The 54,303-nt window shown below is 43.9% G+C and overlaps 1 protein-coding gene across 1 annotated transcript; it reads left to right on the top strand.

Moving 5' to 3' along the window:
* Positions 1-3,730: 3,730 nt before the first annotated feature.
* On the top strand, positions 3,731-52,758 carry LOC308611194 (collagen alpha-1(XXIII) chain-like; the record flags this gene model as incomplete). The annotated part of the gene is made up of 3 exons (XM_081260070.1): positions 3,731-4,018; positions 47,886-47,952; positions 52,559-52,758. 3 exons carry the CDS (start codon positions 3,731-3,733, stop codon positions 52,756-52,758), a joined length of 555 nt encoding a protein of 184 aa, XP_081116196.1.
* Positions 52,759-54,303: the final 1,545 nt, after the last annotated feature.

The following is a 54,303-nucleotide window of genomic DNA, read 5'->3' as shown; positions in this document are numbered from 1 at the left end:
CCTTTTATTCTGAAGAGTCTGAGCCCTTGAGAAACATCAGGCTGGGTTTCTGCACTTGCTATTTACAGTTAGGATGGGCAAAGGAGTGCCAGACAATGCCTGGCATATTCCTCCCTGTCCCCACTGTATAAAAGCAGCCTCCTCTCCCTACTGTTGAGGGTCAGGTACTCCTGCCAAAATGGTGACTCTTAGACTTCAGGTCCCTGGACACAGAGTTCAAAGTGCCCTGGGGGGCAGCCATAGCTTGTAGTTGAATGGATCCCTGCTGTGTGCCCTTGCAAGTGTAACACTCTTGAGAAGTAGGACCTCCAATCCTGCAGGGCCCAGCTTTGTGAGGACAGCAAGCACAAAATCCCCCAGTGAGTCACGGGACGTGATGGTGAGTGGAGCTACTCTTGCTTCTACCCGTTGGTTCCCGGACCCATGCATTATTGGAAAAAAAGGGTCATGTAGAGGTCCCTGTTTTTTTCTTTTCTTTTTTTTGTGGTACGTGGGCCTCTCACTGCTTTGGCCTCTCCCATTGCGGAGCACAGGCTCCGGACGTGCAGGCTCAGCAGCCGTTGCTCAGGGGCCCAGCCACTCTGCGGCATGTGGGATCTTCCCACAGCGGGGCACGAACCCATGTCCCCTGCATCGGCAGGCAGACTCTCAACCACTGCACCAGGAGGGAAGCCCGAGGTCCCTCATTTAATGCGTATTCCACATCCTGAAAGATGGCACTGCAGTCTTTTAGCATATTGTCTCTGAATACTCTGAGTTGGTGTTTCACCTGTGCCTTCAAAAGGCAGTTCCAGTGTTCTGTGAGGCTGGCTGCTTCTGGCTGGTGCAGGATGTAATACAACCAGTGGATTCCATGGTCATGGGCTCACTGCTCCTCTTCCTCTGCTGTAAAGTGGGTTCCCTGGTCAGATGCTCTGTTATATAGGACTCCACACCTGTGGAATGGGGAATCTGTATGGATAGTGGTGCTGCCTGAGGCTCTGCAAACAGGGAAGACAAGCCCATACCTAGTATAGCTATCCGCCCCTGTGAGGGACAAAGTGCTGGCCCTTCTGGGATGGAGGGAGTCCAAAGTAGTTGAGTTGCCACCAAGTAGCCAGTTGGTCTCCCTGAGGACTAGTGCCTATCGCTGACAGGTTAGCCATTTCAGAGGCAGCAGTAGCTAGATTGACCTTGGTAATCTATATGCATGTTAGGGAATACAGTGGATTCCTGCCCACCTCCCAGATCTGCTCTCCACCACTCTGACTCAGCTCTCTGCCCTTATGAGGCTGACCTCTTTGCATTGCATCATCTGGGCTCCCTTGCCCTGTAGGTTTGGTCAGTGGGAGGCCCAGCAGATCAGAGAGTAAGAGGAGAGAGAGATTATCCCCCAGCTCCTTACCTTCCAAGCCATGGTTTTGCAGAGGTGGTATCCCTTGACCAAAGGCCACAGCTCCTGTTGAGCTGACCTTTGTTGAGCTCCGAGCATTCACAGGGTTCCCACACAGTTCGTTCTTCTCCCCCCTGTAGCTAGAGATGATAGTGGCCTCCCACTGTTTATACTCCAGAGTGCTACTTCAACATCCCCTGTTGACTTCCCTTTATCTGCCCCACCATGTGGACAGTCTCTACAATCAGACTGTCTTCAGTCTGAGGATGCCATCTGTTCCTTCCAGGACCCTAGCTTACAAAATAGAGTATTTTCTGCCTTGTCTTTTAAATTAAGCTGTAGACAGTAAACCTATTTTCGCCTTTCCTTAATTCACTTGACAAATATTTGCCAGATCCTGTACTGCTCTTTGAGAAAACAGGGGTGAACAAGACAAATGGATAACTTTGTCTTGTTAATAAAAAGGTAACTTCAAACAGTGATAAATGATCTTCCTGAGTAATCCTTCTGAGGACTGCGAGTGAAGCCTCCTTAGATCGGACAGTCTGGGTAGGTCTTTTGGAGATAGTGAGGTTTAAGGACCTGAGGACCTTGACCTGAAGGAGGATCTTGCTCAAAGATCTGAGAGCAGGATATTCCAGATAGTGAGGCTGTAGGCAAGGGCAGAGGCCAAAGAGACCAAGGAGCTTGGCTTGTTTAATACACAGAAGCTTCTGGAATATGGTGAACAATACTTTACAGGTGATGGAAAATTTAACTATGTGTTTGTAGCAAGAATGATGTGCCCACTTGTAACATGGTGTTGGCCTCTTTTCAAAGAAGACAATCCAGTTTGCCGAGCAAGTACTTTTCAGACAATTTATTGTGCATATGCTAGATCTTAGCAAGACCTATCACTGTATAACCACTTAACTGTGACCCCAAGTTACCTAAGGTCACAGCTACAAAGTTGCAGAGGTGAGATGCCAACCATTTGTTTTATTCCAATCTTGGAGGTAACTTTCCCCTCCAAATTCAGGAGTTAAGGAGGAATATGTCAACTGAAGGTCCTCAACCACGTTAAGAGATAAGTAATCTATCCAAAGACGCTAATAAATCCAAAGATACCCAGAGAGTGGGAAGATATAACAGGTCTTGTTTTCAAAAACGGCTGTGGATTTGCCCAAATTACAAAGGTCCAAGCAAGTCTGTTGTTTTTATTTGATTATTACTGGAGTTAGTGGGAGAGTTATGTGGGACCCATTTTAGGATACAATATGCCTGGTAGGAATCTGAGCCAGCAGAGAATGTGCTTGACTTCCAGCCTTGCCCCCCTTTCTTGAAAAAGACTGTTCCGGCCATTTGATTCTCATTCAGGCTTTCCTACTTTACCCCTGGGTGTACATTTCCATCAGAATCGCAGTATAGGTTAAATGTGGTGCATTCTAGATGATTATTTTTGGCCAAGTGGTGTTTCCACTACAGAATTAAGCCATCAGCTCATCAAAAGTTGGAGTTCTTTTCCCCTATCTTTTGCATTTGTTAAAGCCTAAATTTTCTCAAATGAAAGACTTCTCTAGGTCAGGAACAAGGTCTTACCATTTGTTTCCAGCACCGCATGTCTGGCACATAATAAATGGTGAGAGTATTAAATATTCTAAGAGGCATCCTTCCACTAGGCTCAATCCCGACTCTGACTGCGTCTGTAAGTATGAATGCACAAGAGGTCGCTTTCCACCACCAAGCGGCACTAGGGCACCATCTAGAAAGGATTCACTAAGTTTTCCACAGGGTTTGAAGTTTCGTACTTCAAAACTTCTGACACTTCAAAGTGTCAGGTTAATTCACAAGTCGAGGGGAATTTTCCCAACAAATGAATGATGCCGCAGCCAGGAGTAGGCTGCAGAAGGCGCTCTGAGTCTCTGGGTGCACCACAGACCACTTGGAATCGCAGCTGGAACGCGGGCTGCGGAGTCGCATAGGTGCATGCACGGGAGTGGGTGCAGCCTGGCGTCCAGGTGAGGGCGGAGGTGCGTGCTGCACGTGGGGTCAGCCAGGTACGCGCTGTGGGGCTCCGAGGAGCCGGCTCCGTTTCCGCCCCCGCCCCCTCGCCACGCAGTTCTGGCCAGGCCGCTCCTCCCCTGGGTGGGTCCCGGCCCCTCTTCTGGCAGGGTCTATTTGCATAGAGGAAACTGCCCAAAGTGGCCGCTGTGGAGGAGCTGGCGGCAGGGAAGGGGGCGTGCACCACAGTCCGCTGCTGCCTGGAGGCCAAGCCCCGCGCTGGGCCGAACTCGTTCCTCGGGCTCTCCAGCACGCTCAGCCAGCGACCCCGGCTCTGTGCACCGTCCTCTCTGAGAGTCCACCCGCGATGAGCTCACCATGAGTCCAGGCCAGGGCGCCAGCGGCGACACGCAGAAGGGCTGCTGGACGGGCGGCGGCGGTGCGCAGCTCCCCGCGACAGCACCCGCAGCTTGGGCGGTGAGCGCGCTGTGCTTGCCGCTCTCCGCCGGCTCAGCGGTCGCCTGCCTGCTGCTGGGCGTCCAGGCCGCCGCGCTGCAGGGCCGGGTGGCGGCGCTCGAGGAAGAGCAGGAGCTGCTGTGGCGCGCGGGGTCGCTGGACACCCTGGTCGCCTGGGCCGAGCCGCAACTTGAGCACCTGCTGCGCGAGGTAAGTCGCTGAGCATGGGTCTGGGATTGTCCGTGCACCGGGAGCCGTCGCGGTGCGGAGCGGCCGCCGGCCAGCCGTGAGCGCCTGAGTCCGTCCGAGCAGCCTGCGCGGGGTCGGGGTTGGGGTGGGGTGGGGTGGGAGGCTCGGGTGCTGGCGGCCGAGGGGTCCTGCTGTTCCTGCTCCAGCCTCAGGGTCGGCCTACGTGAAAAACAACCTAGAAGGGCTGTTTCGGGGACGAGCAGGGGGAGGAAGAGGAAAGACTGCGGGCTTTGAAATAACAGATCTGGGGGCGAGTCTCCACGAGTGTGTGCGCTCGGACGGTGGCTTCCCGCCTGCATTAAGGGCCTGCCTTCCTACCTGTGCTGGGATAATGAAGAAGCTCTTGCGGGAAGTGTGTGGTGACTTCTGTCACTGGTAGCAGCTACTGTTCCCAACGCTGATATACCTGCAGATGTGTGGGGCCCCCAGCAGACCGGAGGTTTCCTGGTGGCAGGAAACCTCAGTCAGAACCTGGACGGGGCCCTTGGAGGGACATGGTCAATCCAACCTGCCCTGTCCACCCTACGGCCCCTCAAGAAAGTGTTTCAGAACAGCTCCATCTTGGAGATGCTGTGCTGTGCTTGGGGTTGCTTGGGCTCAGCGCTCACCCAGGGCAACCCAGACCTGAGGGGGTGCCAACATCAGCTTGGCAGGGTGAGGGGAATAAAAAACAGTCCGGGCCAAAAAATACAGACTCTGGATTCGGTCGACGCCACCTAGGCGATGCCACCTGGGCATTGTGGACCCAGCAGATGCTGAGTTTCCTTGCTGGAAGCATCATATGAGACTCTCTGACACTTCTGTTAAGGTTGCTGCTATGTGTCTTCAAAGCAGGAGCCACATTTGGGACTTCAAATCTCTCACCCATCATGCTGATCAAAACCTCCAGCAGGGCACCTCCCCATAGAACAGTGGTGGTAGACTGGCCAGAGTGCCCCTGTTTGTGCTGGCCTCCCTTGCCTGAGCCATCCTCTTCTTCCTAGGAAAGGCAGCTACCCCAAGGTCGCAAGCATATTCCCCAAAGGGGCATCCTCAACTGTAGTATGAATAGCACCACAGTGTTTCAAGGTAGAGGAGAGGATGGGCAGGGCTGTTACTACCACTTCCCCTGAGCTGTGCCCAGCTGTGATCTTTATTACTGTAGCTGTGTATCCATTTTTGAGTTAATTTAGATTCTTTAAGGTGAATGGGAGAAGACTGTACCATGCCTTTGTGTTCACCATACCTATTTCTTAGTCACTTTAATTTAAGCCAGTATCACATCTCTTCTAATTTGGTTTTGGGCAAAATTGCTGCTTCATGAAATGATTTCCTATGTTCCTCTTGAAAGTGCCTGCAGACTTTAGAAATCTCTCTGCAGCCCTGCTGGCAACTCCTGGTGATGTTTTCATAATTGCAGCCCATTACCTTTTTGCAGATCCTTAGAGACAAGGATGTTGAATTGATTTATGGAGGGCCAGTAAATTTTCTACCTGTTAGTGCTATAACTGTGGCTGTTCTTTCAAATGGGGGGCCACTTTTACTTAATAAAAAATAAACTGCAAGCTTTGATTGAGTAAATCAGAAATCCCAGTAAAACCTTTTAGAAGGAACTTGCAAATTGTGTCCATTAATAAGGAGGGGAGTCCTGGGAAAGCAGCCACTGCTGAGATTTTCAAGTCCTGAACTATGCAGATCATAGGAGGCTTCATCCTGCTTCCAATGAGTTACTGGGCAGAGTGTTCCCCCTCTCTCTCCCTCTCTGTTTCTCTCTCTCTCTCTCTCCATACCCCTCTCCCCCGCCCCCCCCTGCACTTCTTTCCTCTTCATTAGTAAGGGGAAGGGAAAATTTGAAATCCTGGGATTTCCACTTGAAATTCGCTATAGCATTCTGCAGGCTATACCATTAGCATAGGACACATCTTAACACTTCGTGCTACTAGCTAACCAAATTTGGTGTTGAGGAGTCTCTACTTGGAGCATCTGAGATGCCACACTATGAATGCAGTTGGGGTTCAGCTTCTGGCTGTTTGAGTGTCCCTCTGAAAAGGCATCTCTTTCCCAGGGCACCAATCTGTTCCTGCTCCTAGCCATTCTTCTTACAAATGTCACTGGATGGGAAATGTGCATGGCCTGGCCAGTGATCCTGAGAGTCCCTGGCTGAGATGAGGGGACTCATGTGAGGTGCATAGTGGGAGTCGGTAATTGGGTTTAAATAGATGTGAAGATAACTTAGGAAAACTCTTCGGTATGAAGGACAAATAAATAATGAACTGAAAATCTCTTAAAGAAAGAACCTTTGTACTTGAACATGTTTTTCAGTTCTAATTTGTTCTCAGTGAAGCATCCTTTCAGCCTGTGCTGAAGTAGTTGTGTATGTGAGGATGCCTGCAGCTTGTCCTTTTACCAACAAGCTTGTTTTCAGAGAATAGAAATCCTTACCAACCATACACAACTTTAATGTCAGAAAAAATAAGGAAACAATAAGCCAACAGAAGCCACTGTTAATATGGGACCCACTGTCTTTGTTCCCTTGGGAACAGAACTGTGAAATAACTTCTTTGGGACTGGCTGATGTGCCTGATAATGTAGATATAGAAGCTACAAAAAAGGGATATTCATGATAACTCATCATTATTAAAGACCCTTCCCATGGTACAAAATAAAGAAATGGTTTTCAGAAAATAAAAGCAAGATTTTTGAGCAAGAGTCATTAACAATAGTATCTTCAGTATGACCCAAAAATATAAATGCAAAACAAGCATATGATATTATGCTTTTAAAGTGCTTTAAAGAGCTTGCCTCAGTAATCAACCCCCCCATTAGTTATACCTATAGTTACAGTATTACAAAAGCTTAAATTTTAGAGTAAATAAAATAGCTGCTCTACTACAGCAAAAATTTTAATGCAAGAATTAAAGAAATATTTAGTTGTATTCAGAGGAAACTATTTTCAGCTTACGAGTGATTTATTGTTGGCTGTTGGTCTTCCATTCTCCAGACCAATCAGTTTGAAAACAAGAAAAACCCAGAGACTCAGGGTAAAATTCAAGCCCTTTCCTTCCCTACCATCAACTATATATATTGGTTAAGTTACCATAAAACCCAGAATCAAATGTAGCTGTTTTTGGCCTCTGTGGCAGCTTTTCACTTATCAGTACTGCTCTAAGGTGTATGCTTTAATAAAAATGCCAATTTTTGAATCCCTTGGCACAACTGGAGATGGAGTATAAATCATAGCTACATTTGTTTCCTTGACATTTCCTGGCTCGCAAACCAAAGAAGTTTATAGTTACTTCCTGGCATGCTCACTTTATCTCTCCACTTTTTTTTTTTCTTGTTTTATTTTGCAGAAGTTTAGGAGAGCTTTATAATAATAGCAGCATGTTTCGAATGAGCAAACTGTTGGGACATTCCTTTCACAGATATATTTTGGAATTGTTGAATTGGACTTTTACACATTAACTTTGAAGATTTGCAACATCGCTCCTGAAGTTCGGGGATCTGAAAGCTGAATGAATTTATACCAGCAGGCAGAGAGGGGTAGATGATAAATGGGGTTTCAGTTCCACTATTTACTAGTCCTGGCATCTAACCTCTTCAACTTCCTGAGCTCCTGCTTCATCTTCCCTAATACGATGGTCGCAACTACCTGTGTACTGATGAGCAAATAAGATAATGTAGAGGAAAGTGGTGGTCAGTAAGTCTTTGATGGTCAGTACCAAAATCCCCAAGTGTGATTCCTTAAACAGTACAGTCATTGAATTATCTTGCATAACCTGAGAATCCTGGAAGTCAGCCTGCAGATCCTGGGTTAGTTCAATGACTTGGCCATGACTGGGTGCCAGGTCATTCTCTGCCATTCTTTTTTTTTTTTTTGGTTTTGTTTTGTTTACCCTGTCACTTTATTTTTATTATTTTTGTTTTTTTTCCTCTCACAAATTTACATTTAATTTCTTTTTTCTTAACATCTTTATTGGAGTATAATTGCTTTACAATGGTGTGCTAGTTTCTGCTTTATAACAAAGTGAATCAGTTATACATATACATATGTTCCCATATCTCCTCCCTCTTGCATTTCCCTCCCTATCCCACCCATCCAGGTGGTCACAAAGCACCGAGCTGATCTCTCTGTGCCATGCAGCTGCTTCCCACTAGCTATCTATTTTACACTTGGTAGTGCATATATGTCCATGCCACTCTCTCATTTTGTTACAGCTTACCCTTCCCCCTCCCCATATCCTCAAGTCCATTCTCTAGTAGGTCTGTGTCTTTATTCCCATCTTACCCCTAGGTACTTCATGACATGTTTTTTTCTTATATTCCATTATATATGTGTTAGCATAGGGTATTTGTCTTTCTCTTTCTGACTTACTTCACTCTGTATGACAGACTCTAGGTCCATCCACCTCACAACAAATAACTCAATTTCACTTCTTTTTAGGGCTGAGTAATATTCCATTGTATATATGTGCCACATCTTCTTTATCCATTCCTCCGATGATGGACACTTAGGTTGCTTCCATCTCCGGGCTATTGTAAATAGAGCTTCAGTGAACATTTTGGTACATGACTCTTTTTGAATTATGGTTTTCTCAGGGTATATGCCCAGTAGTGGGATTGCTGGGTCATATGGTAGTTCTATTTGTAGCTTTTAAAGGAAACTCCATACTGTTCTCCATAGTGGCTGTACCAAATTACATTCCCACCAGCTGTGCAAGAGTGTTCCCTTTTCTGCACACCCTCTCCAGCATTTATTGTTTCTAGATGTTTTGATGATGGCCATTCTGACTGGTGTGAGATGATATCTCATTGTAGTTTTGATTTGCATTTCTCTAATGATTAATGATGTTGAGCATTCTTTCATGTGTTTGTTGGCAGTCTGTATATCTTCTTTGGAGAAATGTCTATTTAGGTCTTCTGCCCATTTTTGGATTGTGCTGCATGAGCTGCTGGTAAATTTTGGAGATTAGTCCCTTGTCAGTTGCTTCATTTGCAAATATTTTCTCCCATTCTGAGGGTTGTGTGTTGGTCTTGTTTATGGTTTCCTTTGCTGTGCAAAGGCTTTGAAGTTTCATTAGGTCCCATTTGTTTATTTTTGTGTTTATTTCCATTTCTCTAGGAGGTGGGTCCAAAAGGATCTTGCTGTGATTTATGTCATAGAGTGTTCTGCCTATGTTTTCCTCTAAGAGTTTGATAGTTTCTGGCCTTACATTTAGGTCTTTAATCCATTTTGAGCTTATTTTTGTGTATGGTGTTAGGCAGTGATCTAATCTCATACTTTGACATGTACCTGTCCAGTTTTCCCAGCACCAATTATTGAAGAGGCTGTCCTTTCTCCACTGTACATTCCTGCCTCCTTTATCAAAGATAAGGTGACCATATGTGTGTGGGGTTATCTCTGGGCATTCTATCCTGTTTCATTGATCTAGTTTTCTGTTTCTGTGCCAGTACCATACTGTCTTGGGTACTGTAGCTTTGTAGTATAGTCTGAAGTCAGGGAGCCTTATTCCTCCAGTTCCTTTTTCTTTCTCAAGATTGCTTTGGCTATTCGGGGTCTTTTGTTTTTCCATACAAATTGTGAAATTTTTTGTTCCAGTTCTGTGAAAAATGCCAGTGGTAGTGTGATAAGGATTGCATTGAATCTGTAGATTGCTTTGGGTAGAAGAGTCATTTTCACAATGTTGATTCTTCCAATCCAACAACATGGTATATCTCTCTATCTATTTGTATCATCTTTAATTTCTTTCATCAGTGTCTTATAATTTTCTGCATACAGGTCTTTTGTCTCCTTAGGTAGGTTTATTCCTAGATATTTTATTCTTTTTGTTGCAATGGTAAATGTGAGTGTTTTTTTGATTTCACTTCCAGATTTTTCATCATTAGTGTACAGGAATGCCAGAGATTTCTGTGCATTACTTTTGTATCCTGCTACTTTACCAAATTGATTGATTAGCTCTAGTAGTTTTCTGGTAGCATCTTTAGGATTCTCTATGTATAGTATCATGTCATCTGCAAACAGTGACAGCTTTACTTCTTCTTTTCCAATTTGGATTCCTTTTATTTCCTTTTCTTCTCTGATTGCTGTGGCTAAAACTTCCAAAACTAGGTTGAATAAGAGTGGTGAGTGTGGGCAACCTCGTCTTGTTCTTGATCTTAGTGGAAATGCTTTCAGTTTTTCACCATTGAGGACCATGTTGGCTGTGGATTTGTCATATATGCCCTTTATTATATTGAGGAAAGTTCCCTCTATGCCTACTTTCTGCAGGGTTTTTATCATAAATAGGTGTTGAGTTTTGTCGAATGTTTTCTCTGCATCTATTGAGATGATCATATGGTTTTTCTCCTTCAATTTGTAAATAGGGTTTATCATGTTGATTGATTTGCATATATTGAAGAATCCTTGCATTCCTGGAATAAACCCCACTTGATCATGGTGTATGATCATTTTAATGTGCTGTTGGATTCTGTTTGCTAGTATTTTGTTGAGGATTTTTGCATCTGTGTTCATCAGTGATATTGGCCTATAGTTTTCTTTCTTTGTGACATCCTTGTCTTGTTTTGGTATCAGGGTGATTGTGGCCTCATAGAATGATTTTGGGAGTGTTCCTCCCTCTTCTATATTTTGAAAGAGTTTGAGAAGGATCATTGTTAGCTCTTCTCTAAATGTTTGATAGAATTCGCCTGTGAAGCCATCTGGTCCTGGGGTTCTGTTTGTTGGAAGATTTTAATGACAGTTTGAATTTCTGTGCTTGTGATTCGTCTGTTCATATTTTCTATTTCTTCCCGATTCAGTCTTGGCAGGTTGTGCATTTCTAAGAACTTGTTATTTCTTCCAGGTTGTCCATTTCATTAGCATCGAGTTGCTTGTAGTAATCTCTCATGATCTTTTGTATTTCTGAACTGTCAGTCCTTACTTCTCCTTTTCATTTCTAATTCTATTGATTTGAGTCCTCTCCCTTTTTTTCTTGATGAGTCTGGCTAATGCTTTATCAATTTTGTTTATCTTCTCAAAGAACCAGCTTTTAGTTTTATTGATCTTTGCTCTCATTTCCTTCATTTCTTTTTCATTTATTTCTGATCTGATTTTTATGATTTCTTTCCTTCTGCTAACTTTGGGGTTTTTTGTTCTTCTTTCTCTAATTGCTTTAGGTGCAAGTTTCGGTTGTTTATTTGAGATATTTCCTGTTTCTTAAGGTAGGATTGTGTTGCTATACACTTCCCTCTTAGAACTCCTTTTGCTGCATCCCATAGGTTTTGGCTCGTCGTGTCTCCATTGTCAGTTGTTTCAAGGTATTTTTTGATTTCCTCTTTGACTTCTTCAGTGATCACTTCGTTATTAAGTAGTGTATTGTTTTGCCTCCATGTGTTTGTAGTTTTTTTATTTTTTATTTTTTGAGGTACGGGGGCCTCTCACTGTTGTGGCCTCTCCCATTGCGGAGCACAGGCTCCGGACGCAAAGGCTCAGCGGCCATGGCTCACGGGCGCAGCCGCTCCGCGGCATGTGGGATTTTCCCAGACCGGGCAAGGAACCCGTATCCCCTGCATCGGCAGGCGGACTCTCAAGCACTGCATCACCCCAGTGTGTGTTTGTATTTTTTACAGAGCTTTTCCTGTAATTGATATCTAGTCTTATAGCATTGTGGTCAAAAAGATACTTGATACAATTTCAATTTTCTTAAATTTACCAAGGCTTGATTTGTGACCCAAGATATGATCTATCCTGGAGAATGTTCCATGAGCACTTGAGAAAAAATGTATATTCTGTTGTTTTTGGATGGAATGTCCTATAAATATCAATTAAGTCCATCTTGTTTAATGTATCATTTAAAGCTTGTGTTTTTTTTTTATTTAGTTTCATTTTGGATGATCTGTCCATTGGTGAAAGTGTGGTGTTAAAGTCCCCTACTATGAATGTGTTACTGTTCACTTCCCCTTTTATGGCTGTTAGTATTTGCCTTATGTATTGAGGTGCTTCTATGTTGGGTGCATAAATATTTACAATTCTTATATCTTCTTCTTGGATTGATCCCTTGATCATTATGTAGTGTCCTTCTTCGTCTCTTCTAATAGTCTTTATTTTAAAGTCTATTTTGTCTGATATGAGAATTGCTACTCCAGCTTTCTTTTGGTTTCCATTTGCATGGAATATCTTTTTTCCATTCTCTCACTTTCAGTCTGTATGTGTCTCTGGGTCTGAAGTGGGTCTCTTGTAGACAGCATATATATGGGTCTTGTTTTTGTATCCATTCAGCCAGTCTGTGTCTTTTGGTGGGAGCATTTAATTCATTTACATTTAAGGTAATTATCGATATGTATGTTCCTATTCCCATTTTCTTAATTGTTTTGGGTTTGTTATTATAGGTCTTTTCCTTGCTTGTGTTTCTTGCCTAGAGAAGATCCTTTAGCATTTGTTGTGAAACTGGTTTGGTGGTGCTGAACTCTCTCAGCTTTTGCTTGTCTGTAAAGGTTTTAATTTCTCCATCAAATCTGAATGAGATCCTTGCTGGGTAGAGTAATCTTGGTTGCACTTTTTTCTCCTTCATCACTTTAAATATGTCCTGCCACTCCCTTCTGGCTTGCAGAGTTTCTGCTGAAAGATCAGCTGTTAACTTAATGGGGAGTCCCTTGTGTGTTATTTGTTTTTCCCTTGCTGCTTTTAATATGTTTTCTTTGTATGTAATTTTTGACAGTTTGATTAATATATGTCTTGGCATGTTTCTCCTTGGATTTATCCTGTATGGGACTCTCTGTGCTTCCTGGACTTGATTAACTATTTCCTTCCCCATATTAGGGAAGTTTTCAAATATAATCTCTTCAAATATTTTCTCAGTCCCTTTCTTTTTCTCTTCTTCTTCTGGAACCCCTAAAATTCGGATGTTGGTGCCTTTAATGTTGTCCCAGAGGTCTCTGACACTGTCCTCAGTTCTTTTCCTTGTTTATTCTTTATTCTGCTCTGAAGTAGTTATTTCCACTATTTTATCTTCCAGCTCACTTTTCCGTTCTTCTGCCTCAGTTATTCTGCTATTGATCACATCTAGAGTATTTTTCATTTCATTTATTGTATTTTTAATCGATGCTTGATTCATCTTTAGTTCTTGTAGGTCCTTGTTAAATGCTTCTTGCATTTTCTCTATTCTGTTACCAAGATTTGGGATCTTATATACTATCATTATTCTGAATTCTTTTTCAGGTAGGCTGCCTATTTCCTCTTCATTTATTAGGTCTGGTGGGTTTTTATCTTGCTCCTTCATCTGCTGTGGTTTTTCTGTCTTCTCATTTTGCTTATCTTACTGTGTTTGGGGTCTCCTTTTTGCAGGCTGCAGGTTCGTATTTCCCGTTGGTTTTGGTTTCTGTCCCCAGTGGCTAAAGTTGGTTCAGCAGGTTGTGTAAGCTTCCTGGTGGAGGGCACTAGTGCCTGTGTTCTGGTGGATGAAGCTGGATCTTGTCTTTGTGGTGTTCAGGTCCAGTCTGGTGGTGTGTTTTGGGGTGTCTGTGGACTTATTATGATTTTAGGCAGCCTGTCTGCTAATTGGGGGTTTGTGCTCCTGTCTTTCTAGTTGTTTGGCATAGGGTGTCCAGCACTGTAGTTTGCTGGTCGTTGAGTGAAGCTGGGTGCTGGTGTTGAGATGGAGATCTCTGCGAGATTTTTGCCATTTGATATTATGTGGAGCTGGGACGTCTGTTGTGGACCAGTGTTGTAAAGTTGGCTCTACCACCTCAGAGGCACAGCACTGTCTCCTGGATGCAGCACCAAGAGCCTTTCATCCACATTGCTCAGAATAAAAGGGAGAAAAAGTAGAATGAAAGAAAGAAAGAAAGAAAGGAAGGATGGAAGAAAGAAAGAAAGAATAGAGGAAGGAAGAAAGAAAGAAAGAAAGATGATCAAATAAAATAAGATAAAATAAAATAGAGTTATTAAAATAAAAATAATTATTAAGAAAAAGAAAAATTTTAAGTAAAACAAAAGGACGGATAGAACCCTAGGACAAATGGTGAAAGCAAAGCTATACAGACAAAATCTCACACAGAAGCATACACTTACACACTCACATAAAGAGGAAAATGGGAAAAAATAATAAATCTTGCTCTCAAAGTCCACCTCCTCAATTTGGGATGATTCGTTGTCTATTCATGTATTCCACAGATGAAGGGTACATCAAGTTGATTGTGGAGTTTTAATCCACTTCTCCTGAGGCTGCTGGGAGAGATTTCCCTTTGTCTTCTTTGTTCTCACAGCTCCCAGGGCTCAGCTTTGGATCTGGCCCCGCCTCTGTGTGTAGGTAGCCAGAGGGCGTCTGTTCTTCGATCAGACAGGATGGGGTTAAAGGAGCAGCTGCTTGCAGGGCTCTGGCTCACTCAGGCCGGGGGAGGGAGGGGTGTGGATGCGGAGCGAGCCTGCAGTGGCAGAGGCCAGCGGGATGCTGCACCAGCATGAGGCACGCCGTGCGTTCTCCCGGGTAAGTTGTCCCTGGGTCCCGGGACCCAGGCAGTGGCAGGCTGCCTAGGCTCCCAGGAGTGGAGGTGTGGATAGTGCCCTGTGCTCGCTCACAGGCTTCTTGGTGGTGGCAGCAGCAGCCTTAGCATCTCATGCCCATCTCTGTGGTCCACGCTGTTAGCTGTGAAACACGCCCGTCTCTGGAGCTCCTTTAAGCAGCACTTTTCATCCCATCTCCTCGTGCACCAGGAAACAAAGAGGGAAGAAAAAGTCTCTTGCCTCTTCGGCAGGTCCAGAGTTTTCCCTGGACTCCCTCCCGGCTTGCCGTGGTGCACTAATCCGCTGCAGGAGGTGTTCACGCCACCAACCCCAGTCCTCTCCCTGTGCTCCGACCAAAGCCAGAGCCTCAGCTCCCAGCCCCGCCCACCTCGGCGGGTGAGCAGACAAGCCTCTTGGGCTGGTGAGTGCCGGTCGGCACCCATCTTCTGTGCGGGAATCTCTCCGCTTTGCCCTCCGCACCCCTGTTGCTGTGCTCTCCTCCACGGCCCCGAAGCTTCCCCCCTCCGCCACATGCAGTCTCCACCCATGAAGGGGATTCCTAGTGTGTGGAAACTTTTCCTCCTTCACAGCTCCCTCCCACTGGTGCGGGTCCCGTCCCTATTCTTTTGTCTCTGTTTATTCTTTTTTCTTTTGCCTACCCAGGTACGTGGGGGAGTTTCTTGCCTTTTGGGAGGTCTGAGGTCTTCTGCCAGCGTTCAGTAGGTGTTCTGTAGGAGTTGTTCCAAGTGTAGATGTATTTCTGGTGTATCCTTAGCCCTGGAGCAGCCTGGGGGCGCTCGGCGATCAAGGGGAAATGACTCTGGGTCTCAGGCCGGCCGAAGGGCGCCACACACGGATCTAGGTCCTCCTGACGCCTCGACACAGACACAATGCTGCCATTCACTTGGTCTTTCCTCATGGTCACAAGATGACTGCTGCAGCTCCAAGCACATGTCTTCACACAAGAATAGCCAAGGTAGAAGGGAAGAGGGCAGGAAAAAGCTATCTTCTCGAGAGGCTTTCTTTTTTATTTGAGTTAGGGAACTTTCCTTTATAGCCACCAGCCAGAACCAGGGCCAGTGATCACCATCATCCTGTCAAGGGTGATGGAGTTGCCACAGGAGACTTTGGCCAAGCTTGGTGAATCCTCTGAGTCTGCGCATGTTGCCAGTGGAACAAAATTGTAGCTTTGTGAGGAAGGGAGCTTAGGAATGGCTATTGGGGAGCAACCAACAGTGTCAGATAGGTGCCCTAGAACGTTACCCTAGAGGAGGACAGGGCGGGGGTGGAGGGAGGGGCAAGTCATCCAAACTGCTGCAGTTTTCATGACCATGCCCCCTTCACTGCTCCACACTTTGGGAACACTCTCCAGCTGCAAAATTTCTGTTTCTCTCAGGGTCCTGCTCTCCCACCTTGCATCTAGCCATAGTAGTCAAAGGCAAGGCTGATGCATTTGGGTTTCTCTCTGGCTCAGTCCCATGCTTTGTAGTTTGTGGTCTTTAACCCTTAAGTGCATGCTCTTCTGATTCCAAAGTGACTGACTGGAGGGGCCTCCTCACTGGTGATGGCACTGTAGGGTCTTTCTTTCCAGCTCTTTCCACATCGTGGCATACACAAATACGAGGACACCTGCATATCACCCTTCAGTAAGTGGAAGAGGCTGCTCGGGCTGGAGGGAACTGGCCCAGCCACTCCGAGGACCAAGCAGATCAGTGGACCTGAAAACGTGTGTGGTGCCCAGTACCCATAAGTTGTGCCTAGGCAGCTCTGCTCCCCCTCCTCACCCCAATCCAAGCCATAGGCCCCCTTGAATTTTTCAACAGCCATATCTCACTGTGGCCTCCAAATCCCCTTCCAGAGGTCATGGAAGAATCATGCTCCCCAGAGCAGGGTGTCTCTTTTACCTTCATTGAGCATCATCTCATTAGATTCCGCCTTTCTAGTTGCCTTTGGATCCTTAAACTTTCAAATAACAATGTGACAGGACCCCAGCTCAGACTGGCTTAATTAAAAAGGGAATTTAACTGAAATGTCCAGGGAAATGTCTGCTCAGGCACAGCTAGAGGTGCCTTGATTTTGTGTTTCCTTGTGTTGGCTCCATATTTGTCAAGGATGCCCTCACTCTTTCCCATGAAGTGGCAGGGCAACTGTCAGCAGCTCCAGGTGCATATCCTCAGCATTAGAGTTTTTCTTTCCCAATAGTCCCACTGATTCACTCCAATGGTCAATATGGATTACCTGCACCAGTCACTGAGATGAGCCAGGCAGCATCTCTGATCTGTATGTGTGGGGGTGTTGTGTGCAACTGGGCACATCTGTGTGTACCCCACTGGAGCTGAAAGGACCAGGAGTGGAGGATGGTCCCCAAAGGACAATTTGGAGTGTTGTTATTAGGAGGGCAAGAAGACAGGGGGCTGGTAAAACCAAGTAGATGACCACCCAAGGAATAACAAGAGAGAGGCTTGGGCAACAAGCTGGAGCCACATTCTGGAGAAATTCTTCCTCAATGGCTTGAAATCCAGCTAAAGGATTTTTGATCTAATGGGCTAGGCAGTAGGTTGGTAGGTGAATTGTGGAAGACAGACGTTATTGTCATTGTTTTACAAGGAGAGAAATGTCACTCAGAGGGAGGCCATGACCTGTTCCAGGCACACAGGCCAGGCCTGAGCTCCCTCAGGTCAGCAGGAGGCCTTGGAAGGAGGAGTGATAAGGTTGTGTGTGTTCTCTACACCATTTATATGAGTTTCCTATCCAGCCGAGGGCAGTCAGGGCCGCCTGCTGCTGGGGTCCACTTAGCTTGGCCCACTTTCTTTTCTTTTCTTTTTTAAGTCTTTATTGAATTGGTTACAATATTGCTTCTACTTTATGTTTTGGTTTTTTGGCTGTGGGGCATGTGGTATCTTAGTTCCCCCACCAGGGATAGAACCCATACCCCCTGCATTGGAAGGCGAAGTGTTAACCACTGGACCACCAGGGAAGTCCCCCTTCAGCCCATTTTCATCTCCTTCCCAGGGAGTGTTCTCCCCATAGGAGTGCACTCATGAGAAAGGAGGCTCCTCTCCAGACTGGTGGAGGAATCTGTTGGGGTGCCCTGAGTCCCAGTGACCAGGAGCAGTGAGGCCAGGAGGTTGCCCAGCTTTGCCTGGTGCTGAGTGTCATGGTGGCCTTGAGGGGTCTGAGTTTGAAGAGGAAGCGCTCTGGACAAGGAATCAGAAGGCCACTGTCTTTAGTCTGTTCAAGCTGCTGTTACAAACTACCACAGACTGGGTGGCTTAAACAACAGATATTTATTTCTCACAGTTGTGGAGGCTAGGAAGTCCAAGACCAAGGCGCCATCAGATTTGGTGTCTGGTGTAGACATGCTTCCTGGTTCATAGGCGGTCTTCTCCCTGTGTCCTCTCATGGCAGACAGAAGGGTTGAGGGAGCTCTCTGGGGTCTCTTTTATAAGAACACTAATCCCATTTATGAGGGCTCTACTCTCATGTCCTAATCACCTCTCAAAGCCCACATCACCTAATCCCATTACAGGGGGGCGGGGGCTGAATGATTCAGTCTGTAGCAGCCACCACCACCTGCTGGCTGTGTGGCCCAGGCTGGTCCAGAGCCTCAGTTCTCTATGCATGAGGCAGGGCTGAGAGCACTGCTCAGCCTGTAGGGAGAGGCCATGGTGATCCAGGAAGAGAAGAGAGGGCAGGTCAGTGTAGCTTGTACAGCCCAGGGTGTGCTCTGAGCACTAGATCCTGCCGTTCTTCAGTGTCAGGGTCCCAAAGGCCTTTGGTGTAATCCTACACCTACAGGGAACCCAATCCTTCACCACAGATTTCTACACATTTCCCCCTTTTCCCTTAATTATTCTGACCCCTGACCCACACAAGGCATTGTTAGGTGTTGGTGGGAGACAGAGTTCTTTCAAACCCATTTCTCTTTGCTCACCAGCTGCCCAGCTCCCACTGCTCCTGGGCTGTGGCCACCTCCTTTTGGATGTTAGACCCAGTGTTGGGAAATAGCACACCTGCTTGGCAACCCTTCCCCTTCCTCCCTTTTAAACATTTAAATAACCAAGATGTATGTCGATTTAACATGATTAATATTATTGATAATCCCACCACCCTAAAGCAAGGACATTTAACCTTTTGCATGATCCCTTCCAATTCTTATATGGATGGACAGATTTATGTGTACCTAAGTGCACACACTATTTACACCTTGCTTCTCTATATTCCAACCTTTTATCAAAAACATTTTTCCAGGTGCTGCACAGTCTTTATGGTCATGTTTCATGACCACATAGGATTCCATCCGTGGAATCTGCATCCCTCTATCAACATGGCATCTATGCCTCTCCACATCTTCGTTGGCACAGTACAGCTGATGGTTTTATGGGGAAAGTTTCTTACTTCTGTTATTTTTTATGATGTAGAGTACCTGCCTAAAAAGGATCATTTTTAGGGCTTTGTTTTTTATCTTGATTTTGGACCATCCAAGTTTGTCCATGACATACATGTTCATCCTCCTGTGGAACTCCAAAACTCTTGCACCACTGTGAAATCATGCTTCAAGTTTTATGATGGGAAAAGTGGATGCAATCTGTCTTTTGGTTGAACTTTCATTTCAGTTGGGTCTCTTGCTGTTTTTGAAAGCAAAAGCAAAAAGCAAAAACAAAAGATAAAGAAGTCTTAAAATAAGATTTGGAAGAACTCTGGAAATTTCATCTCAGAATTAGGCTCATTTGTTGGTTTGGTGCAGAACCCTCCGTGAGTAGTGTTTTGCAGTACTGGGCACTGCACTTGGTCTGCTCTGCAACTTCTAATTCCTTGAGCAAATGTAACTCTGTTCGGTAAACTTCTCTGTAGGCTACACACGACCTCCAGCTCCTCCCCAATCGATTTTCTCCATGTGTAGGATCAGGATTAATCTTTAATTATTGACACAGACGCTTAGAAAATATCCCTTCATCATGTCTGGAAACATATTTCAGCACTAAGCACCAACCACTGGGAGAAAACATAAGGTTGCAGATACAGTTTTTTAAAAAAATATTATGTCTCCCCTACCAGATTTTACTTTATGTATTATTATTATTTTTTGCACTGCATGGCATTTGGGATCTTAATTTCCTGACCAGGAATTGAATCCGGGTGCTCGGCAGTGAAAGTGTGGAGTCCTAACCACTGGACCACGAGGGAATTCACTGCAGATATAGTTTTAAAGAAAGGCATGTCACTGTACTCCTGGAGACTACAGGGGAAACAGTTGAGGGCCTCCCAAGTGCCCGCCCTGGACAGAAGGGTCACGTATTCTTCCTTGTGGTGTTTCTTAACAGCCTCATCCCAACCCCTGAAAGATAGGCTTCACCCTCCCAGAAGTGACAGTGACCAGCCCCAGGTGGCAGCGTGCACCCGAGTCTGGGTGACCTGACTCCTAGCTCTGAGCCCTTTCTGTAGCCTCACAGCAGCCCCCCATGGAAACAATACTTTAGCTTGAAGCAGTGGCAGCTTTTTCTGCCAGTGTGGATATCCACCACAGGTGTCCGATGTGGAGGGTGATGGGGAAGACTTTAGCTTTAAGTAGAACTGGGTTCACATCCCAGCTCTGTCGTTTCTCAGCGGTGTAGCTTCAGGTAAATGGCTGTTTTTCCAAACCTCAGTTTGCTCATCCGTTAAATGGGGATTATAGTACTTGCATTATAAGGTTTCTGTGGGGATTAAACAAGTTGATATGTGCGAAGAGCTCAGTGGATCAAACACATCCTGAAAATCGTTCTTCTTGTTGGAATTCTTCTTTGACTGAATCCAGAAGGAATGTCTCTGTTTGCTAATTGGACAGGAGGTCCTGTGGTTACAAGGATGATCTTAAGATCTTTTTACCACTGGGGTTCTGCCATCCTGTTAAGGCCATACAGAAGCAAAAAAGGTATTAGCATATGTCCAGTCTCTGAGTCAATGATGGAGAAATGTGACTTGGTTGTTGAAGAAAGCCAAAGACTGCATTAGCTACATAGCCACGTTTTTTCAGTCTCTCATTTGAGCAGAATGAGATTTTCCACTTAGATAAAAAATTGCAGTTTTGACCAAAATAAAAATCTAATTATTCACAAAAATTATTATATGGGTTTTCAAACAGCCAATAAATTTGCTTTAATTAATGTTAGTCTGTTTTTGTGGTTATACAATATGGCACAAATACTCCCAAATGCTCATGATTAAGCTAATGAATCGGAGGCCTCACACACATCTGCTTCGATTCATATTGGTAAATGAGAAAACCTTTATTTTTCTGATGTAGCCACAAAACCTTGGGTGGGGAAAGTGCCTTCCAATGGGTAATATGAACTTTTAAAACAGAATGTCCTTCCAACTTTATGTTGTGAAACAAATCATAAAGTAGTTAGAAAGAATTCTGGTGTTTTCAGAAGACAATTTAAATAAAATCTACTTAACTTGGGCCTCCAAGGAGATCATCACACAAAAACCAAGGTCTGTCCATTTATTTAACTGTGCCTTTTTGTGTGATGTTTGGGCTGTTATCACCTACAGCATCTTGTTTTCAGACCCATCTTGTGGTTCAGACGAACAAAGGACAAGTTCACATGGCAATGGGATTGGAGTATGTGTGTGTGAGGGTGAACCAGTGTGAGGGCTGGGAGAGCACAAGGGTGTGCATGTGTGTGGGTGTTTATGCGTGTGAGAGCAAGTATGCACACATGTGAGCATGCTGCCTGTATGTGAGTGAGTATATACATGTGAGAGCACATATGTGTCTAAGTGTGTATATGAATATAAGTGTGTGCTGTGTGGGGGTGTGTATGAGCGTCTGCATGCACACATACACACTTATGTGCACACAGGAGCTGGGAAGGAAGCGGGAAGGGTGAAACCAGCCTGACCTCTTTCCTCCCCACAGAAGTTGTCCCACCTTGAAGACGCCCTGACTGGGCCTGGCACAGCTCTTGCTGTTGCTCCAGAGCTGGGAGACCTGGGTTTGAGCCTGGAGCTGCCTCTAAACTGGCCACCATGTCCTGGGATAAATCAGTTGGCTTTCCAAGCCTCAACTTCCTCCTCTGGAAAAAGGGGGATGGTGTCTGCTTCACTGTTTTTCTGTGAGGATGGAACAGTAAGGCCCCTTCCCAGGACTGCCCCGGAGAGTGAGGGGCCGGGAGTTCCCTCCTTAACCACTCCCCACTTGGCTAATCCTAGCTTCAAGGCTGCCGGGACTGCTAACATCAGTGCCAGGTCCTTCCTGGGGACAGTTCCTCCTCCTCCTTCCAGCTCCTGTGATGAAGCTCACACCTTAGGCGTGGCCTTGAATGAGTTGAGCTGGAAGAAGCACCATTGGATAACTCAGCCCAGCTGGTCCTGGTTCTGCTGATGATCTCTTCCTGGGCTGTTGTTCAGTTAGCGCTGCCTCTCTGAGTCCAAGCCGTAGGCAGGTATGGCCACTGCGCATTCTTCTCACTCATCTCCCTAAATATTCTCAGCGGTGTCTCCCTCTCCTCACCCCATCAACCCTCAGAGCCTCTCATCACCTGTGGGAGGGTAAGTTGAAAACTTCTCTGTCTGCCTGGCATCAAGGCCCCAGGTCCATTCAGCCTTCTCTCACTTCAGTTCACTTGGGGGTGGTGGGGAATCTGAAGGAGGCATGGGGCTGGGGTCGGGGTGTCTGAGGGACCCCATCTGTGTCAGTGTGCTGGTGCTGCCCGAACAAAGTACCACAGTCAGGGTGGCTTAAACAACAGATGTTTCTTTTCTCGTAATTCTAAAGGCTAGAAGTCCAAAATCTAGGTGTCAGCAGGTTGGTTCCTCCTGAGGCCTCTCTCCTCGGCTTGCAGATGGCCATCTTCTCCCGGTGTCCTCACATGGTTTTCCTTCTGTGTGTATCTGCGTCTGAATCTCCTCTTTTTAAGAGGACACCAGGGGCTTCCCTGGTGGCGCGCTGTTTGAGAGTCTGCCTGCCGATGCGGGGGATATGGGTTCGTGCCCCGGTCTAGAAGATCCCACATGCTGCGGAGCGGCTGGGCCCATGAGCCATGGCCGCTGGGCCTGTGTGTCTGGAGCTTGTGCTCCACAACGGGAGAAGCCACAACAGTGAGAGGCCCACATACCGCAAAAAAAGAAAAGAAAAAAAAAAAGAGGACAGCAGTCATATTGGATTAGGACCCAACCTAGTGACCTCAGGTTAACTTAATTACCTCTTTAAAAACGCTATCCCAAATACAGCCACATTCTGAAGGATCAGGGGTTAGGACTACAACACATGAATTTTGGCGGGGGACACGATTCAGCCCATACCACCATCTAATCGGACTTGACACATCAGGGAAACTCCAGACATTCACTGTGGGCAGGATGAAGAGGGCAGGGGTCAGCAGGAACAGGTGGAGCCCAGTGTGGGGATTCAAGCAGGCCTGACAGGGCAGCTGGGCTGTGGCATGGACGAGGCTTGGAGGCCACACATGGGAGCAGCCTGAGGGCTCTCCTCAACATGTCAGAAGCCATGCTGGAGGGAATTCCCTGGCATTCCAGTGGTTAGGCCTCTACACTCTCACTGCTGAGGGCCCAGGTTCAATCCCTGGTTGGGGAACTAGGATCCCACAAGGCGCTCTGTATGGCTTTAAAAAAAAAAAGAAGAAGCCATGATGGAAACTGTTCATTCCCCTCCCATGGCTGTTGATGGGATTTCTTTCTGTCAGGCCAGTGTGATGAACCTTAGAAAGCGGGTTCTGATGGGAAGTCATGTGTGTGTCCTTCAAAAATAATGAATGGGAACATGAATTAACGATTACGGAAGACTTGCATTTTGCTTGCAGACCAAACTTTTGAAAACACACTTCTGTATTTTGCGACTGAACAGGGACCTTTAAGGAAATGTTTGCCGATGTGGTTTATAAGAGAGTCACTCAGCATGCCAATGGGAGTCACTGATTATACCCACATTCCTAAGAGAAAAGTTTCTGAGCTCCTGCCAAATGCCTGGTTTGGGCTAGCTGGTCTCACTGGTTGTCTTCACCTGGCTCAGCTGTGACGTTTACCTGACACCGAGGTGGAAGCTGAGGCTCAGAGTCGTGAACTGATGTTTCCTGAGCCCAGGATGCCTGCCCCACCAGCCGGCCAAGCCTGTGGGAGCCAGGACCTGGGTGCCCTTGTCCTTTGGCTTTTGTTGGATTATACTTGAAGTTCACTGAACTCCACATATTTGAAATGCGTAATTTGCTACATTTTGACATATGTGTACACCTGTGAAATCCCCACAGATGAACATGTCCATGACCCTCAAAACTTTCCTCTTCCCTCCTTGAATTCTCTCCCTTCCATTCTTTCCCACCTGCCATGCAAGTATTGCTGATTCCTACACAATTAATTAGCGTTCCTCTTTTTAAGATTTTTGAAGGAATGGAATCACACAGTATGTATACTTTGTGGGGGGAGGGGAGCCTGGTTTCCTTCACTCAGTATAATTATTGAGAGTTTCTTTGATTCTTTTGCATACATTGTTAGTTCATTCTTTTTCATTACTATTATTATATGGCTATACCACAATTTGTTTATCCATTCACCTGTTAATGGATATTTTTGTTATTTCCAGTTTGAGGCTGTTACAAATAAACATCCATGAACATTCATGTACAAGTTTTTGTATGGAATATACTTTCATTTCTCTTGGGTATAATACTTTGGAATGGGATGGTTGAGTATCTGATAGATGTGTGATTAACTTTTTAAGAAACTGCCAAACCATTGTTCAAAAACATTGTACCATTTTACGTTCCCATCAGCAGGGTATGCGAGTTTCATTTGTTCATATAATGTCTTTTTTCTTTGGCCGCTTTTAAGATTTTCTCTTTATCCCTGGTTTGAAGCAATTCAATTATGATATGGCTTGGTGTAGTTTTCTTCATGTTTATTTTGCTTAAGTTTCATTAAGAGTCTTGAATCTGTGAGTTTATAGTTTTCATCAAAATTTGAAAAACTTCTTGGCCATTTCTTCTTCAAATATTTTTTTTTCTGTTCTGCACTTTTTCTCCTCTCCCTTGGGACTGCAATTACACATGTATTAGGCCACTTGAATCCCAAAGTTCACTGACATGCTTTCTTTTTAAAATAATAATTTCCCTCTGTGTTCATTTTGGAGAGTTTCTATTGCTGTTTACTAATCTTTTCCTCTGCAATGTTTAATCTTCCATTGATCCTTTCTACCTTATTTTCCATCTCAGACATGATAGCTTTCATCTCTAGAATTTCAGTTCAGGTCATTTAATATCTTTGATCTCTCTACTTAACCATTTGAGCATACACTATGCAGTTATATTTCTTGTTTTAAGGTCCTCATGTGCTAATTCTAACACCTATGGCAGTTGTGGGTCATTTTCAGTTAATTGATTTTTCTGCTCATTATGGGGTCTATTTTCCTGCTGGTAATTTCTGATTATATGCCAGACATTTATGAATTTTACCTCTTTGGGTGCTGGATATTTTTATATTTCTATCAATATTCATGAGCTTTGTTATGTCGTAGATGTTACTTGTAAGAGTTTGATCCTTTTGGATCTTGTTTTTAGATCCATTAGGTGGAATCAGAGCTATATTTAATGTAGGGTTGATTACTCCCTACCACTGAGGCAGGACCCTTCTTGGTACCCTACTCAGTGTCTGAACAGATGCTCTTCCCATCCCTGTGTGAGAGCTGGGCACTGTTCCCTCTAATCCTTTCCCTGGCTTCAGGTTTTTTCTTCACACACGTGCTGATCAACCCTCTGTGGAATACCCCGCGAGGACCCTTGAAGGTCTCCATGGTTGTCTGTGTGCAGCTCTCACCTACCAGGTCCTCTGCTCTACAAACTCTAACTACCTTGGCATCCCTGCACTCACAGTTGCCAGTTTCCACCTGTATTTCCTCTCCCTGTGCCACATCCTGGAAACTCTCTCCAGGCAGGAAGCCAGAGTAGTCGTTTTCTGTGTCTCTGAGGATCAGTCTCTTTCCTTGCTTGATCCCTGTATCTTCAAAACCATTGCTTCATATATCTTATTTGTGGGCTTTCTATTTTTGTTTGGGTTTTTGATATTATTTGGGCAGGAGAGTAAATCTAGTCATTACTACTCCCTCTTGCCTGGAAGTAGAAAACCATAATGTGACCTTTAAAATTTGGGGTAATAATTTTAGATTTATAGAAACACATTGTACCTATGTACCTATGTAAATCTAGTCATTGCTACTCCATCTTGCCTGAAAGTTGAAATCCATGATGTTGCCTTTTAAAGTTTTTGGAATAACTTTAGTTTTATAGAAACATATTATGTACCTATGTACATAACCATAGTATGTTTGTCAAAAGTAAAAAATTAACTGTGATACAATGCCCTGGCAGGTGGAATTCTAAGATCGCTCCCAAGATTACCACCCCTTGCTGTACACACCTTGCATAACTCCCTCCCCATGAGTGTAGGCAGAACCTGTGATTATGATGATATGATGGAGTTACTCAACCTATGATTGAGTTACGTTAAAAAGGTTATCCTTGGTGGGCCTGACTTAATTAGGTGAGTCCTTAAAAAAGACTGGACCCTTCCTTGAAGCATGAGAGGGTGTGTGGAGGGAACCACATGGCAAGGAACTGTGAATGGCCTCTGGCCAGCAGTTAGAAAGAGAATGGGAGCCTCAGACCACAGGAACCACATGGGTTTGAAAGAGGACCCAGAGCTCTAGAAACCCTCAGATGACACATTGACTTTAGCCTCATGAGAGTCTGAGCAGAGAACCAAGTTCATCTGTGTCTAGACTTCTGATCACAAATACTGTAAGATAGTAAATTTGTGTTGGTTTAAAGTGCTGATTTGGTGGAAATCTGTTATGCAACAATGGAAAATGAATATAATTACTATTAACTAAAAAGAACCAGGTCAAGTTCATGAGTAACAATAACCCACTATTCATCTAGCAAGATTTCAATAAAGGTTAACGTGAACAAAAGAAGACTAGTGTGAAGACGAGCATGAAGCCATGGACACTCCCGTCACCACCAGTTTTCAAGATGATTTTCACACTCTCATATTGTGTGTCAGTTGGAGGTGGTTAGAATTCTGATCAAGAATGGATCTATTATATGAGAAAATATTTGCAAACAATATATCTGATGAGGATGTAGTATCCAGATATATAAAGAACTCTTAGAGCTCATCAACAAATAGACAATCCAATTTAACAATAGACAAGGGGCTTGAACAGACATTTCTTCAAACAAGATATACAGATGGTCAACAAGTACATGAAAAGGTGCTCAGCATCATTCGTCATTAGAGAAATGCAAGTCAAACCCATAATGAGATACAGCTTCACATCCAATAGGATCTGTTGGTGAGGATGGAGAGAAATTGGAACCCTCATCCACTGCTGGTGGGGATGTCAAATGGTTCAGCCACTGTGGAAAATTTTGGTGGGTCTTCAAAATGTTCAATATGGAATTATCATATGACCCAACAATTCCACTCCTAGGTATATACCCAAAAGAATTGAAAACAGGTATTAAAACAATGCATGCATGTCCACTTATGTTCATAGCAGCACTATTCACAATAGCCAGAAGGTGGAAACAGCCCACATGTTCATCAAGGAATATATGGATAAACAAATTGTGGTATGTACATACAATGTAGTACTATTAAGCCGTAAAAAAGAATGAAATACTGATACATGATACAAAGTGAATGAATCTCAAAAACATTTTGCTAAGTGAAGGAAACCAGACACAAAACGTCACATACTGTGTGATTCTACTTATATGAAATATCCAAAATAGGTTAATCCATAGAGACAGAAAGCAGATTGGTGACTGGGCGGAGGGAGGAAAGGGAAGCTATTGCTTGATGGGTACAGGATTTCCTCTTGGAGTAAAGGTAATGTGTTGGAACTAGATAGAGGGAACTACATAAAAGGGGTGGTTGCCCAACATTATGAATCCCCTAAAGGCCACTGAATTGTTCACTTTAAAATGGTTAATTTTATGCTATGTGAGTTTGACCTTAATTTTTTAAAAACGAATAATCTGTTATACAAAAGAATAAAGTTATATCTTAATCAGTGGTAAATGACTTTGTAATTCTGCTATCCATTTTTTAATGTGAACTACAGACTTTATTTAGATCTTCTCACCAGTGTTTCTTCTAATGTCCTCTTCCTATTCCAGGATCCCACCCAGGAGGCCACATTGTATTTAGTGGTCATGTCTCCTCCTCAGTCTTTCCTTGTGTTTTATGACTGACAATTTTAAGACATATTGGTCAGGTATTTTGTAGAATGTTGCTGAATTTGGGCTAGTCTGATGTTTCTCATGATTAGACTGGGTTACTAGTGTTTGGGAAGAATACCACTGAGGTGGATTGACACTATCATGACATCATGTCAGTGGTCTATGATGTCAACATGACCTATCACTGGTGACATTAACCTTGATCACTTGATTAAAGTGGTATCTGCTAGATTTCTCCATTATAAAGTTACTGTTTTCCTTTCCCTCCTCTACATTTTGGAAGTAGGTCACTAAGTCCAGGCCATACTCAAGGAGACGAGAATTTAGCTCCACCTCCTGGAGAGGGAAGTATCTACATATATTACTTGGAATTCTTCTGTAAGGAAGATTTGTCTCTTTTCCCTATTTATTTATTTATTTATTTATCTAATCATTTATATCAGTATGCACTCATGGATATTTAATTTATTCTTTGGATTATAATTCAATACTACATCATTTATTTTGTTGCCTAAGTTGCTCCAGCTTTGACCATTCTGAATTCTTTTGCTTTGGTTTTGTTCCTTTGATGTACCGCCCCCCTTTTTTAAAGCACTTCCTTATTTTCTGGCACTGCAAGATACTCTAGGCTTATCTTGTATTTTCCCTGCCCTGGGTCTAGAATCAGTCATTTCTCCAAGGAGTCATGGTTCTTTTTATTGGAGAATGATATTTAGAAACCAAGATCTAGGTGCTGAATGTGCTTGTTGCTACGAGGGTGTCACTGGCTGTAGGTCTCCTCTGCAGGCAGCTAGGGTTATTATTCACTCTCTATTCACATAACTGTAATAATTATTTTTTATTTTTATTTTTTTATTAGTTTCTGCTTTATAACAAAGTGAATCAGTCATACATATACATCTGTTCCCACATCCCTTCCCTCATGCATCTCCCTCCCTCCCACCCTCCCCATCCCAGCACTCCAGGCGGTCACAAAGTACCGAGCTGATCTCCCTGTGCTCTGCGGCTGCTTCCCACTAGCTATCTACCTTACGTTTGGTAGTGTATATATGTCCATTCCTCTCTTTCGCTTTGTCACAGCTTACCCTTCCCCCTCCCCATATCCTCAAGTCCATTCTAAAGTAGGTCTGTGTCTTTATTCCCGTTTTACCCCTAGGATCTTCATGACATTATTTTTAAAATTCCATATATATGTGTTAGCATATGGTATTTGTCTTTCTCTTTCTGACTTACTTCACTCTGTATGACAGACTCTAGGTCTATCCACCTCATTACAAATAGCTCAGTTTCGTTTCTTTTTATGGCTGAGTAATATTCCATTGTATATATGTGCCACATCTTCTTTATCCATTCATCCATTGATGGAAACTTAGGTTGTTTCCAGCTCCGGGCTATTGTGAATAGAGCTGCAATGAACATTTTGGTACATGTCTCTTTTTGAATTGTGGTTTTCTCAGGGTATATGCCTAGTAGTGGGATTGCTGGGTCATATGGTAGTTCTATTTTTAGTTTTTTAAGGAACCTCCATACTGTTCTCCATAGTGGCGGTACCAATTCACATTCCAACCAGCAGTGCAAGAGTGTTCCCTCTTCTCCACACCCTCTCCAGCATTTATTGTTTATAGATTTCTTGATGATGGCCATTCTGACTGGTGTGAGATGATATCTCACTGTAGTTTTGATTTGCATTTCTCTAATGATTAATGATGTTGAGCATTCTTTCATGTGTTTGTTGGCAGTCTGTATATCTTCTTTGGAGAAATGCCTATTGAAGTCTTCTGCCCATTTTTGGATTGGATTGTTTGTTTTTTTGCTATTGAGCTGCATGAGCTGTATATAAATTTTGGAGATTAATCCTTTGTCAGTTGCTTCATTTGCAAATATTTTCTCCCATTCTGAGGGTTGTCTTTTTTCTTGTTTATGGTTTCCTTTGCTGTGCAAAAGCTTTGACATTTCATTAGGTCGCATTTGTTTATCTTTGTTTTTATTTCCATTTCACTAGGAGGTGGGTCCAAAAGGATCTTGCTGGGATTTATGTCATAGAGTGTTCTGCCTATGTTTTCCTCTACGAGTGTGATAGTTTCTGGACTTACATTTAGGTCTTTAATCCATTTTGAGCTTATTTTTGTGTATGGTGTTAGGGAATGATCTAATCTCATACTTTTACATGTCGCTATCCAGTCTTCCTAGCACCACTTTTGCTTTTTTTTCCTTTTTATTTTTTATTTATTTATTTATTTATTTATTTTTAAATTTACTGATATATTTATTTATTTATTTTTAAATTTTTTAATTAGTTTCTGCTTTATAACAAAGTGAATCAGTCATACATATACATCTGTTCCCACATCCCTTCCCTCATGCTTCTCCCTCACTCCCACCCTCCCCATCCCACCCCTCCAGGCGGTCACAAAGCACCGAGCTGATCTCCCTGTGCTTTGTGGCTGCTTCCCACTATCTATCTACCTTACGTTTGGTAGTGTATATATGTCCATGCCTCTCTTTCGCTTTGTCACACCTTACCCTTCCCCCTCCCCATATCCTCAAGTCCATTCTCAAGTATGTCTGTGTCTTTATTCCCGTTTTGCCCCTAGGTCCTTCATGACTTTTTTTTTTTTTTAAATTCCGTATATATGTGTTAGCATACAGTATTTGTCTTTCTCTTTCTGACTTACTTCACTCTGTATGACTGACTCTAGGTCTATCCAACTCATTACAAATAGCTCAGTTTCGTTTCTTTTTATGGCTGAGTAATATTCCATTGTATATATGTGCCACATGTTCTTTATCCATTCATCCGATGATGGACACTTAGGTTGTTTCCAGCTCCGGGCTATTGTGAATAGAGCTGCAATGAACATTTTGGTACATGTCTCTTTTGGAATTATGGTTTTCTCAGGGTATATGCCTAGTAGTGGGATTGCTGGGTCATATGGTAGTTCTATTTATAGTTTTTTAAGGAACCTCCATACTGTTCTCCATAGTGGCTGTACCAATTCACATTCCCACCAGCAGTGCAAGAGTGTTCCCTTTTCTCCACACCCTCTCCAGCATTTATTGTTTCTAGATTTCTTGATGATGGCCATTCTGACTGGTGTGAGATGATATCTCATTGTAGTTTTGATTTGCATTTCTCTAATGATTAATGATGTTGAGCATTCTTTCATGTGTTTGTTGGCAGTCTGTATATCTTCTTTGGAGAAATGCCTATTTAAGTCTTCTGCCCATTTTTGGATTGGGTTGTTTGTTTTTTTGCTATTGAGCTGCATGAGCTGTTTATAAATTTTGGAGATTAATCCTTTGTCAGTTGCTTCATTTGCAAATATTTTCTCCCATTCTGAGGGTTGTCTTTTGGTCTTGTTTATGGTTTCCTTTGCTGTGCAAAAGCTTTGAAGTTTCATTAGGTCCCATTTGTTTATCTTTGTTTTTATTTCCATTTCTCTAGGAGGTGGGTCCAAAAGGATCTTGCTGTGATTTATGTCATAGAGTGTTCTACCTATGTTTTCCTCTACGAGTTTGATAGTTTCTGGCCTTACATTTAAGTCTTTAATCCATTTTGAGCTTATTTTTGTGTATGGTGTTAGGGAATGATCTAATCTCAAACTTTTACATGTCCCTGTCCAGTTTTCCCAGCACCACTTATTGAAGAGGCTGTCCTTTCTCCACTGTACATTCCTGCCTCCTTTATCAAAGATAAGTTGGCCATATGTGCGTGGGTTTATCTCTGGGCTTTCTATCCTGATCCACTGATCTATCTTTCTGTTTTTATGCCAGTACCACACTGTCTTGATTACTGTAGCTTTGTAGTATAGTCTGAAGTCAGGGAGCCTGATTCCTCCAGCTCCGTTTTTCGTTCTCAAGATTGCTTTGGCTATTCGGGGTCTTTTGCTTTTCCAAACAAATTTTGAAATTTTTTGTTCTAGTTCTGTGAAAAATGCCAGTGGTAGTTTGATAGGGATTGCACTGAATCTGTAGATTGCTTTGGGTAGTAGAGTCATTTTCACAATATTGATTCTTCCAATCCAGGAGCATGGTATATCTCTCCATCTATTTGTATCATCTTTAATTTCTTTCATCAGTGTCTTATAATTTTCTGCATACAGGTCTTTTGTCTCCTTAGGTAGGTTTATTCCTAGATATTTTATTCTTTTTGTTGCAATGGTAAATGGGAGTGTTTTCTTGATTTCATTTTCAGATTTTTCATCATTAGTGTACAGGAATGCCAGAGATTTCTGTACATTAATTTTGTATCCTGCTACTTTACCAAATTCATTGATTAGTTCTAGTAGTTTTTCGGTAGCATCTTTAGGATTCTCTATGTATAGTATCATGTCATCTGCAAACAGTGACAGCTTTACTTCTTCTTTTCCAATTTGGATTCCTTTTATTTCCTTTTCTTCTCTGATTGCTGTGGCTAAAACTTCCAAAACTATGTTGAATAAGAGTGGTAAGAGTGGGCAGCCTTGTCTTGTTCCTGATCTTAGTGGAAATGGTTTCAGTTTTTCACCATTGAGGACAATGTTGGCTGTGGGTTTGTCATATATGGCCTTTATGATGTTGAGGAAAGTTCCCTCTATGCCTACTTTCTGCAGGGTTTTTATAATAAATGGGTGTTGAATTTTGTCGAAAGCTTTTTCTGCATCTATTGAGATGATCATATGGTTTTTCTCCTTCAACTTGTTAATATGGTGTATCACATTGATTGATTTGCGTATATTGAAGAATCCTTGCATTCCTGGAATAAACCCCACTTGATCATGGTGTATGATCCTTTTAATGTGCTGTTGGATTCTGTTTGCTAGTATTTTGTTGAGGATTTTTGCATCTATGTTCATCAGTGATATTGGCCTGTAGTTTTCTTTCTTTGTGACATCCTTGCCTGGTTTTGGTATCAAGGTGATGGTGGCCTCGTAGAATGAGTTTGGGAGTGTTCCTTCCTCTGATATTGTTTGGAAGAGTTTGAGAAGGATGGGTGTTAGCTCTTCTCTAAATGTTTGATAGAATTCGCCTGTGAAGCCATCTGGTCCTGGGCTTTTGTTTGATGGAAGATTTTTAATCACAGTTTCAATTTCAGTGCTTGTGATTCGTCTATTCATATTTTCTATTTCTTCCTGAGTCAGTCTTGGCAGGTTGTGCATTTCTAAGAATTTGTCCATCTCTTCCAGGTTGTCCATTTTATGGGCATAGAGTTGCTTGTAGTAATCTCTCATGATCTTTTGTATTTCTGCAGTGTCAGTTGTTACTTCTCCTTTTTCATTTCTAATTCTATTGATTTGAGTCTTCTCCCTTCTTTTCTTGATGAGTCTGGCTAATGGCTTATCAATTTTGTTTATCTTCTCAAAGAACCAGCTTTTAGTTTGTTTGATCTTTGCTATCGTTTCCTTCATTTCTTTTTCATTTATTTCTGATCTGATTTTTATGATTTCTTTCCTTCTGCTAACTTTGGGGTGTTTTTGTTCTTCTTTCTCTAATTGCTTTAGGTGCAAGGTTAGGTTGTTTATTCGAGATGTTTCCTGTTTCTTAAGGTGGGATTGTATTGCTATAAACTTCCCTCTTAGAACTGCTTTTGCTGCATCCCATAGGTTTTGGGTCGTCGTGTCTCCACTGTCATTTGTTTCTAGGTATTTTTTAATTTCCTCTTTGATTTCTTCAGTGATCACTTCGTAATTAAGTAGTGTATTGTTTAGCCTCCATGTGTTTGTATTTTTTACAGCTCTTTTCCTGTAATTGATATCTAGTCTCATAGCATTGTGGTCAGAAAAGACACTTGATACAATTTCAATTTTCTTAAATTTACCAAGGCTTGATTTGTGACCCAAGATATGATCTATCCTGGAGAATGTTCCATGAGCACTTGAGAAAAATGTGTATTCTGTTGTTTTTGGATGGAATGTCCTATAAATATCAATTAAGTCCATCTTGTTTAATGTATCATTTAAAGCTTGTGTTTCCTTATTTATTTTCATTTTGGAAGATCTGTCCATTGGTGAAAGTGGGGTGTTAAAGTCCCCTACTATGATTGTGTTACTGTCGATTTCTCCTTTTATGGCTGTTAGTATTTGCCTTATGTATTGAGGTGCTCCTTTGTTGGGTGCATAAATATTTACAATTGTTATATCTTCTTCTTGGATGGATCCCTTGATCATTATGTAGTGTCCTTCTTTGTCTCTTCTACTAGTCTTTATTTTAAAGTCTATTTTGTCTGATATGAGAATTGCTACTCCAGCTTTCTTTTGGTTTCCATTTGCATGGAATATCTTTTTCCATCCCCTTACTTTCAGTCTGTATGTGTCTCTAGGTCTGAAGTGGGTCTCTTGTAGACAGCATATATATGGGTCTTGTTTTTGTATCCATTCAGCCAATCTGTGTCTTTTGGTGGGAGCATTTAGTCCATTTACATTTAAGGTAATTATCGATATGTATGTTCCTATTCCCATTTTCCTAATTGTTTTGGGTTCGTTATTGTAGGTCTTTTCCTTCTGTTGTGTTTCTTGCCTAGAGAAGTTCCTTTAGCATTTGTTGTAAAGCTGGTTTGGTCGTGCTGAACTCTCTCAGCTTTTGCTTGTCTGTAAACGTTTTAATATCTCCATCAAATCTGAATGAGATCCTTGCTGGGTAGAGTAATCTTGGTTGCAGGTTTTTCTCCTTCATCACTTTAATTATGTCCTGCCACTCCCTTCTGGCTTGTAGAGTTTCTGCTGAGAGATCAGCTGTTATCCTGATGGGGATTCCCTTGTGTGTTATTTGTTGTTTTTGCCTTGCTGCTTTTAATATGATTTCTTTGTGTTCAATTTTTGACAGTTTCATTAATATGTGTCTTGGCGTATTTCTCCTTGGATTTATTCTGTATGGGACTCTTTGTGCTTCCTGGACTTGATTAACTAATTCCTTTCCCATATTAGGGAAGTTTTCAACTATAATCTCTGCAAATATTTTCTCAGTCCCTTTCTTTTTCTCTTCTTCTTCTGGAACCCCTATAATTCGAATGTTGGTGCGTTTAATGTTGTCCCAGAGGTCTCTGAGACTGTCCTCTGTTCTTTTCATTCTTTTTTCTTTATTTTGCTCTGCAGCAGTTATTTCCACTATTTTATCTTCCACCTCACTTATCCGTTCTTCTGCCTCAGTTATTCTGCTATTGATCCCATCTAGAGTATTTTTTATTTCATGTATTGTGTTTTTAATCGATGCTTGATTCATGTTTAGTTCTTCTAGGTCCTTGTTAACTGTTTCTTGCATTTTGTCTGTTCTATTTCCAAGATTTTGGGTCTGGGAAATAGAATCTTGGATCATCTTTACCATCATTATTCTGAATTCTTTTTCAGGTAGACTGCCTATTACGTCTTCATTTGTTAGGTCTGGTGGGTTTTTATCTTGTTCCTTCTCCTGCTGTGTGTTTTTCTGTCTTCTCATTTTGCTTATGTTACTGTGTTTGGGGTCTCCTTTTTGCAGGCTGCAGGTTTGTAGTTCCCGTTGTTTTTGGTGTCTGTCCCCAGTGGCTAAGGTTGGTTTAGTGGGTTGTGTAGGCTTCCTGGTGGAAGGTACTAGTGCCTGTGTTCTGGTGAATGAGGCTGGATCTTGTCTTTCTGGTGGGCAGGTCCACGTCTGGTGGTGTGTTTTGGGGTGTCTGCGGACTTTTTATGATTTTAGGCCACCTCTCTGCTAATGGGTGGCGTTGTGTTTCTGTCTTGCTAGTTGTTTGGCATAGGGTGTCCAGCACTGTAGCTTGCTGGTCGTTGAGTGAAGCTGGGTGCTGGTGTTGAGATGGAGATCTCTGGAAGATTTTCGCCGTTTGATATTATGTGGAGCTGGGAGGTCTCTTGTGGACCAGTGTCCTGAAGTTGGCTCTCCCACCTCAGAGGCACAGCACTGAGTCCTGGCTCCTCAATTTGGGATGATTTGTTGTCTATTCATGTATTCCCCAGATGCAGGGTACATCAAGTTGATTGTGGAGCTTTAATCCTCTGCTTCTGAGGCTGCTGGGAAAGGTTTCCCTTTCTCTTCTTTGTTCTCACAGCTCCTGGGTCCCAGCTTTGGATTTGGCCCCGCCTCTGCATGTAGGTCGCCGGAGGGCGTCTGTTCTTCGCTCAGACAGGACAGGGTTAAAGGAGCAGCCTCTTCGGGGACTCTGGCTCACTCAGGCCGGGCGGGAGGGAGGGGCACGTAGTGCGGGGCGAGCCTGCAGTGGCAGAGTTCGGCGTGACGTTGCACCAGCCCGAGGCGCGCCGTGCGTTCTCCCAGGGAAGCCGCCCCTGGATCCCGGGACCCCGGCAGTGGCGGGCTGCACAGGCTCCCGGAAGGGCGGTGTGGACAGTGACCTGTGCTCGCACACAGGCTTCTTGGCGGCGGCAGCAGCAGCCCCAGCGTCCCACGCCCGTCACTGGGCTCCGCGCTTTCAGTCGTGACTCGCGCCCGTCTGTGGAGCCCCTTTAAGCAGCGCTCTTAATCCCCTCTCCTCGCGCACCAGGAAACCAAGAGGGAAGAAAAAGTCTCTTGCCTCTTCGGCAGCTCCAGAGTTTTCCCGGGCTCCCTGCCGGCTAGCTGTGGCACATTAGCCCCCTTCAGGCTGAGTTCTCGCCGCCAGACCCAGTCCTTTCCCTGCGCTCTGACCGAAGCCCGAGCCTCAGCTTCCAGCGCCGCCCGCCCTGGCGGGCGAGCAGACAAGACTCTCGGGCGCGTGAGTGCCGCTCGGCACTGATCCTCTGTGCGGGAATCTCTCTGCTTTGCCCTACCCAGGTATGTGGGGAGTTTCTTGCCTTTTGGGAGGTCTGGGGTCTTCTGCCAGCATTCAGTAGGTGTTCTGTAGGAGTTGTTCCACGTGTAGCTGTATTTCTGGTGTATCCGTGGGGAGGAAGGTGATCTCCGCGTCTTACTCTTCCGCCATCTTACCCGGAAGTCCCCAGCACCACTTTTGAAGAGGCTGTCCTTTCTCCACTGTACATTCCTGCCTCCTTTTTCAAAGATAAGTTGTCCATATGTGCGTGGGTTTATCTCTGGGCTTTCTATCCTGTTCCATTGATCTATCTTTCTGTTTCTTTTTTTTGTTTTTTTTAATAAATCTATTTATTTTTGGTTACATTGGGTCTTCGTTGCTGTGCAGGCTTTCTATAGTTGCGGCGAGTGGAGGCTACTCTTCCTTGCCGTGCGCGGGCTTCTCTTTGCGGTGGCTTCTCTTGTTGCAGAGCTTGGGCTCTAGGCCCGTGGGCTGCAGTAGTTGTGGCACGCGGGCTCAGTAGTTGTGGCTCGCGGGCTCTAGAGCGCAGGCTCACTAGTTGTTGCGCACGAGCTCCGCGGCATGTGGGATCTTCCCAGACCAGGGCTCGAACCCATGTCCTCTGCATTTGCAGGCGGATTCTTAACCACTGCACCACCAAGGAAGTCCCATATCTTTCTGTTTTTATGCCAGTACCACACTGTCTTGATTACTGTAGCTTTGTAGTATAGTCTAAATTCAGAGAGCCTGATTCCTCCAGCTCCGTTTTTCGTTCTCAAGATTGCTTTGTCTATTCGGGGTCTTTTGTTTTTCCAAACAAATTTTGAAATTTTTTGTTCTAGTTCTGTGAAAAATGCCATTGGTAGTTTGATAGGGATTGCATTTAACCTGTAGATTGCTTTGGGTAGTAGAGTCATTTTCACAATATTGATTCTTACAATCCAGGAGCATGGTATATCTCTCCATCTATTTGTATCATTTTTAATTTCTTTCATCAGTGTCTTATAATTTTCTGCATACAGGTCTTTTGTCTCCTTAGGTATGTTTTTTCCTAGATATTTTATTCTTTTTGTTGCAATGGTAAATGGGAGAGTTTTCTTGATTTCATTTTCAGACTTTTCATCATTAGTGTACAGGAATGCCAGAGATTTCTGTACATTAATTTTGTATCCTGCTACTTTACCAAATTCATTGATTAGCTCTAGTAGTTTTTCTGTAGCATCTTTAGGATTCTCTATGTATAGTATCATGTCATCTGCAAACAGTGACAGCTTTACTTCTTCTTTTCCAATTTGGATTCCTTTTATTTCCTTTTCTTCTCTGATTGCTGTGGCTAAAACTTCCAAAACTATGTTGAATAAGAGTGGTGAGAGTGGGCAGCCTTGTCTTGTTCCTGATCTTAGTGGAAATGGTTTCAGTTTTTCACCATTGAGGACAACGTTGGTTGTGGGTTTGTCATATATGGCCTTTATGATGTTGAGGAAAGTTCCCTCTTTGCCTACTTTCTGCAGGGTTTTTATCATAAATGGGTGTTGAATTTTGTCGAAAGCTTTCTCTGCATCTATTGAGATGATCATATGGTTTTTCTCCTTCAATTTGTTAATATGGTGTATCACGTTGATTGATTTGCATATAGTGAAGAATCCTTGCATTCCTGGAATAAACCCCACTTGATCATGGTGTATGATCCTTTTAATGTGCTGTTGGATTCTGTTTGCTAGTATTTTGTTGAGGATTTTTGCATCTATGTTCATCAGTGATATTGGCCTGTAGTTTTCTTTCTTTGTGCCATCTTTGCCTGGTTTTGGTATCAAGGTGATGGTGGCCTCGTAGAATGAGTTTGGGAGTGTCCCTTCCTCTGATATTGTTTGGAGGAGTTGGAGAAGGATGGGTGTTAGCTCTTCTCTAAATGTTTGATAGAATTCGCCTGTGAAGCCATCTGGTCCTGGGCTTTTGTTTGTTGGAAGGTTTTTAATCACAGTTTCAATTTCTGTGCTTGTGATTGGTCTATTCATATTTTCTATTTCTTCCTGATTCAGTCTTGGCAGGTTGTGCATTTCTAAGAATTTGTCCATTTCTTCCAGGTGGTCCATTTTATTGGCATAGAGTTGCTTGTAGTAATCTCTCATGATACTTTGTATTTCTGCAGTGTCAGTTGTTACTTCTCCTTTTTCATTTCTAATTCTATTGATTTGAGTCTTCCCCCTTCTTTTCTTGATGAGTCTGGCTAATGGTTTGTCAATTTTGTTTATCTTCTCAAAGAACCAGCTTTTAGTTTGGTTGATCTTTGCTATCGTTTCCTTCATCTCTTTTACATTTATTTCTGACCTGATCTTTATGATTTCTTTCCTTCTGCTCACTTTGGGGGTTTTTTGTTCTTCTTTCTCTAATTGCTTTAGGTGCAGGGTCAGGTTGTTTACTCGAGATGATTCCTGTTTCTTAAGGTGGGATTGTATTGCTATAAACATACCCCTTAGAACTGCTTTTGCTGCGTCCCATAGGTTTTGGCTCATCGTGTCTCCATTGTCACTTGTTTCTAGGTATTTTTTAATTTCCTCTTTGATTTCTTCAGTGATCACTTCGTTATTGAGTAGTGTATTGTTTAGCCTCCATGTGTTTGTATTTTTTAAAGATCTTTTCCTGTAATTGATGTCTAGTCTCATAGCATTTTGGTCGGAAAAGATACTTGATACAATTTCAATTTTCTTCAATTTACCAAGGCTTGATTTGTGACCCAAGATATGATCTATCCTGGAGAATGTTCCATGAGCACTTGAGAAAAATGTGTATTCTGTTGTTTTTGGATGGAAGGTCCTATAAATATCAACTAAGTCCATCTTGTTTAATGTATCATTTAAAGCTTGTGTTTCCTTATTTATGTTCAGTTTTGATAATCTGTCCATTGGTGAAAGTGGGGTGTTAAAGTCCCCTACTATGATTGTGTTACTGTTGATTTCCCCTTTTACGGTTGTTAGTATTTGCCTTATGTATTGAGGTGCTCCTATGTTGGGTGCATAAATATTTACAATTGTTATATCTTCTTCTTGGATCGATCCCTGTATCGTTATGTAGTGTCCTTCTTTGTCTCTTCTAATAGTTTTTATTTTAAAGTCTATTTTGTCTGATATAAGAATTGCTACTCCAGCTTTCTTTTGATTTCCATTTGCATGGAATATCTTTTTCCATCCCCTTACTTTCGGTCTGTATGTGTCTCTAGGTCTGAAGTGGGTCTCTTGTAGACAGCATATATATGGGTCTTGTTTTGTATCCATTCAGCGACTCTGTGTCTTTTGGTGGGAGCATTTAGTCCATTTACATTTAAGGTAATTATTGATATGTATGTTCCTATTCCCATTTCCTTAACTGATTTGGGTTCGTTATTGTAGGTATATTCCTTCTGTTGTGTTTCTTGCCTAGAGAAGTTCCTTTAGCATTTGTTGTAAAGCTGGTTTGGTGGTGCTGAACTCTCTCAGCTTTTGCTTGTCTGTAAACGTTTTAATTTCTCCATCAAATCTGAATGAGATCCTTGCTGGGTAGAGTAATCTTGGTTGCACTTTTTTCTCCTTCATCACTTTAAATATGTCCTGCCACTCCCTTCTGGCTTGTAGAGTTTCTGCTGAGAGATCAGCTGTTATCCTGATGGGGATTCCCTTGTGTGTTATTTGTTGTTTTTGCCTTGCTGCTTTTAATATGATTTCTTTGTGTTTCATTTTTGACAGTTTGATTAATATGTGTCTTGGCGTATTTCTCCTTGGGTTTATTCTGTATGGGACTCTCTGTGCCTCCTGGACTTGATTAACTATATCCTTTCCCATTTTAGGGAAGTTTTCAACTATAATCTCTTCAAATATTTTCTCAGTCCCTTTCTTTTTCTCTTCTTCATCTGGAACCCCTGTAATTCGAATGTTGGTGCGTTTAATGTTGTCCCAGAGGTCTCTGAGACTGTCCTCTCTTCTTTTTATTCTTTTTTCTTTATTCTGCTCTGAAGTAGTTATTTCCACTATTTTATCTTCCAACTCACTTATCCGTTCTTCTGCCTCAGTTATTCTGCTATTGATCACATCTAGAGTATTTTTCATTTCATTTATTGTATTTTTAATAGATGCTTGATTCATCTTTAGTTCTTCTAGGTCCTTGTTAACTGTTTCTTGCATTTTCTCTATTCTATTTCCAAGATTTTGGATCTGGGAAATAGAATCTTGGATCATCTTTACTATCATTATTCTGAATTCTTTTTCAGGTAGACTGCCTATTACCTCTTCATTTGTTAGGTCTGGTAGGATTTTATCTTGCTCCTTCACCTTCTGTGTGTTTTTCTCTCTTCTCATTTTGCTTATTTTATTGTGTTTAGGGTCTCCTTTTTGCAGGCTGCAGATTCGTTGTTCCTGTTGTTTTTGGTGTCTGTCCCCAGTGGCTAAGTTTGTTTCAGTAGGTTGTGTAGGCTTCCTGGTGGGGGGACTAATGCCTGTGTTCTGGTGGTTGAGGCTCGATCTTGTCTTTCTGGTGGACAGGTCCACGTCTGGTGGTGTGTTTTGGGGTGCCTGTGGCCTTATTATGTTTTTAGCCAGCCTCTCTGCTAATGGGTGGGTTTGTGTTCCTGCCTTGCTAGTTCCTTGGCATAGGGTGACCAGCACTGTAGCTTGCTGGTCGTTGACTAAAGCTGGGTGTTGGTGCTGAGATGGAGATCTCTGGGAGATTTTCGCTGCTTGATATTATGTGGAGCTGAAAGGTCTCTTGTGGACCCGTGTCCTGAATTTGTCTCTCCCACTTCAGAGGCACAGCACTGACTCCTGGCTCCAGCACCAAGAGCCTTTCATCCACCCAGCTCAGAATAACAGGGAGAAAATGTAGAAAGAAAGAATTCATAGAAGAAAGAAAGGAAGAAGGGAAGAAAGGAAGAAGGGTAGAAAGGAAGGATGGGAAGAAAAGAAGGAAGGAAGGAAGAAAGAAAGAAAGGAGGGAGGGAGGAAGGTTGGAAAGAAAGAAAGAAAGAAAGAGAGGAGGGAGGGAGGGAGGAATTAAAGCAAAAAGAAGAGTGAATGGAAGAAGGGAGGGAGGGAGGGAGGGAGGGAGGAGAGAAAGAAAGAAAGACAGGAGGGAGGGAGGGAGGAAGGAAAGAAAAAGAATGTGGAAAGAAGAAAGTTGGGAGGGAGGGAGGGAGGAAAGTAAAAGAAGGAAAGGAGGAGCGGAGGGAGGAAGGGAAGCTATGAAGAAAAGAAAGAGCAGGTAAAGTAAAATAGAATAAAGTATGAAATATAGTAGCGTTATTAAAATTAAAAAGTAATTATTGAAAAAAAAACGGATAGAACCCTGAGACATATGGTGGAAACAAAACTATACAGAGAGACTCTTGCACAGAAGATTACACATACACATTCACAAAAAGAGAGCTGGGGGAAAAATCAAAAATCTTGCTCTCCAATCCACCTCCTCAATTTGGGATAATTAGTTGTAAAAAGAGGAAAAGGAGGGAAAGTCTTAAATCTTGTCCTCAAAGTCCACTTCCTCAATTTGGGATGGTTCGCTGTCCAGTTATGCATTCCACAGACGCAGGGCACATCAAATGGGCCGTGGAGCTTTAATCCACTGCCTCCGAGGCTGCACAGAGAGATTTCCCTGTCTCTGCTCTCACAGCTCCCAGGTCTCAGCCTTGGACCTGGCCCCGCCTCTGCATGTAGGTCGCCGGAGGGCGTCCGTTTTTCACTCAGACAGGACGGGTTTAAAGGAGCGGCTGATTTGGGGGCTCTGGCTCACTCAGGCAGAGGGGAGGGAGGGGCGTGCAGTGTGGGGCGGGCCTGCGGCGGCAGAGGCTGGCGTGACGTTGCAGCAGTCCGAGGCGCTCCGTGCGCTTTCCCGGGAAAGCCGTCCCCAGGTCCCGGGACCCCGGCAGTGGCAGGGTGCACAGGCCCCCCAGAAGGCAGGGCGGACAGTGACCCGCGCTCGCACACAGGCCCCGCGGTGGGGGCGGCAGCAGCAGCCCCAGCGACCCACTCCTGTCTCCGAGGTCCGCGCCTTTAGCCGTGGCTCGCGCCTGTCTCCGGCGCTTCCCCAAGCAGCCCTCTTAATGCCCTCTCCTCGCGCACCAGGAAACAAAAGGGAAAAAAGTCTCTTGCCACTTCGGCGGCTCCAGACCCTTTCCCCAGACTCCCTCCGGGCTACCCTTGGTGCACTAACCCCTTCAGGCTCTCTTCCTGCCGCCAGCCCCAGTCCTCTCCCTGCGCTCAGACTGAAAGCTGATACCCGAGCCTCAGCTCCCAGACCCGCCCGCACCGGCGGCCGAGCAGACAAGCCTCTCGGGCTGGTGTATGCCTGAGGGCACCTATCCTCTGTGCTGGAATCTCTCCGCTTTGCTCTCCACAACCCTGTTGCTGTGCTCTCCTCCGCTACTCTGAAGCTTTCCCCCTCCACCACCTGCAGTCTCCGCCCGCGAAGGGGCTTGTAGTGTGTGGAAACCTTTCCTCCTTCACGGCTCCCTCCCACTGGTGCAGGTCCCATCCCTATCCTATTGTCTCTGTTTATTCTTTTTTTCTTTTACCCTACCCAGGTATGTGGGGAGTTTCTTGCCTTTTGGGGGGTCTGAGGTCTTCTGTCAGCGTTCAGTAGGTGTTCTGTAGGAGTTGCTCCACGTGTAGATGAATTTCTGATGTATCTGTGGGGAGGAAGGTGATCTCCGTGTCTTACTCTTCCGCCATCTTCCTCCGGGTCCTGTAATTATTTCTGTATGCATCTGTCTGTTTACATAACATAAACATCACCTCATAGTAATGTCTCTGACTAATCCAGCTTCCCCCTTTGCTTATTTATAACTTCTTTCTTGGACAGTGAGAAACCAGGCTCTCATTACCCATAGTTTATTTACTCACTTGTTCAACCCCAATATATATGTATAGTAATTTCAAAATTGCTACCCTGTACCCCTGTGTGAAACAACTATACCTACCAGAGTACAGACAGTTCCTTTGGTCTTCAGCCTTACAGTTCTCAGTTGAAACAGTATTTTGCAAAGTGACTTAGGTCAGTTACATGTTTTTCCCCACTACCTTCAGTGAGGTTATGTCATGTAATCTTAATATAGTTATATTCATTTGTTTCAGCCTGCATTCCACCCTGGGATTTTCCAGCATCCTGGATATTTTTTAAAATTTGTATCCATTAAAGTTTCCTCATTGTGATGTATGGTCCAATAGTTTTTGACAAATGCTTGGAGTATATCCATCACCCCAGTACCATGCAGAAGAGTTCCATCCCCTCACAGCTCCTCCATGAGTCTCCTTGTGTTTCATTCCTCCTACTCCCTCAACCTTTGGCAACCACTGACCTAATTTCCGTCCCTACAGTTTTGTATGGCCTGGATTTTTTTATAGCAACTCTTTTTATTAGACATTAAAATTGCTGGTAAGCAGAGGTTCTTTTACTTTGTGTTTGAAGTTAGTTGATACCAGGATTCAAGTCCAGTCCTGACACTTACATTGCCCTGAATATCAATTTTCTCATCTGTAAATGAGTCTAAAAAAATATTCCTAGCCTCATGGGGGTTCTATGGAGGACTCAAGAAGATAACAGTTGTTGGCACAGTGCCGGGCACATAGTAAGTAATCAATAAACTTGATGATAATAATACTTTATATTTGCTATCCTCATCATCACCATGGTGGGATATGAAAAAAGAATATTAAAGAGGCCAGGAAATGCTGCCGTCTTGTGTTGCTGGTGGCCATAAGAATGTACACATGGGCCCTTCCCTACAGCGGATGGAAAGAAGGTAGAGAGGATGTGACTGTAGCAGGGCAGGATTGATCCTCCGCAAGTCCTCCTCTGGTGTTTGTGGTGCCTGTGTGTATTATCCGGGTTGATCCTGGAGTTAGTTACGGCTTCCTGAGGAGACAGAATCATCTGTCTGTCATTCAAAAATTGCCCTAGGCAGGGAGATTTTAGGGCTTCATTTTGGCTTTTCTCCTCCCCAGGATTTTTTTTTTCACTGAGATGATATTACAACATGGAAAGAACTTTAAAGAAGTAAATCACTGTAATCCCTGCACCCAAGTGGGTTGATGTTTTGGTAATTGCTGCCGTCCCACTCCTGCACATTTACACATATGTAAACATTATTTATTGTATCATAACCATTTTTCCTTGCTGCTACATAGTCTTCATAATGATTTTTGATGAAGATATGACAGTTTCATGAAGGGGATTCACCATCCTTCACTAAAGTACTCCCACTGTTTTGCGGCACAACTTCATGAATATCATTTTGTTGCTCCTGATGATTTATTTCCTTGGGATATACTCCCTAGAGTAGGAATTTTCTGTCAAAGGATAGGAATGTCTTTGTGGCTTTATCTGTAGCACTTTGCAGAAAAGAAACGTTACATCCTTTTTTATATATTAATCTATATTTCATCAAAATACAGCTGTTCAGGGATGTGATCAAATATCTGGTGAAGAGTTGGAGACTAATGCTTCAACAGATCATTGATAAATTTATCATCTGACCATGTAATGCTTTTTTGGAAACCATGATTTTCTCTGATTAGATTTCTCTCAGCTCTTGTCCCCCCAACTCCAAGTTCTCCTTCTTACTACTTCTGGAGTCAACACTCCCAGAGTCTCCTGTCATTTCTCAGAAACTCATTCTTTATTTACTTTTGGAGTCAGGACTTGTTTGCATATGTAAAACCAGGACCATATTGTTTGCAGACGCTAGGGTTGCTGCCAGATAATTGAATGTATAAAGTTGAGGCTTTTGGATCATTTTTACAAACGAGGACACAAAAGAATATTTTCTTAGAATTAAAAAAAATAATAAAGGCATGGAAATAAAGATCATGGGACTGGGTTTCTAATACAGACATTTCACTTTGTGTTCCTAGTAGGGGCGTTCCAACTCCAGAGTTGGGGGTGGGGGTGGGGGGTGGGGGGGAGGATAGAGGACTAAGATAAAGCTTTGCAGATTCACTATCTAATCCAGAAAAAACAAATGCATAAAAGGAGTTAGAATAAATAACGAAACAAAAACTCAATCAGTTATTTATGATCCCATCTACTAGCATCAACAATACGTTTTTTCCTTTCTTGAATAGTTTTCTGTTTAGTTTTTGTTGAAGATAAGGGTAGCTTCAAAGTCATGGTATTTCCTATCAGTAATTGATAAAGCCCCTTCCCCTTAGGGGAGCGCCCAGATGTGATAGCACTTGTTGAAAGCGAATTGTTTTTTAGCATTAAATGCTTTTGTTCTTTTTTTAAAAAAAGAAATTAGCGTAGCTTCTAGTGTTTCTAGAAATGATAAAAACAGCTGAGAGCTTCTCATACAAATTGACTGGCTGAAATTAGAAGGCTGGAGTCTTTTTCCAAGTGAATTTTGAAATATGTAATTGTACCTGCCAGTATAATGGGGGAAAAGTGAGTTCCGAGGTCCTGCTCCCACCTGCATTGCAGGCACCTACTGCAGCATTCCAGTACAGTGAGGATGGGCATGGCTTGGATGCTCCAGACTCCAGTGCACATGGCCTGGTGTTGGGTGGGGGTGGGGGTGGTATCTGCTACTGCTGTGTCTCACCCGCCTGGTAGGAACCTGTGGCAGCTGCGGGGGGTACCTATGGAGGCCCAGGGCCAGCACAGACTGCTTGCAGGGTGGCTCTGGTCCCGGTGGGCAGTTCTAGGGAAGAGTGCCCCAGGCTTAAGCAGGAGTGAGTGGCAGGTGTGGGTCTGGACAGGAACTGAGATTCCAGGGCGAAGAGGCCTAGCCAGGTGCTGATTTCTGGGACAAACCAAGGCCTTGGGGGGTTTAAGAGGTATGGGGGGGATAGAAAAGTTCTGTTGTGGTACTGCTTTCACAAACACCTCCACCACAAGGTTCCAAATCGTACATCCTCCAGTTCTCTAAATCCTTGGCCTTAACTCCATCTCTTGTCAGTATCAGCCTCTGTGGCCCATCTGGAAATTGAGGGCAAGGCTGGCAGATTGGAGTGGCGGTGGAACTTGGAAGTACTTTGCAGGGGCCAGAGCCTCCCCTGGTTACATTTTTTATTTCAGGCTCCTGGTCCTGGGCTGTTCAGCCCATTCTTATTTATTTATTTATTTTCTTATTTATTTATTTATTCATTTATTTATTCATTCATGGCCATGCCGCACGGCTTCTGTGATCCTAGTTCCCTGCCCAGTGACTGAACCCAGGCCCTCGGCATTTAGTCCGTTATAACCACTGGATCTCCAGGGAATTCCCTGTTCAGCCTTTCTTATGTGAAGATCCCAGGCTTGGTGATCAAGGGCTCAAGACTGGGAGTGCCTTCTCACCTCCTCTAAAACAGTGATTTGAAAATTACATTTTTTTGTTTGTTGTGCTATTTTCCAGGTGTTTGTATTTGCATTTTTACTATGTTTTTTATTGAGAAAAATTACATTTTTAGGTTTGAACCTTAAGTAACCCTTTTAGTGGTAGTATGCATTTTTAACTCAAGTTAACACATTTGGGATTTGCTTTGTTTTGCTTTTAGGAAGATTTTTTGTTTTTTGTTTTTGTTTTGTTTTTCCCTTGGGAAAGGTTAATACTTTGTATATTCTTGTCAGGACTCAAGTCTTGGCTAGTTTGGGGATTATGGGCCAATTGCTTCACTCCCTTAAACCTAGATTTGGGATTGCGGATTAATTTCTTATTTTTTCCAACTTTGTATCACCTGTCTGTGAGGCAGGGACAATAATTCATGCCCCAGAGGTTACCCGAGTGTCACATAAGGTGATGATAATGCCAGGGCTGTACTGTGAGTTGTCATAATAGCAGAGCTGTGACTTTTGACTGCATTTCTGTGTTAGTTCTTTTCCCTTCACCAAAATCTAGCACAGGGCTGGGCATGTGTAGAGATTCTTGTTAAATTCTACTGATCTAAATTTTCTAGGCCAAGGATCCCCACTGGTAAGAAGAAAGGAAAATGTCATCACGGTGGATTAGCCCTGGACCATTGGGTCTGAAGCCAGTGGGATGGGAGGGGCTGCAGCCAAGGGGCCTCTGGGGCTTCCTGGGGTTGGATAGGGGTGGTCTCCGGAGCAGGGAAAGATGTTCAAGAGCGAGTTTTGATTGGCCCTACCTGGCCTCTCTCTGCTCTGCCCTTCTATCTTCACGCCAGGGACTACCGGATCCCTTTGTCATTCCTGGATTTGTATTTAAAAATGTTGTTAACAAAGCTGAAACCTGTCATCTTCTATTCAGGGACTCCCAAGTAATTGCTTAATGTTTATTTCTGTTTCTCCTCCCATTCTAAAACTGCCTGTAGAATTTAATGACCTTTACAAAACTGTTCTTGAAAGCACCAACACCACCACTGTAGATCTTTCAAATATGTTGTTTTTTGCTGTTTTTCCACTTCTACCCCTCTCCGCTCCAAAACTCATCCGTATTTTTCCCCCCTTTTCTTCCTGATTCAGAAGATGGAGGGACCAGTCAAGCTCCGGACAGTTCGAGAAGCACCGATGGACTGTGTCTGTCCCCAAGGTAAGTGGATGTTCGATCGTTGCTGACTCCTGACTTCCATAGGCCTGGTCTTCTCTCTCCTGGCTACCCGAAACTGCCAAGGCCATGGTCAAGAGAATCACCATGGGTTTCAGGCTGTCTGTGGTACCTTGTGGACTGTCCTGGAGCCTTTCTTCCTACATCATCTTCCCCGGTAGGTGTGTTGTTAAAGATTCTTGCAAAATTAACTGACTTGGTTTTATGAGGCTGATGGTATTGGTGGAGGACCTAAGAAATTCTTCGGGATGACTTACAATAAATTCTTAGATGCTAGGAAAGTAGCAGCCATCCCCTTCTAAAGATGGAGAAACAGACATGAACCAACCAAACAGTGTTAACATTGTGACCCTAGCTCTGTTTCGAATGTGAGCGGTGGTGGGTAGAGGAATAATCTGGCAAATATAGTTTTTTTTTTGGTTTTCATTTCTTTGGTGGAGGTAGAGGAAAGGAGCAGGAAACATGGTCTGATTTGTTCAAATAATCATGTGTCTTGGGTTTTGATGGTGTAGACCAGGACAGCTGCGACTAGAATTGAGGATTTGTTGGTTTCTAACCCATGTGGCTCAAATCCTTGTTCATATTGGTCTTCCAGTTGTCCTCATTGGAACTTTGCACATATTATGACTGAGAATTTAGGGGTGTAGTCTCAGCGCCAGTGTTTTCAGGGTTAGAATTATCCTCGCATAGAACAGTATGTAATACCAGTGAATGAGTGGAAAATTGTAACAATTCCCAGATGACCCACCATGCCGGCCGAGGTGAGAGAACATGGGAGCTGGACCCAGGGGCCCTGTTCCTTGCTGTCATGCCTTCCATTAGCCAAGTTGTCTGGCATTTCTGAAACCACTTCACCTGGTCCAGAAACCAAGCTTACTGATGGTTAACATCTCGAGATTGAGAGATGCCCTGAGATTTGTGCAAAGATGGACCCATGGTGTGAAAATTCAGTCTCTGGGGACCCAGTGGAAGAGGATTTTACAGTCGAGCTTGAGTTAGCCTTTCATAGGAACTCTGAGGTTTTAATAGGAGGGAAAAGGACATGATAAGTAATGACATCATGAGCAGATCAGGAAGTCAGAAATTGCGATTCAATGGAGGAAAAATATTCAGTTCCACCAATGAAGTTTTGGCTGATCTGCAAAATGTATAAAACAATTCTTCCTTTTCTCCCCTGTTCTTTCTTTCTCAGTATTGAATGGTTGTAAATTCATATGAGTTATGTAGATGAGTGTTTTTAAAACTGGGAGTCACTGGACATTCCCTGGCAGTCCAGTGGTTAGGCCTCTACAAGGCCCTGGGTTCAATCCGTGGTTGGGGAACTAAGATCCCAGAAGCCGAGCGGTGGGCCAAAGAAACAAACAAACCGGGGAGTCACAACACCTTTATGAGACATGAAATCAGTTATGTGGGTTGCAGCCAGCATTCTGAAATTTTGAACTAGCAGAGAGTACAATAAAAAATATTGGAGTGAAGTTTTTGTGTCAGCCATTTATATTTGTAAATGGCAGTGTGAAACGGGTTCCTTGCTATGGGTTGCTGACTGAAAGTTTGAAAACCACCAATACAGATTATAGATGGAGAGGGAGGAGGTGGCAGTGAGGGGACATGGAGCTCCTGAATAAACCCAGACCAGGTCCAAATCTTGGTCAGGCACTTACTGTTTGTGTTAATAAATGATATCAATACTGGAGTGGGCTCTGTAGGCTTTTTGATGTCGTGGAGGAAATACAAAGCCCAGGACCTGGAGATAGTCTTGTGTGTGTCTTCCCTCGAGGTCTCTTGACCCACCAGGAGAGGTGTCAAGAAGGCCTCTGGGATGACCATGGAAGCCAAAATCCTGGTCAGAACCCTCAGTTCCACTGAGAGGAGGGAAGGTGACCTGCCGTCCTCTCTGGGGGTGCCCATCAGTCAGTGCTGTGCTGTCGTTGTCCGAGGGTCTTGTGGCTGTCATCAGGCTGTCCTGGCAGGTATGGTCAGTGTGGCACAGGGGGTGTAGCAGCCTCTGCCAGGCCCCAGTGCACACCCATGTCCACATCTTCTCTTCCGCTCCTGTCACCTTGAGCTGGAGAACTCACTTGAGCACTTTAGACTAGAGCCCTTTATCAGTGCAAAACCACATAGGCTGGCACATTCTCCTCTGCCATAAAAAGCACAGAGGGCTTTTTCTCCAACACCAGAAGCCTTAACTCATTCCCTTTCTCCCTGGCTCTGATCTGCCCTGCAGACTTTTGGAGTCTGGACATGCAGACCACCCTCTTTTGAGATACCCCATCTCATCTGAGATACCCGCAGATCCCCCTAGCCCAGTTCCTTCCCACGGCCCAGAGGACAGTGTAATCTTTTGTCAGATCCTAGGATGCAGCAAGACAGATAAGTGAGGCCAAAGAAGGGGGCGGCTCTTCTGTATGTGTTACCCATTGTGAAGTGGGTGCGGGGAGCTCTGAGGCTGAAGGGAGGGGCAGGCTTCGGGCTGGAAGGTCAAGATTCTTCTCTTGCTGGAGTCAGTGATGGGAGGACTGGCAGAGCTGTGCTCTGAACTAGCCCTGTGACCTCAGGCAAGTGAGAGGCCCTTGAACCTTGAACTCCTTGTCTATAAAACGGTATAGTGAGTTGAATTGTGTCCCCCACCCCCCAAAAGATATGTCCCAGTCCTAACCCCTGGTATTTGTAAATGTGGCCTTATGTGGAAATAGGGTCTTTGCAGACATTTTTTTTTTTTTTTTGCGGTACGTGGGCCTCTCACTGTTGTGGCCTCTCCCATTGCGGAGCACAGGCTCCAGACGCGCAGGCTCAGTGGCCATGACTCACGGGTCCAGCCACTCCATGCGCATGTTGGATCTTCCAGGTCCAGCGCACGAACCTGCGTCCCCTGCATTGGAAGGCGGACTCTCAACCACTGCGCCACCAGGGAAGCCCTGCAGACATAATTAATTTAAGGATCTTGGGATGAGATCATCCAGGGTTTAGGGTAGGCCCTAAATCCAATGATGAGTGTCCTTCTAAGAGTCAGAGGTAAGAGATTTGAAAGACAGAAACACCAAGAGGAGAAGGCCATGGGAAGAAAGAGGCAGAGGCCAGAGTGATGCATCTATAAACCTAAGAACACCCAGGATTGCCGGCAGCCACCGAAGCTGAAGAGGGGCATGGAAGGGATTCTCCTTAAGAGCTTTCAGAAGGAACGAGCCCTGCCAACATCTTGGTTTTGGACTTCTGGCCTCCAGAATTGTGAGACAATAGGTTTCTGTCATGTTAAGTCACCTAGTTTGTGGTCATTTGTTGTGGCAGCCTTAGGAAACTAAAATAAATGGGACCATTAATCACCCTAATTATAAGGTTGCTGTGATACTCAAAATTTGGGGGACATAGGAACTTCCTACACCACCAGGTCTGAATCACGTGTGTGGGGCTGCCACCTGGGAGCCCCCTCATGCTGCTCTTCCTCATACACCTGCCTCAAAGGAGACTTCTCTTCCTTCAGCGGAGAGCTCAGATCTGTAGATTCATGTGGCTTACCCATGTCCCTGGGGATTCCAACGTCTTCTTTTCTTATTACTTATGTACTTATTGTTTTAAAATATGTTTAAAGTTTTAAAATCTTTATTTTTGAATAGGAAATAATATGTGATGAAAGATTCAAGTTCTACAGAAGATTACATGTGAAAACTAATTCCCCTCCCCTCCTCTTCTCCGGTGCTCCTGCTCCTCTTTCCAGGGGCCCTTTACCCTTCTGCTGATGTCCTTCTGAGGAGTCCTTTCCAATAGAACTTTCTGTGATGATGGAAATATTCTATCTCTCTGCTAATCGAGCAGCCACTACTAGCCATGTGGGGCTACCAAGCCTCTGAAACATGGCTAGTGCAACTGACAAACTGAATTTAAAATTTTTGTTTAATTTAGAATGGATTAACAGCAAGGTCGTAATGTGTAGCACAGGGAACTATATTCAATATCCTGTGATAGACCATAATGGAAAAGAATATAAAAAAAGAGTGTATGCTGTATAACTGAGTCACTCTGCTCTACAGCAGAGATTGGCACAAATTAGTAAATCAACTACACTTCAATAAAAAAATTTGTTTAATCTTAATTTAAATTGCCAAGTGTGGCTGGTGGCTATGGTGTAGGACAGTTTTTTGAGATTTTTGAGGTCATTTAATTACATTTCATTGAGAAGCTCCCTTCCTGGTTTTACACAAATGGTATATGTTGTTGTCCCGGTGTTGCTTTCTCGGTTTGCAGTTTCCCTCTGAGATGGTCTGAATCATTTCATGTATCAGAAAGCAGGTGTTACCTTGTTTTGGGTTAAAAGACAAAATCCTGTAGGGCTGTCCTGTGAGGTACCTGGCCAGTCCCCACCCCAGGGACGTTTGAATTGTTTCCCATCCTGTGTTCTTACAGACTGTCCTTCAGGGAACTGTTGGAGGGAAGGAGAACTGTTGTCTTGTCCAGTTCCCTGCCTTCCACATGCTCTGTACTTAAGCCCATCATGAAGCAGGCACTGCTGCAGGGCTTTGGGTCACTGGGCTGAAAGGATAGGAGCCCTCAGTCTGGGGCACCACACCAGAGCAACAATTCTGGAATGTTGCAGGGGGTGTCCCCGAAGTCTGCTCTGTTGGAGACTCGGGCATGACCCAGTCCCCACTGTGCTGTGAACATGTGAGCATCCCAAGGGATGGGTCGGGGCCAGCACCCTGGAGCCTGAGAGGTTTGGATTTGACTCTGCTGCTTAAACAGCTGCCGAGTGGGCACATCCTGCACATCCTGGAGATATGGGCCATTCTGGTGTAAAAGCTCCTTATGTTAACTAAGTCTTTTAATTATGTTAATAAAATAAACAAATGAAAAGGAAACTTATTAGCTTACACAACTGGAATAGAGAGGTCAGAGGTACAGCCAATTTCAGGTATGTCTGGGCTCAGGGGTCTCTCTGCCTCTCAGCTCTTCCCTGAGTCATTTTCAGACACTGTCTCCTTGGGGTGGGAAAGTGGCCACCAACAGCCCCAGCAGTATATCAGACCTTCCCAGCAACCCCAGCAGATAGAGAACTCCCCTTTCTCAAAGGTGTCAGCATTAGGGAATGGGGAGTGTTATGGGCTGAATTGTATCCCCCTCCAAGTTCATATGTTGAAGTCTTAACCCCCACCTAGTACCTCAGAATGTGACTGTATTTGAGACAGGGTCTTTAAAGAGGTAAATAAGGTAAAGTGAGGCCATTAGGGTGGGCCCTCATCCACTATGACTGGTGTCCTTATAAGAAGAGATTAGGACACAGACACACACAGAGGGAAGATGACATGAAGCCAGGGGGAGAGGCCTCAGAAGAAACCAACCCTGCTGACACCTTGATCTCTGACTTATAACCTCCAGAATTGTGAGAAAATAGATTTCTGTTGTTTAAGCTACGCAAACTATGGTACTTAGTTTTGGCAGGCCAAGCAGACGAATACAGAGAGTTATTGTTGCTGGGTACAGAGTTTCTGTTTGGAAAGATGGGAAAGTTCTGGAAAATGGATAGTGACGATGGTTATACAACATTGTGAAGGTACTAAATGCCATGAAATTCTGCACTTTTAAATGGTGAAAATGGTATTTAAATTTTGTCTGTATTTTACTGTGGTTGAAGAAAGAAGTCCCAGCATTGACCCTGATTTGCCTGTCTTGTGGCAGATGCTTCTCCCTGTACAAATTGCTGTTCCTGGAGGATGGGACACATTGATTGGCCAGGTGTGGGTCATGTGAATGGTCTTGGACACGGAGGGAGGCCATTGTGGGGGAGGGTTGACACTACCAGAATCATGTAGACTGAGAGTGGGGGAGGGTGTTTACCTCAAAAAAAGTAGGGTGCTATTCCCAGAAAAAGAGAAAAGGGATGCAGCTGGGCAGACATAAATAATAGATGACCACTTCAGTCCGGCTCCAGGGGCAGCTGTCCAGACATGTCCAGGTAATCCTAAGCGGGGACTACAGACAGACCCTGAGTTTGACCAGAGGCTTGCCTCCACTTCAAGCACCTAAGTCTCTTCCCTCTGTTGAGCTGGTCCAACAGACAGTGCAGCTCAGTGATTAAGCACTTGAATTTTGGATCCAGACTGCCTGATTCAAATTCTTTGTCCCAGATTTCCTTGGTGGCACAGTGGTTGGGAATCTGCTTGCCAATACAGGGACACAGGTTCGGTCCCTGGCCCAGGAAGATCCCACATGCCACGGAGCAACTAAGCCCGTGCACCACAACTCCTGAGCCTGTGCTCTAGAGCCCACGGGCCACAACTACTGAGCCCGTGTGCCACAGCTACTCAAGCCTGTGCGCATAGAGCCTATGCTCTGCAACAAGAG

This window comes from Mesoplodon bidens (genome assembly GCF_964165515.1).
Source record: "Mesoplodon bidens genome assembly, contig: HAP1_SCAFFOLD_227, whole genome shotgun sequence".
NCBI lineage: Eukaryota > Metazoa > Chordata > Mammalia > Artiodactyla > Ziphiidae > Mesoplodon > Mesoplodon bidens.
Note: the sequence above shows the minus strand (reverse complement) of the source record. Positions and strands in the feature narration are given on the sequence as shown.